Source organism: Phaseolus vulgaris, unplaced genomic scaffold (genome assembly GCF_000499845.2).
Source record: "Phaseolus vulgaris cultivar G19833 unplaced genomic scaffold, P. vulgaris v2.0 scaffold_18, whole genome shotgun sequence".
NCBI lineage: Eukaryota > Viridiplantae > Streptophyta > Magnoliopsida > Fabales > Fabaceae > Phaseolus > Phaseolus vulgaris.
Genome location: NW_027174087.1, coordinates 486560 through 558284, shown reverse-complemented (window position 1 = coordinate 558284; position 71725 = coordinate 486560). Strand labels below are relative to the sequence as shown.

The following is a 71725-nucleotide window of genomic DNA, read 5'->3' as shown; positions in this document are numbered from 1 at the left end:
GCCAAAAACAATCGATTGGTTATCGAAACAATCGGTTGTTTTTCCTTCATTCTTCTTCATCTGCAAACTAAAGATCAAAGATTTGATTCTGAACAGCTTCAATCTATTCATCTAGAGTCATAAAACTTGCATCCATGTTGTCAAACCTGGTTTCAATCCTTTGGAAATTACTAACACAGAGATCATGGAGGCTCCTTTGATTTTCAGCAAAGCTATCAAGCCTATTCATCATGAGTCTTTCAAAAGACGACATGGTTTGCATCCTTTCTCCTTGATGTCCATCATCAGCACTTGGTCCAGCATATTGAAAATCTTCAGGTGGATTTTCATGTTGAACATCCATATCAGCAGGTTCATCTTGTTCAAGATTTGTAGCACCACTAGATGAGGCACCATGATCACCATCCTTGCTTATCCATTTTCCACCTACTTTTGTAAAACCCATCTTGCTGAGTGATCCATTGTTCCACTCTTGAGTTGACTTGACCAGCTCAGAAGTTTCTTCTTCAAGACTAACTTCAAAATAGTGTAGAAATTTAGATATCAAAACAGCATATGGATAGTTATAATCACCTAACCTCATGGCTTTTTGCATGTGTTCTTTGATTATATGAATCCAATTGGTCTTGATTTTCTTGGTGATGCAGAAGATATAAACCAGATCTTCTTCAGTTAGCACAGAATGATTACTCCCCCTTGGAGTTAGAATCCAAGTTATAATGAGAGCAAGCAATCTCTCATCAAGTTTCAAACCTCCAAACGAGCATGTACTAACTTGAGCATGATTATTCTTCAAGCAACTTTTGTAGAATTGGATTTTGTTAAAATCCTCCACCACACCAAGGTTTCCCTTGTTGATTCTTAGACCAGAAAACTTAAGTCCAGCAACAACAGTCCATACTTCATGAGTTATCTCCATTTCTACACCTTTCACATGAGAAACTAGATTGTTTCGCTCAAACTTCAAGTTTGTGTAGAACACCCTCTCCAAATCTGGATAAATGTTTCCTTTCATCTCCAGAAACTTTCTGAGAGATTGATCCTTGAGCAGCCTTCTCACATTATCAAGCTTTTGACTTTTCAGCCAATCAAAACATACAACCTTGGGGTTGTTTATTTTCTTGATACTTGTTTCATACCTATACTTCTCAATGAGATCATTGTCTCCAGAAAACCAGCCTTCGAGCCTTCCTCCAGACCTTACAGCCCTGGTTTTGACTCTTTTTAAGGTGGGAGGAGTTGATTCCATGACAGGAGAGACGAAAACAGAGGAGAACACTCTTCACAGATTTTTGCAAGAGATGTTGCAATTGGTTGTTCTTGTGGAAGAATTCTGCACTGGATTTTATAGCAGTAAGAGAATCAATATGAATTTAATTTCATTAAAGGGTACCTGATTTTCAGAGAGAGAGGACTTGACTCTGCTCTTCACAGAAAAAGTCAGAAAAAGCTGGTCTTCACATGTGATCTTTGACTAGTCATTAAAGCTCTTGAATTTCCAAAATTTTGGAATATTCTCCTATATGACTGTTGTAACTTCTCTCTGAATGTAATCAGCTTTCAATTACAGGTTCTTTGACCAAGATTCTCCCTTTGAATTGATCATAAGAAAGAACTTTGAAACAGAAATTGAGAACAAATAAAGGAAAGTCTTATCCTTATGTTGATTTTTCACTGAGCCATGTGCTTTTTGATCAAGAAGCTTCTTTTCACTATTGATGTCTTTTGCGTAGTACTGATTTAGCTTCAATGACTGCCTTTTTCTTCAACAACTTGATCAGATGACTCAGTTCTTCATTTTCTCTTTATTTTTCCTGCATAAGCAATTTCAAGTAGCAAGATTTGGTCCGCTTACAAATTTGGGTCCGTTGGACTTTTCTTTGCAGTTAGAAACATCACATCCCTTAGGAATCCATTTCATAAAACCTCTTGGAACATAATATTTTCTAATTTTACAGAACCTAACAGAGTGGCCTTTCTTCATGCAGTAAAAGCATGTAACAACCGGTTGTTTCATCTTAACAAAAGTTGTTTTTCTGATTTTCTAAAAAAGCTTTTTGAAAACCTATCTTGCTTGTTCTGTGGATTAAAGCCTAAACCAGCCTTTCCAAAAACACAATTTTGAGATGCCAAGACATTCTCAAAGTTTGATTTCCCCTTTGAAAGCTTGTCCACAGTTTCAACAAGATAGTAAACCTTTTTCTCAAGATTTTCACAATTTGTTCAAATGAGAGTATCACACTTGCAAGAGGCATTTTTGAAATGATTTTCCAATTTTTCAAAATCACTTTTTGCTTTTTCCAGATCCTCTTCAAGTGATTTAAGTTTCTTTTCAAGCCAACTATTAAGATCTTTCAATCGATTGTTTGAAAGAACCAATCTATTAGCTTCATCATGTGTTTCTTGAAAAGCTTCAAGCAATTCACTATAATTTTGTTCATTTAAGGAATCACATGAACTTACCTCACTTGAGCTGCAAGATTCATCATCATTTTCAGCTACCAAACATATGTTTGCTTTTTCATCTTCACTTGATGAAGAACTTGATGATGACACCTCATTTTCATCCCAAGCTATGTAGGCTCTTTTGTCTTGCCTTTCTTCTCCTTGTAACTAGTCTTTTTTTTCTTTGCTCTTGGTGGGACAATCTGCCTTTATATGACCTTGCTCACCACAACCAAAACAAGTATAGTTATTTGAATTGAGTTCATTGGGTTTCTTGTTTCCATACCTATCCTTGTTGTTGTCTTTGTTGCGGTTTCTCTTTAGGAATTTGCTGAATTTTCTTGACAGCAAGCTAAGGTTTTCCTCATCACTATCATCACTTGAATCTTGCTTTCCCTTGTGTTTGGATGCTTTCAAGGCTATGCTCCTTGTGTGCTTATCTTCACTCTCTTGAACATTGAGTCTATTCATCTCTAGCTCATGTTCCCTAAGCTTTCCAAACAAAGAAGCAACACTTAATGATGTTAGATCTTTAGATTCGGAAATAGCAGTTACCTTTGGTTGTCATGCTCTATCAAGACATTTCAAGATCTTGATGTTCAACTCTTCTTTATCAAAGGTCTTGTCTAGGCTCATAAGGTGATTGATGATGAGCGTAAACCTTTTCTGCACCTCAGCAATTGTTTCTCCTTTAAGCATTATAAACATCTCATACTCTTGGATGAGAGCATGCTTTCTAGCTCTTTTCCCCTCATTTGTTCCTTCATGAGTGACTTCCAAAGTGTCCCACATTTCTTTTGATGATTTGCATTGTGAGACCCTGAAAAACTCATCAGAATTTAAAGCGGAGGTTATAATATTTTTGGCAATGCAATCGAATTTGGCCTTTTTGCTTTCTGCTTCAGTCCATTGAGACCATGGCTTCTCAATGACAGATCCATCCTTTTCAAACTTTGGGATAAAAGGACGATTTTCAATTGCATCCCAAATTCCTTTTTCAAGAGATTCCATAAATATTTTCATTCTTACTTTCCAAAACTGGTAGTTCAAACCACAGAACAAAGGTGGTCTGTTAATTGAAGCACCTTCCCCAAAAGGTAGTCTATCAGCCATTTTATAAAGATTTTTAGGATCAACTTGAATAAGTTTCAAGAATCAAGCTCTTGATGCCAATTGTTAGAAAAGATGGCTTTAAACTAGAGGGGGGATGAATTGTTTAAAGAGGGTTTTCGCAATTTTTTCAAAACTAGAATGAATTTATCTCAGGAACCAATTGATTCAGTAATTCAGTTAGCCAAAACACCAAGCAAAAGCTATAGTACCAGAAAACAATGGGTTGTTTCGTAGAAACAATCAGTTGTTTATACCAGCAAACAACAAATAAACTGAATTTAAAGAGTTAGAGATAGAGAGATTGTACACAGTTGTTTATACTGGTTCACTCCAAACCAGAGCTACATCCAGTCTTCTCAGAAACCCTGAGGATATCCACTAAGCAATCACCACCTGATCACTTACACAACAACCAAGAGAATAACCTTGAACACCTCAAGAAACACACTCTCCTTGACCAACATTAAGATTGCTGATCTTGAAAACCTCAAGAACACACAGCCAATCACAGCAAACACAGAAACGAAATTTTTCAATAGAGTACAAGGATTACGCTTGTTACAGAAGATAATCTGAAATCAATACAAGCAGAATCCTATTCCAGCAGTTTGATCAATCACAAACACTTAGCAATCTCAGCACTTTGAAAAACTGATATGAGTTGCATTGAACATAGACACTTTAGAACTCTTGAAAACAACATTGTAGGAGAAGAATAACAACAATTAAAGGATCAAAGAGTGCTTAGAACAAAGGAAACTGTACCGCCCTGGTAGTCGGAAGTGATGACGTGGCACCAAGCTACAGTGTAGGCGTGTTGACAAGGCGCCAGATTCGCAGAAGTGAAGGAAGTCGGGGGGCTCGTGTAGTCGCCAGTTATTAAGTTGGCGTGCTCCGATCTCCAGCATACCAGGCGATCGCCCAGTTGAAGATGAAGTCGCCAGATGATAAACTCAGGCGACCAAGTGATTGGAGATCGCCAGAGCAAGCACATTGCCGAAGATGAAGGTGATGCAGATTATGAAGGCGGCCGGAGAGACCACAGGGAAGGTGTACGAGAGCACCCTAACTCGCCAATTCCAGTAGAGATCGCGCTCCCAAGTTAGCTATGCACTGGGCAGTACCATGCATAAGTAACTTAGCCAAAAAGAGAGTCAGAAGCAGCGCCCAAGTCAAGGAGGCTCCAGATGATGGCACGTGTACGACTGGATGCGAACCACGTGTCCAGGTCTGTAACTGCCAGGAGAGAGAAAGTGACCAGGTATATAAGAGTTCTCAACGAACTTCTGAGGTACGCACGTTCAGATTATACTCTTTACGCTTGCGAGTTCTTGAGCATACTGTGAGAGAGAACATTGCACGGTTCCTTGAGAGTTCTTGAGCGTTCTTGCTCTTAGTATTTGGTGGTTCGGTCACTGACTTGGGCGTTGGAGTGAGATCGGCCGCAGCGGCGCCGCTCTGTTCTTTTGCAGGTTCTTGAGGTGGATCGCGACGAAGGACGGAGGTAGAAGCGGTGAACACGTCGATCCAAGTTTGACGAGGCAAGTCCCAACGTTCTGGTCAACAGGCAGGATCATCAGGCGCCCACCGTGGGGCCGTGTAAAACCTGTTCCCATCCACAGCGTGAGTTCTTGGAGGTTTTCGTAGTTTTCTGCGTGGTTGTGTGCTGGTGCAACCATCGTTCGCTGTTCGTTTGAGATTTGTTCGGTGATTTCGCGTTTTCCACCTTTCGTTTGGATTTTTGATCGGTGAAGTGAAGTTTTCTGCTGTTTACGCGTGATTTGTTCGGTGGAGTTTGAGTTCTTTCGCTCGTTTAGTTATCCGTGGGAGAAGCGGTGGTTTCTGGTGGAGTTGCAGGTTTCTTTGGAGGTTCGCGGTGTTCTTGAGTTTTCTTGCGGAGTTTCGCGCAGTTTTTTTCCGATTGATCGCTGAATCCATCGTAGCTGAAGTAAGTGTTGTTCGCTGCATTTTGTGATTCGCCAAGTTTCATGAGAAAAATGAGAAGCAATCGTTCAAGTCCAGTTGCGCCCGTCGCTGCTGAAGGCGCCGCCGCCATGACCATGGCGCAGATGGTAGAGATTATGCGCTCGTTGCAGGCAACTGTGGAAGCCTCGCGCATAGAACAGGCGAGAATGCATGAGGACCTGGCCGCCTCTCGGGCCAGGAATGATGAGCTTAGCAAGGTGACTGAGGAGCTGCGTCAAGCTCTTCAGGAGCAGCAAGGGCGTCCTATTGCTGAAGAGGTCGCGCCGTCGACGCCACCTCGTGTTTTCCCTATGCTTTTCGTTCAGGCGATTACTGACACGCCTATTCCTACGAGTGTGGTACCTGTTAAGGCTGTTTTTACCGGCGTGGAGGATCCAGAGGCTCATCTCACCACGTTCCATACGCAGATGATGCTGTCAGGGGGGTCAGACGCCGTGTACTGCAAGATGTTCGTGAGCACGCTCCAGGGAACGGCGCTGGAATGGTTTGTGAGCCTGCCTAACGATCACATAACCAGTTTTCAACAGTTCTCGAAGATTTTCGTCGAGCAGTACATCGTGAATAAGGCACCGCCTAGGGTGTCTTACGATTTGTTTGATATAAGGCAGTATCAGGGAGAGTCCCTCAGGGACTACCTAAATCGCTTTGGGGCGCAGATGGTCAGATCGCCGGCCAAAGATGAAGAAATGCTAGTCTATGCATTTAAGAAGGGCGTGCTGCCAGGACCATTCTGCGAGGCATTGATCAGGGCACACCCTGCCACGTTTGCTGAGGTTAGGCGACTTGCGGTGACCCACATCGCCGACGAGAGCGAAGTCGCTGAAAAGAGAGGAAGCGTGGCCCCCACTAGGCCACGCGCCCAGACCAGGATCCAGCCATAGAGGGTGCTGGAGACAGCGGCGGCCAGGAGGGATCAGAGGACTCGCCATCCTTATGATCCAAGGAAGAACAAGGGCAGGGGCCAAGGACGCCAGCAACCAGCACGCCGGGAATACAATCGCCCGCCTAAGCACAAGTTTGTCATGGGATTGGCGGATCTGATCGCCATTCCCAATATATCCGCTAGGTTGAAGGCACCAGAAAAGGTGGGCGACAAGGTGCTGGGACCAAAGCCAGACGCCTGGTGTGAGTTTCACCAAGGCTTTGGCCACACAGTGGACTCGTGCTTAGCATTAGGATACCAGCTCGACGATCTGGTTAAGAGTGGGTTCCTAAATGACTATTTGCTGGACAGAAGGACGGGGGGCTCGTCGAGCTCCCAACCAGCAGGTGCTGAGGCTCAGCAGCAGGAGATGCCTACGCACGGAGAAATCCACACCATCGCAGGGGGTTTCTGAGGAGGTGGATGCACCGCATCACAGAGGAAGAGGTACGCGAGGTCTGTGATGACGGTGGATATGTTTGAAGACCACTCGCCGGAAGTAGATATTACATTCACCAAGCAAGATCTCCGGGATGTTGTGCCTCATGACAACGATCCCATAGTAATTTCGCTGATAACAGCAGGAAGAAAGGTCCACAGGGTGCTGGTGGACCAAGGAAGCTCGGCAGACGTGATGTTTTGGTCGACTTTCACGCAGCTGGAGCTGCCCCTTGACCAGCTGAGGCCCTATGGAGGGTGTTTGTATGGTTTCGCTGGTGACCAGGTGGAGGTCAGGGGGTACATAGAATTGAGGACAACGTTTACAGATGTGGCGGGTTCAAGAACGGAAAAATCAAATATCTTGTTGTAAACGCTCCTTCAGCATACAACATCCTGTTGGGAAGACCCACGCTCAACAGGATAGGCGCCATACCGTCGACCCGGCACTTGAAGGTGAGGTTGCCGTCCATGGAGGGGGTGGTTATCACCATCAAATCCGATCAGAAGGAAGCGAAGAAGTGCTATGAGAATAGCCTGAAAAACAAGAGATCGGTGAGTTACGTAACAACCACCCCGCCTCCTGGTGTGAAGCCCAGATCGACGGTAACAGAACAGACCGCCGGAAGGGACGTGGAGATGGTGGATGCTGAGCTGGGGGAGGGGAACTCTGGTCTGGAGGAGGAAGAGGCAAGGAATCGCCCTGAGGAAGCGAGAGAGCTGGGAATCGCCAGGGCGGTGATCGCCAGAGAAACCAGACCAAAACATGTCGAGCAGTGGCTCGAGAGAGAAATCGGGGGAAAGATCTTCAAGCTGGGAAGATCCCTGGAGATTGAGCTTCAGGACCAGATCGCCAAGGTGATTGAGCGACATCTGGACGCGTTTGCATGGTCCGCTTCGGACATGCCCGGGATCGACCCCGACTTCTTGTGCCATCATCTGGCGATGGACAACTTGGTGAGACCAGTGCGACAAAGAAGAAGGAAGTTCAACGAGGAGAGGAGGCAGGCGATCAGGGACGAAACACAGAAACTCCTCGCTGCAGGCCACATCAGGGAGGTCCAGTACCCTGAATGGCTGGCAAATGTCGTGCTGGTGAAGAAGAGCAATGGGAAATGGCGCATGTGCGTCGATTTCACTGATTTGAACAAGGCTTGCCCAAAGGATTCATATCCTTTACCAAGCATAGACGCCCTGGTAGATAGTGCTGCAGGGTGTAAGTTGTTGAGCTTCCTGGATGCCTTCTCGGGGTATAATCAGATCAAGATGCATCCCATGGATGAAGAAAAGAAAGCCTTCATGACGGAGAGATCGTGCTACTGCTACAAGGTGATGCCGTTTGGGCTGAAGAACGCGGGGGCCACGTACCAGAGGCTAATGGATCGAGTACTTGCACCGATGCTAGGAAGGAACGTGCAAGCGTACGTCGATGACATGGTCGTGACCTCGCCGGAAAAAAGCAAGCACGTTGCAGACTTGGAGGAATTGTTCACGACGATCGTCAAGTTCAAATTAAAGCTTAATCCAGAGAAATGCATTTTCGGCGTGGAGGCTGGAAAGTTTTTGGGTTTCCTCTTGACTGAAAGAGGCATAGAGGCCAACCCCGATAAGTGTGCCGCCATCTTGGCGATGAGGAGCCCAGCTACGGTGAAGGAAGTTCAACAGCTAACAGGTCGGATGGCAGCCCTGTCTCGCTTCGTGTCAGCTAGCGGAGAAAAGGGCCATCCCTATTTTCAGTGCTTGAGGCGCAATAACAAGTTTGCTTGGACGAAGGAGTGCGAGGAAGCCTTCGTCAAGCTGAAGGAGTATCTGGCGAGCCCGCCGGTTTTGTGCAAACCGCTGGTGGGAACCCCTCTCAGGTTGTATTTTGCTGTAACTGAGAGGGCGGTGAGTGCGCTGCTCGCCCAGGATCAAGATCAGGTTCAGAAGCCTATTTATTTTGTTAGTAAGGTGTTGCAGGGCCCCGAAACGAGATATCAGGCCCTGGAAAAGGCTGCGCTGGCTGTGGTATTTTCGGCGAGGAGGTTGCGCCACTATTTCCATAGCTTCACCATACTGATGATGACTGACCTGCCCATCCAGAAGGTCTTGAAGAAGCCTGACGTTGCGGGAAGGATGGTGAAGTGGGCAGTAGAATTGTCAGAGTTTGATATTAAATATGAGCCCCGAGGCCCGATCAAGGGGCAAATCTTTGCGGATTTCGTGGTCGAGCTCTCATCTGAGGCGGCACGAGTTGAAGGGGACGACTTCCGTTGGGTGCTTTCAGTGGATGGATCGTCGAACCAGCAGGGTAGCGGTGCTGGAGTCATTTTGGAAGGACCCAACGGCATGCTGATCGAACAATCTTTGAGATTTTCCTTCAAAGCCAGTAACAATCAAGCAGAGTATGAGGCGCTGATCGTCGGGATTTTGCTGGCCAAAGAGATGGGAGCCAGGGTGTTAATGGCTAAGAGTGACTCGCTGCTAGTCACAGGGCAAGTAACAGGCGAGTTCCAGGCTAAAGATCCACAAATGGCGGCTTACCTGGAGTATGTGCAGGAATTGAAGAGTTCCTTTGCCTCCTTCGAAGTAGTGCATGTGCCCAGAGAGCAGAATGCCCGAGCTGACTTGCTAGCCAAGCTCGCCAGTTCAGGCAAGGGGGGTAGGCAGAGGACGGTGATTCAAGAAACTCTGAAGACGTCGAGAGCATTTGTGGCAGATCATCTGGTTCTTCAGATAAGCAAGTCGACGGAGAAAGCAGTGAGAAGTCATAAGTCCCTGACGCAAGAAACTTTGAGATCGCCGAGAATTAGAGCATGTCGAGGAGAGAAGGTGAACATGACGCAGGTTTGCGCTATCCATGAGCCAGGTAACACAGTACAAGCAGTGCCTGGCAGATGGCCTTCTCCCACTGGATTCGACAGAGGCTAGGAAGGTAAAGAAAAATTCTAGCAAGTACACATTGATTGATGGCGATCTGTACAGGTTTGGGTTCACTCACCCACTCCTGGAATGCGTACATGGCGAGAAGTGCACGAGAATCATGGCAGAGCTCCACGAAGGGATATGCGGAAGCCACGTCGGGGGTCGAGCTCTGGCCGCGAGGACTCTCCGTGCAGGTTACTACTGGCCATCGATGAGAGAAGATTGCAAGAAGTATGCCCAGTGTTGCAAACAATGCCAACAGCACGCCGATTGGCACAAGGCGCCTCCCGAGGAGTTGAAGTCGATCTACAGCCCTTGGTCGTTTCATACTTGGGGAATCGACATCCTGGCACCCTTCCCGCTGGCGATCAGGCAGATGAAGTACTTGGTGGTGGCGATTGAGTATTTCACCAAGTGGATCGAAGCAGAACCAGTGGCCCAGATCACCGCACACAAGATCGAAGGTTTCGTGTGGAAGAACATTGTGTGTCGGTTTGGAGTGCCCAAGCGCCTGGTGTCGGACAATGGGACTCAGTTTGCAAGCCACCTGTTGAAGAAGCTTTGCGAAGGAGTGGGAATTCAACAAGTGTTTGCATCCGTCGAGCACCCTCAGACAAATGGCCAGGTGGAGTCAGCTAATCGGGTGCTGCTGAGAGGTTTGAAGAGAAGGCTAGAGAAAGCCAAAGGAAGCTGGGCTGAGGAGGTACCCCGTATAGTCTGGGCGTACCACACCACCGAGCAGTCAAGAACCCATGAGACCCCGTTCAGCTTGGTCTATGGGTGTGATGCAATGATTCCAGTAGAGATCCAGGAAAGCTCGCCGAGATTCCAGAACTTTGTAGAGGAAGACTCGAATGAAGAGAGAAGGCTGAACCTGGATCTACTGGATGAGGTCAGGGAAGAGGCGAGATTGAAGGCTGAAGTGGTGAAGAGAAGGATTGAACGAAGATATAACTCGAAGGTGATGCCGAGACAGTTTAGAGAAGGCGACCTGGTGATGAGGAAAGCCCACCAGTACGAGATGGAGAATAAACTGTCGCCCAAGTGGACTGGACCGTTCAGAATACCCGAGGCGCTCGGGAACGGCGCCTACCGCTTAGAGACATTGGAAGGAGGGGCGATTCCTCGCACTTGGAACGCCACGCACCTGAAGTTGTATTACAGTTAAGAAGCTTTTTAAGTAAAGACAAACACAAAGTTATATTGCAATGTCTCTGTTAAAACAGTTTGAAGGGGGCGCTCTTTTTTCCCTAAGGAGGGTTTTTTAATGAGGCCACCCAATAAAGAGAAGTTTTCAAAGTACAAGTTGTTTTAGATTCCGTGCCTGTTGTTTTCAGAAAGTTTTGAAGAAAGACCTTGTCACTTATATGTGAGTTAAGGCAAGTTAAAGATATATTGCATGCTTTCTAAAAAAGTTTTAAGTCCTCATCGTTTTTCGGCGATCGGAGGCATCAGTTAAAGTTTTAAGTCCTCATCGTCTTTCGGCGATCGGAGGCACCAGTTAAAAGACCTCAACGCCCTCGCGCGTCCTGAGGCGAGTTAAAGACCTCCTCGCCGTCGAGCGAGTGCAGGCAAGGAAGAGCGAAAAGTCCTCAGTGTTTCTGGGGGCGAGAAGATGTAACCCTGGGGCAATGTAGAGGCACCAGTGAAAAAGTCCTCAGTGTTTCTGGGGGCGAGAAGATGTAACCCCTGGGGCAATGTAGAGGCACCAGTGAAAAGTCCTCAGTGTTTCTGGGGGCGAGAAGATGTAACCCCTGGGGCAATGTAGAGGCACCAGTTAAAAGTCCCCAGTGTTTCTGGGGGGGGGGAGGAGATGTAACCCCTGGAGCAATGTAGAGGCACGATTTAAAGACCTTCTCGCCTATGAGCGAGTTCAGGCGAGTTAAAGACCTTCTCGCCTATGAGCGAGTTCAAGCGAGTTAAAGACCTTCTCGCCTATGAGCGAGTTCAGGCAAGATAAAATCCTTCTCGTCTCGAACGAGTTCAGGTATGGTGTTAAGGGTGGACGAAGTTTGGAAGGTGGCTAAGGTAGGTTCGAAGAGAGCGCCTAGCCACCCGGTCTTTTGCTCTGAAGTTCAGGAAGGTAAAAAAGGATCCGAAAGGCGCCTCTACCCCCAGATAAAAGAACAATGGCCAAGGCATGAAGCCAGAAAGAGCCTGATATCGCCAAGAGTCTTTGGCGACCAGGAAAAGTTCAAACAGTGGCGAGAAAGTTAAAGACCCGTTTTGATGAAGCAGATCGGGTGAAGCGATGTTTTCAGCCAGTAGTTGAGTTAAAATTCGTTGCTTGAAGAGTAATTTTACGCTAAGGTTAATTGCCTTAAGATTACGAGTTGTTAAAAGTGATTATTGTTTGAAGTTGAAGTGGCTCGAAGCAGTTAAGTATAAGATCGTGCCTACGAATTCGCTAAGTCATTTTCTCTGAAGTAAATCGCGCAAGGAAAGTTAAAACATCTAAAGAAGTCATAAGAGGAAATACACAGACTTTGCCATTGAAATAAGTATCAGTTCAAAAACACATATATAGGGAAATATGAAGTTTATTACAATTACATACAAAGAAAAAGCATGAAGGTGGTGCATGAGGGGAAATTGATCAGTCTTCAGCGGGAACCACTTTCCCATCCACCACCTCATTGTTAAGGGACACCATGCTGATATCCAGATCGGGGAACAAGCAGGCGAACTGTTCCCGTGCAGCCTCGAATCCAGCAGCCAGAATATGGGCAGAACTCAGATTAAGCTCTTCAATCTGTTTCTTGAGTTCTTGAGTTTGTTCCTTCAGCCCCTTGTTCTGCTGCTCCAGCTCTTCAGCTTGCTTCTTGAGTTGTTCAATGGTTCCTTGAGCTTGAAGAAGGTCTTCAACAACCTTCTTGGATTCTGCTTGCACTTGGCCCAATTCAGCAGCGATCTTCCCCTTCTCTTTGTTGGCTTCGGCAAGCTCAGCCATGGCGTCGTCCCTTGCCTTTTCCACCTTTCCCAGGAAGATCTCCCGATCAGCGGACCTCTGCTCCAGTTTCTTCACCTTGGCGGCGTCAGTTTTTATTAAGGCCTCTAGGTCAGCCACCTTAACGCGATAAGGTACAATTTTGCTCTCCAGCTCAATCTTCTCTTGAGCCAGAAGCTGCACCTTGTGGCGTAGATCGGTGGCCTCCTTGCGCGCCAACCGGAGCTCGGTGCTCATCGCATCTTCTACTCGGGAGTGTTCAATCTCCGCGAGTGTCAGGTTGAAGGACAACTTCTCCACCTCAACCCTCATAGTGTTATTCTCAATTCGAAGGTTGAAGAGGTCATCCTGGAGCTTCCTGGTGGAGCTCTCCACAGCTCTAGTTATAATGGTGGGGAAGTCCTCTGCCATCATCTTCAGTTTGGCCGAGAAAGGCTCCCACATCCTTGTGACCTCGAGAGAGAGGCTTGCTGTTGGAGGCACCGGGTGGGTCTGTTGTTGGCTCTCGCCGCCACCTTCTTTAGTTGGTTGTTCAGCAGGTGCTTCTTGGCGCGGTGGCGACGTCGGGGATTCAGTAATCAGAATTGGAGAGGTATGGGCAACCTCATCCCCGATTGGAGCAACGTCTGCGGCTGAGGCATTTGAAGGAGGACCCCCTCCAGCTGTTGCACAAGGCGTGGAGGCGCTTGGGGGGTCCTCCATGAAGTTTGGCTCGGGGGCCTCAACCGCAGGTGGCGCAGTTGCCAGTGGGATTTCTTGGACTGATGAGGCAGGAGCTGGCGGAGGAGGCAATGTTGGAGGTGGAGCAGGCGTGGATGGCGGTGTTGATGTTGGAAGAGGGGGTGGAGCAGGTGGTGAAGAAGGTGCCACCCTCTTCCTCTTCGTAACAAGGCCATCTTCAGTGACCTCGTCATCTTCCTCCTCCTCCTCGTGGACTACTTGGGGAGCTTTCCTCTTGGGTTTTCTGAGGACAAGCTTCTTGCGTTGAGTGGCGGGTTGGACATCGGGAGGCGAGGGACCCTTGGGTGGCGATCAGCCCTATGCGGCGGCGATCTCCACCACCGAGTTTGGCACGGTTTGTGAACCCGATGCCAACCCGTGGGTTCGGGCGAGCGCCCTCAGTTCAGCGAGCTTGCCCTGGCCCAACATATTATCTGCATAAAGCAAAAATGCATGGGTCAGTTCAGAGAGAAAATAAATGCATAAGGCAGTATGCAGCAAAGCAGATAAATGGTGCAGAAAAATAAAACCAAAGTCTTGTGCACAACGCACAAGACGCCCAGAAACAGCTAACAGAAGTGGTATTAGAACAAGAACTTAAAACGTTCTAACCTATTCGAACTTCGAGTTGGTCCTCGAAGAACTCGAAGCAGATAAGCGTGGTGGTGAGGAAGGTGATGTTGGCGTCCGCCACACTCTTCCAGAAGAAACAGAGATCTCTGTCCAAAGCGCCCATGCTATCAGGACTCCTGGGTCTCCTGCAGCTGCTTTTGGACTCTTTGTTCCCCTTGTTTACCCAGTACAAGGGGAAACTGTCGAGCAAGGAAGTGTCCTTGTCGTTGGGGCGTATCTGGAGAAATTTGCCCTTCCAGTCTTTATAGGATTGCTGGAAGATGGAGAGGATTGACCTCCCAGCAATCCCATTCAAGCTTACCCACAGGCGCTCTCCTGGGTGCTTGGCTTCAAAGAGAAACAAGAAGACATCCACAGATGCTGGCAACCCCAGGCGGTCGCACATGACTTGGAATGCCCGCACAAACGCCCAACTGTTGGGATAAAGCTGGGCGGCGGCGATGTTAAGCTCGGTGAGAAGCTCCCTCTCAAAGCGAGTGAAGGGAAACCTGAGTTTCACCTTCTTGAACAAGGTTGTGTAGACGAAGCAGAAGGGTCCACCGTTGTTTGCCTTGTCGTCAGCGCAAACTGGCAGGTCGGAGGGGCAAGGTAGCACCGTCATTTTCTCGTCGTGCTCCTTGTGGAATGATTGGGTCGAGTTGGCCCAGGGATAGAGTTTTTTGAAGTCTGGTGGAGGGACGGAGGCTCCTCCGGTGACAGGCGGAGTCGCCTGGGCCAGGTTGGGGCGGGAAGGTGCAAGCCTCTCAGCCTGAGAAGATGAAGCACCGCGTGCTTGCAGTGGGTTGTGTGCTTGAGAATAAGGGTTTCGCAACGAAGGAGGAGGATTTGGGGTGATCTTTGAGCGAGTCATTGTTGAAGCTGCAAAGGAAGAAGAAAAGGAAAAATGATCACGGTTCGCAGAGGCTGGCTCGATCATGGGAGAAGGGTGAAAAACGAACGAACGAGGGTTCGTTGCAACGATTAACGAAGCCCTAAGTTACGAGAAAGGAGAAATGGAAAAGACAACCCACACGTATGCACCAGACAGTTACAGGATGATGCGAATCGGTTAAAATGCAGGAAAAATCAGCAGAAGAAGGAAAGGAAGTACCTTTTGATGATCGGGAAGACGATGAAGGATGCTGGTGATTCGGGAAGTTGAAAAACGTTGAGAGCTTTTTTGCAGAAGAAAGTTGGAGCGTTTGAGAATACGAAGAAAAGTGATGGAACAGTGGAGCGAAAATGGGTTTGGGAAGCGCAAACGTTAACTGAAGGTAACCGTTGATGAAGCCACGTGTCGAGCGATGGGTGAGGGGTTTGGTGGAGCGTCAGAGAAGCAGAAAGTACAACCGCTTGGAATTCTGCGTCAGTGCCACGTAGATCGGTGTTGACGTGACTCTTTTTAGTCTTTTCGCTGTACAGGTCTTCGCTTAAGACTGGGGGGCTTGTGTACCGCCCTGGTAGTCGGAAGTGATGACGTGGCACCAAACTACAGTGTAGGCGTGTTGACAAGGCGCCAGATTCGCAAAAGTGAAGGAAGTCGGGGGGCTCGTGTAGTCGCCAGTTATTAAGTTGGCGTGCTCCGATCTCCAGCATACCAGGCGATCGCCCAGTTGAAGATGAAGTCGCCAGATGATAAACTCAGGCGACCAAGTGATTGGAGATCGCCAGAGCAAGGACATCGCCGAAGATGAAGGTGATGCAAATTATGAAGGCGGCCGACGAGACCACAGGGAAGGTGTACGAGAGCACCCTAACTCGCCAATTCCAGTAGAGATCGCGCTCCCAAGTTAGCTATGCACTGGGCAGTACCATGCATAAGTAACTTAGCCAAAAAGAGAGTCAGAAGCAGCGCCCAAGTCAAGGAGGCTCCAGATGATGGCACGTGTACGACTGGATGCGAACCACGTGTCCAGGTCTATAACTGCCAGGAGAGAGAAAGTGACCAGGTATATAAGAGTTCTCAACGAACTTCTGAGGTACGCACGTTCAGATTATACTCTTTACGCTTGCGAGTTCTTGAGCATACTGTGAGAGAGAACATTGCACGGTTCCTTGAGAGTTATTGAGCGTTCTTGCTCTTAGTATTTGGTGGTTCGGTCACTGACTTGGGCGTTGGAGTGCGATCGGCCGCAGCGGCGCCGCTCTGTTCTTTTGCAGGTTCTTGAGGTGGATCGCGACGAAGGACGGAGGTAGAAGCGGTGCACACGTCGATCCAAGTTTGACGAGGCAAGTCCCAACGTTCTGGTCAACAGGCAGGATCAGAAACGAAATCAAAATCACAAAACAACAAGCTGAAAACAGAATGGGTGCAAAAAAGCTTAAGGAGTCATCAATGGAGACCAAGCCTTCCAAAATGATGATCCAAACTCATTAAGAGTGCTATTTCTTTTTACACAACCATGGAACATGATATAAACGCAATTGAAAAACAGAAACACCAAGAACCGAACAAAAATTGAAGAACAACCTAAGAAACACAAAATCAAACGGTGAAAAGGATGAAGAACACTAAAACATTTGGAACTACCGATTGAAATTACAAGAGATGAAAGAATGAACACTTATTGAATGAAGCTTGCTGGATTTGAGAATTTGGAACTGCATTCACGCCACTTGGAGTCTTGTTCCAAGATAAGTGAAAGGTTGCCGCCACTTGAAGCTCACCATTGGCACACAAGATAAGGCAAAGGAAGAAGAAGACAACAAAACTCACAATTTCTCTCTAAACTTGAGTATAGTTTCTCTACTTCTAATTTCCAATTCTGAATTATACAAAGGCAAGCACCTTATTTATAGCCTAAGAGGTGCTGAAAAATATGTGGGAAAATTCAAATGAAACTCATTTGAAATTCCCACCCAAACCAAGTCACATGGGAGGTGTAGCCTTGACACCTCCTAAAAACTACACCTACACCCCCTACTAAGTCACATGGACAATGTGACTCTCTCTAATACATTCACACCTATTTATTTAATATCCACACCTCCTACAAGAGTCATTCAAATGATGCTCTTTTATTTAATGCTTGGCCTTGCCCCTCATGGTTTGGACTTGGGCTTCTTGGGCTTGGGCCTCATCTTTTGCAAAGACTAATAAGAAGAACTTTAAATGCTTTGGCCCTTGTCCATTCTTCCTATTAACAACATCTTTTTGATTCTCATAAAAAACTCTCTTAGAAAAACTTTGTCAAAGATTATTAATTCTTAAATCTGTTTTTCTGAATATATTCAAAGATGTAGTTTGTTATCAAATCTTAACAAACTCTTAAATTGCATTAAAGGATTGGTCAAAGCATTTAATGACTGGAGCGTAAGCAGTTAAATCATTTAAAGCTCAGTCAAAGAAAACAGTTTTTCTGTTATGGTCCCAAAACAAACAATCGGTTGTTTCCTCGAATCAATCGGTTGTTTTGGTACTTAACAGTTCAACCATTCAAAATAGTTTTCAATCTTTTTCTCAAAACACCTAAGTATAAACAGTCGGTTGTTTCGACAAAACAATCGGTTGTTTTTACTTAGTTTGAAATCATTTTGTTTTCAGAAAGATTGAGAATGCTAATGCTTTAGATTTAATCACATGGTGGATTACAACATATAAACTACCCCAGAACAAAGCTTAAACCAGCATAGCAACATCAAGCACAACAGAGGCTTCAACATCCTTCAAAAGGATTTGGATTCTTCAAAGCTTGAACACCACTTGGTTCAACAGAGGACATTCGCCTTCACATTTGAGTACCTTATTTTCTTGCTTGTCTTTTATTCAATACTCTTTGAGTTTGTCATACATCTAGTATTCCTTTTGTTATAGCCTTTTCTTGCTTATACCTTTTCTTGCTTGTCTTTCATTATTCATTGGTTTTGTGGTGATTGGCTTTGAGGATTGTGTGCTCTTGCTTTGACATATTTCATTTAAGGTTACTCAAGGCCTCAAGATCAGCTTGGTAAAGGGAGCTTTCTTTCTTTGGAGTGATTTAAGTGACACTTCACTTCGGCAGTTTGCATCCAATTTATTTTGCTAACTTTGTTTGCTGTTTTGTTGTTTGTTGTTTTCTTTTACAAACAACTTCATATTCCAGTGATGAGTCTTACAAACAGCATTCTCATAGCAAAGCTTCTGTTCTTAGTGAATTAAAAGATGCCAAGCGAACCATTACACTCAAAGATGAAGCTATTAGACGGTTGGAGGAAAAATTGCAAAGCATTGAAATGAAGCAAGCTAGGTCCTCTCATTCTATCCATGGAGAGCGTCATCATCATAGACCTTCATCTAGAGGCTCTTCCAATGATCATGGCCGTGAAGAGGAATATAGAAGAAGGAGACCTCAACCCTACTTTCATGAATATAGACCTCATGCTCATGAAGATAGACACCATCATGAAGATGGCTACTACCAAGACGTAAAGGCTAAGCTCCCTTCGATCAAAATTCCTAGTTTCAATGGGGATAGTGATCCTAATGTGTACCTAGATTGGGAGGCTAAATGTGAACAAATTTTGAGATCCATGAGATCCAAGATGAGCACAAATTTAAGCTAGCTACCTTAGAGTTTAGTGATTATGCCATGAAATGGTGGCATAGGGTTTTAAAGGGCATTATCCATCACAAGGGTCCTCCCGTGGACTCTTGGAACTCTTTAAAGGATCAAATGTGCCTTAGGTTTGCGCCACCACACTTTAGGAAAGACCTCATGTTGAGACTTCAACGGTTTCAACAAGGCATGCTAAGTGTGGATGCTTATTTCAAGGAGTTAGATACGCTTTTACTTAAAGTTAATTTGAAAGAAAGTGAGGAAGCTATGATAGCTAGGTTTGTAAGTGGCCTAAGAAAGGATATTCAAGATGTTGTTGAACTTCAAAAGTATTCATCTTTGGGATCTTTGGTTCACCTTACAATGAAGGTTGAAGCCCAAATTGCTAAGAAAATTGCTTTTAAAAACTCTCCCAATGATGGTTACTACAACAACTCTTGGAAAAATAAAAAATCTTTTTCAAACCTTCCTTCTAAGGATTCTGCTTTCACACCTAGAGAGTCTACGCCTTCTACTTCTACTCATATCTCACCCATCAAATCGTCTAGCAAGAAATGTTTTAAATGTATGGGATATGGTCACATAGCTTCTACTTTCCCTTCAAAAAGAAATATGTTTGTGCATAATGGGGTAGTAGTTAGTGAGCATGATTCCAATTCCTCTAGGCATTCTTCACCTTCTAAGCCATCATGTGAAATTGAGAGTGAAAGTCCTTGTGAAGGTGACTTATTGATGATAAGGCGTATGTTGGGAACAATTCCAAAATCTTTGGATGATGCTCAAAGAGAATATTTTTCACACCCGATGTCTTATCAACAACAAGTTATGTTCCTTGATTATTGATGGGGGTAGTTGCACTAATGTGGCTAGTACAAGAGTGGTGGAGAAGTTATCCTTACCCACTATCTCTCATACCAAGCCTTATAAATTGCAATGGTAAGTACCAAAGTTGAAATCATGGTTAATAAACAAGTCCTCATTAACTTTGCAATAGGAGAGTATAAAGATGAGGTTTTATGTGATGTTGTGCCCATGGAAGCAACTCATCTTCTTTTAGGAAGGTGTACCGTCCCGTCCTCGGGCGTTGACCAAAGGTCAGAGTCAACGCGTGGTGGGATCCCTCAAGGGACCCAAGGAAGAGAAGTCAACAGGTTGGCCGCTCGAGTCATTGCCTCGTTGAGGCATCGTCTAAGAAAGGCGTCGCCCAAGAGGGGCCTCGCCTAAAGAGAAACATTGCCGAGCAAAGACATCGCCCGAGAGGCCTCGAGCCTCGACCGGAACAATAGTAAGGAGAAGAGAAAGGTGGCTTCAAGGCCATAAGTTTAGGACCAGAAGGGGATATCCTGACTCGTGAAGTACTCATGCCACCACTGGGAGACCCTGGAACAGATACGGCGCATAAGAGGGCCATAACCAGGGGAGAACCACGCGCATGTTACGAGGGAAAGGTAGACCCACCCCCAGGGCAAGCAGCTAATGATTGGGGCACATGAGTTGGCACCCAGAAAGTCAACCCACGTGCCAAAAGCACTTCGCAGGAAAGAGGGCTCACACGAGGGAATAACCCTAAGTTGGGTTGCGGCGTTGTGGGACCCTCTACTCAGAACAACGATGATGTTAGAAGGGCACGTGGCAAGGCACACATGCTCATTAAAGGTTTCAGTGAAAGTTTGCCAAGGTACGCGTTAATTCAGTTAAGATTCGAATGTTCCACATAATGTTTTTATACGCTTTCAATGCGCTTTGACGCGCTTTAAATAGGAGAAGGGTATAAAAAGGGACCTTGGGAGAATTCGAGGGGGATCAAAATTTTAACCTAGTACACACAGATACACAGAGCAAACCCTAGTTGTCTTCGCGGCGCACTTACAGTGAGTACAAGGCAATTAGGGCAACACATTTCTAGTTACACAATTTCAGTCATTCAGTACAGTTTCTTCGACCACCTCTCAAGGGTGTGTCCTCAGTTTTTGATGTTTCTCGCTAGCTGACTTGATCGTCAGAGTGCAAACGGCCGCGAGGGCGCCCCTTTGTTCACTTCTTTTAGGTATCCACGGACGGAGCAAGACGAAGGTGCCTTAGCTCGCAGGGACAAGCCACGTGCAAAGACGATCCCGGTCAAACGGTGGCAACATTTGGCGCCCACCGTGGGGCCAATCTAAAATGTCAGTCCCACCACGCAAGTTTCTCAGTTCCAGTTCTTAAAACCTAGATAAATTGAAAGAGTTTCTAGAAAGCCATGGCCACGAGACCAGCACGCGCTAGGAGTGAAGAGATGACCATGCAACAACTCATGGGCATGATGCAAGGGCTGCAGGACGCAATGGCCGCCTCGAAAGCGGAGCAAGAGCGCGTGCAAGCAGATCTTGCAGCTTCTCAAGCAAGAAACGATGAGCTTCACCGAGCCAATGAGGAGTTACGTCGCGGATGACGCGATGTGGACGAGCCTGAGACCGCCTCCCCACCTAGGGATTTCACAACACCGTTCTCACGGGCGATCTTAGAGACAGTAATCCCCAACACGTTCACAGGGACCAAGGTAACCTTCACAGGGATGGAGGATCCCGAGGCGCACCTCACGACATTCCACACACAAATGATGTTGGTTGGCGGCTCTGATGTTGTAAAATGCAACCTCTTTATGAGCACTTTGACTGGGATGGCCCTGGATTGGTTCATCAGCCTCCCAGAGGGTCACATCACGTCCTTCGCACAGCTCTCACAACTATTTAGAGAGCAGTATTTAGCCAACAGGGCCCCAGCACCAGTCTCGTACGACCTTTTCGACGTGAAACAATTTCAAGGGGAGACCCTGAAGGAATACATAAGTCGCTTCAGAGCGCAGGTCGTAAAAGTAGGCACCACAGAAGAGCCCATGATCGTGTACGCATTTAGGAAGGGGATGTGTCCTGGATCTTTTACCAAATCGCTCAACAGTATTCGCCCCAGAACTTTTGCTGAAGTGAGGCGTCGGGCGGTAGAGCACATTGCCTCGGAGGGCGAGGCGTACGAGAAGTTTACGATTGTTGCACCTGCGCGACCAAGGGTGCAGATACGCACACAGCCTGCCAGGGTCCATGAAGCTGCCACAAAGAGAAGGAACTCGGACTGGAAGCGCACTTACGAGACAAGGAGGGCCCCGCCAAGGGGTCGAGCCGAAGGAAGGAGATAGGGAAGTAGGCCACTGAGGCACAACTTTGTGGTGGAACTCAAAGACCTCATCGTTGTTCCCAACATAGCTGACAGGTTGAGGCCACCAGTGAAGTCTGATAAAATTCTGGGGCCTCACATGGAATCATGGTGCGAATTCCACGAGGCGATTGGGCACCATATTAACAACTGCTTGGCGCTGGGCTATCAGTTGGACGAGCTTGTGAAGAATGGTTTCTTAAAAGTTTATTTCGCTGGGTCCACCACGATCACAGTCCCGGCGACGCCAGAGGAAGATCAAGCGCATGAAGTCCCAATTCACGGAGAAGTGCACACCATCTCTGGCGGCTTTTCTGGAGGAGGGCCCACTGCCTCTCAACGGAAGAAATATATGAGGTCAGTGAGTACAGTTGCAGAGGAATTTCCAGACGACCCATGGGAGTTAGATCTCGTTTTCACAAGGGCTGACCTGCGGGACATGGTCCCACACGATAATGACCCTGTGGTCATTTCAGTAGTCACGGCAGGAAGGAGGGTGCATAGGGTTCTCGTCGACCAGGGGAGTTCCGCAGATGTCATGTTTTGGTCCACTTTCAACAAGCTACAGTTATCCCCCAACCTTTTAAGACTCTATACTGGATGCTTGTATGGGTTTGCAGATAATCCAGTAGAGGTACGAGGCTACTTGGAGTTGAGGACAACGTTCACTGATGGAGTAGCATCACACACCGAGAACATCCGATACTTGGTGGTCAACGCCAATTCAGCCTACAACATTTTGCTAGGCAGACCATCTTTGAACAGATTGAGGGAAGTGTCCTCTACGCGCCACATGAAGATGAAGCTACCAGATCTTAGTGGTAAGGTTATTGTGGTCAAGTCGGATCAAGAAGAAGCCCGTAAGTGCTATAAAAATAGTCTGAAGACAAAGAGAGGCGTGGTCATGGTGATTGAGCGACCATTCGTTTCAAATTCGCAAATGGATTTAGAACCGTTGGAAGAGGCGACGCCCATGAAGCCCACGCCGGTCGAAGCTACCTCAGGGGCGACGCCTATAGAAGGAAGAAACGGTGATGCCTCGACAAGGGAAGGAGTACACGGAGAGGCCTCGCCCACGGAAGGAGAGCCAGAGGAGGCGATGCCCGATGCACCCGTTGGGGAGACGCCTATGGAAGAAGACTCCACGAACGAGTCTCTTACAGAGAATGTACAGAATGAGCGACCCCGACCAGAAGATAACACAATAGAAAGACAAATAGGGGGTAAGGTGTTGAAATTAGGACGCTTGTTGAGCCAAGAAGAACAAGAAGAGGTAGCTGCAGTAATCTCACGACACCTAGATGCTTTCGCGTGGACTGCGGCGGGTATGCTAGAGATAGACCCAGATTTTTTGTGCCACCATCTCACCATGGATGCAAAGGTTCGCCCTGTGAGATAGAGAAGGAGGAAGTTCAATGAAGAGCGATGCCTCGTCGTGAAGGAGGAAACACGGAAGCTGCTTAGCGATGGGCACATCAGGGAGATACAATACTCTGAGTGGCTAGCCAACGTGGTTCTAGTAAAAAAGGCAAACGGGAAATGGAGGATGTGCGTCGACTTCACAGATCTGAACAAGGCGTGCCCAAAGGATTCGTTTCTGCTGCCTAACATCGACGCATTAGTAGACAGCGCCTCGGGCTGCAAGATGCTGAGTTTCTTGGATGCGTTCTCAGGCTACAATCAGATCAAGATGTCCCAGGGACGAGAGCAAAACGACATTCATGACGGAGACATGCAGCTACTGTTATAAGGTAATGCCGTTTGGTTTGAAAAATGTAGGCGCCACCTACCAGAGGCTGATGCACAAGGTCCTTGCACCCATGCTGGGAAGAAACGTACAGGCCTACGTGGACGACATGGTGGTAACTTCGCACGAGAGAGGGCGGCACGTAGCTGATCTATAAGAGTTGTTCACTACCATATCAAAGTACCACCTCAAGTTAAACCCAGAAAAGTGCGTTTTCGGCGTGGAGGCAGGAAAGTTCTTAGGGTTCATACTCACAGAGAGGGGGCTTGAGGCGAACCCTGACAAGTGTGCAGCCATCATCGCCATGAGGAGCCCAACCTCAGTAAAAGAAGTTCAACAACTGACAGGGCGAATGCGTTATCGAGATTCGTATCAGATGGAGGAGAGAAGGGCCACCCTTACTTCTAATGCCAAAACGAATATTCGTTTTGCGTGGACAAACGAGTGTGAAGCAGCGTTTCTCAAGTTGAAAGAGTACTTGGCGACGCCACCTGTGCTTTGCAAGCCACAAGTAGGCGTCCCCCTCCGCTTGTACTTTGCGGTGACTGAGTGGGCTATTAGCTCTGTGCTGGTCCAGGAACAAAACCAGGTACAAAAGCCCATTTACTTCGTAAGCAAGGCCTTGCAAGGCCCAGAATTGAGATACCAATCACTAGAGAAGGCAGCGCTAGCAGTAGTATTCTCAGCACGAAGGCTCCGCCACTATTTCCACAGTTTCACAGTGGTGGTAATGAAAAATCTCCCCATCCAGAAGGTGTTCCAAAAGCCAGATGTAGCGGGGAGGATGGTTCGCTGGGCGGTCCAGTTGTCAGAGTTCGATATCCATTATGAGGCCAGGGGGTCCATCAAAGGGCAAGTCTATGCCGACTTCGTGGCAGAACTTTCACCAGGAGGAGACTCTCAAGAAGTAGAAGTAGGGGCACAGTGGACGCTCTCAGTGGATGGCTCTTCCAACCAGCAAGGGAGTGGGGCTGGAATTATTTTGGAAGGGCCCAATGGAGTATTGATCGAGCAGGCTTTACGCTTCGCTTTTAAGGCAAGCAACAACCAGGCGGAGTACGAAGCACTGATTGCTGGGATGCTCTTGGCTAAAGAAATGGGCGCTCAGAGCCTCCTTGCAAAGAGTGACTAACAATTGGTCACAGGGCATGTAACGGGAGAATATCAAGCGAAGGATCCATAGGTGGTCGCGTACTTAAGGTATGTCGAGATGTTGAAGAGAGCCTTCACTACGTTTGAGCTGGTGCACGTCCCTAGGGAGCAAAATGCCAGAGCTGACCTGCTTGCCAAGCTGGCTAGCTCAGGCAAGGAGGGAAGGCAGAGGACTGTCATCCAAGAGACCCTCAAAACACCGCGAAAGTTTGTTGCAGACAACAGGCTAGATGTTCTTCATGTGAGCTCAGCAAGAGGAAACCCACGTAACCATCGCTCCCTGAGTCAAGACACAGTGAGGGCACCCTGCATCAGTACTTACGCAACCTCGCCAGATGGAGAAAGGGGCGTACAGGTATGCACTTTGGAGGAAGGCGACACTTGGATGACCCCCTACAGGTGATACCTAGCGGATGGAATCCTCCCAGCGGAGCCAGAGGAGGGCAAAAAGATCAAGAGGAACGCCGCCAGGTACACCTTAGTAGATGGGATATCGTTCAGGCATGGGTTTACACACCCTATCTTGACGTGCGTAAGTGGCAACGAGTGCACCAGGATAATGGCCGAGCTTCACGAAGGTATTTGTGGGAGCCACGTGGAAGGAAGGTCCTTGGCGTCCAAGGTGATACGTGCAGGGTTTTTCTGGCCAACAGTGAGAGAGGATTGCGTGCGATACGCCCAACATTGCAAGCAGTGTCAGATGCACGCTGATTGGCACAAGGCGCCGCCAGAGGAACTGAGATCCATATATAGCCCATGGCCTTTGCATACTTGGGGGATTGACATCCTAGGTCCATTCCCATTGGCGATAAGACAGATGAAGTACTTGATCGTTGCCATCGAATACTTCACAAAGTGGATAGAGGCCGAACCAGTAGCACAGATTACCGTGCACAAGGTACAACACTTTGTTTGGAAGAACATCGTGTGTCGTTTTGGAGTACCAAGGCGTCTTATTTCAGACAACCACACCTAGTTCGCAAGCCAACAATTGGGAAAGCTATGCACGAAAGTAGGAATCAAGCAGGTGTTTGCGTCAGTCGAACACCCTCAGACGAATGGGCAGGTCGAGTCAGCAAACAGAGTTTTGTTGAGAGGTTTGAAGCGCAGGTTAGAGAAGGATAACAGGGAGTGGGCTGAGGAGGTGCCAAGGATCGTATGGGCTTACCACACCACGCCTCAATCCTCCACCATGGAGACACCTTTCAGCTTAGTGTATGAATCGGACGCCATGATCCCGGTGGAAATCCACGAGAGCTCGCCCCGCTTCCTAGGCTTCGTAGCAGAAGAGTCCAACGAGGAAAGGAGGGTGAACTTGGACCTAATAGATGAAGCTAGAGAAGAGGCGAAAATCAAGGCAGAGGCCGTGAAGAGAAGAGTGGAGCGGCAGTATAGCTCCAAGGTGAAGCTGCGACAATTCCAGGTTGGTGATTTGGTCATGAGGAAGGCTCACCCTTACGAGCTCGAAAATAATTTGTCTCCCAAGTGGACCGGACCGTTCAGAGTAACCAAAGCCAAAGGGAATGGTTCGTATAAACTAGAAACTTTAGAAGGGGGCCCATCCCACGTAGTTGGAATGCGGCAAATTTAAAATTTTATTTCAGTTGATGTTGTTTCAGTTGAAGTTTGTAAAAGGGACACTCTTTTTCCCTCCCGGGGGTTTTTTAACGAGGTCACCCAAATAAAGAAAAGAAAAGTTAAAATATTTTTGCTCTACTTTTTCTCTCATTCGAATGTAAGATCAAAGGTTAAAGAATCAAAGACAAAGACAAGGAGTCGCCAAGACGAGGCGCCGCTAGAACCAGTCGTCGCCAAGATAAGGTGTTTACTAGAACAGGGCGTCGCCAGCACAAGGCGTCGCCACCAGATAATCATGTAGAAGCCAAGCTCAGAGCAAGATAACAGGTATGTCTAGTATAAGTTAAAATCCGGGAGCCTAGTCCTTGATTAGGGGTTAAGGGATTCCTTTGGGACACCCCCTCCTCAAGTATGAACAACTAGCCCCGGTGCCAGATGTCAGTATAAGTTAAAATCCGGGAGCCTAGTCCTTGATCAGGGGTTAAGGGATTCCTTCGGGACACCCCCTCCTCAAGTATGAACAACTTGTTGAAGCTAGAGGAAGCTTCTTCCCTACCAAGGCTTGATGCGTGTTTCATGAAGAAAATGGCTTGAGTGCTTTGAAGATTGTAATAGGTTTTTAGATTCATTTGTAATTAGGCCTGTAAATGTGTATGATTGCCTTTTGCTGTGTAACCTATCCTAGATGCCTAATCAAGTCTAGATCAAGCACATGATGTGGTTAAATGGTTTTTTGAAAAGCTTTTTAAAATGATTTTAAAAGTTTTAAATCAGTACACAAATAAATCTGTTTTATGGAGAAAGAATCTGTTTATTTCTTCTCTGTTAAAAGGCTTTTCTAAATTTCTGTTAAGGTACCAAGGGAAAGCTTAGTTCGTTATTTCAGTTAAGCTGAGCTGGCCTGTTTGTTATACTTTAATCTATTTTACTGTGAAAGAACAGGTTTATTCTTTGGTCTGCTGAAAGGTTTTTCACAAGTTAGTTAGGGCACCAAAGGTACAACTCAGACAGTTATTTCTGTTAGCTGAGTTGGCAGTTTTCACAAAATAAATCTGTTAAGTTCAAAAATGAATCTGTTGTTTTCATAACTGCTTTTCAACAGTTTTTTGAAAAGATGTTAGAAACTGTTTTCAATATAAAGAAAAGTCTCTCTCACATGAATTAGGGCTGAGGAATTACACTTTTGACAGAGATCAAACAATTTCCATGTGAGAAGAAGGATTGAAAGAGTTTTTGAAAGGTTTTCCAAAGAGATTTTCAAGTGTGCTTGTTCTAGGAAACCTTTGATCTTGGTGAAGGTGCTGGTGCAGTTCTACAGCAAATTGAACTACTGGTTTTGAGTTCTTGCATCTTCTTTTCAGGTGTAATCTTTCCTTTATTCTGTTTTGTAAAGGTGTAAGTGTTAGTCACTCCTTGATAGGGTTTCTTGGAGTGCAAGGTGTGCTGAAATAGGGTTTTTCAGCATTGTGTGTGTTGTTCTTGTAGTGTTCAAGAACTGCTGGTTTGTAAGTGATTGGTACTGTTTTTAGTGAATTCCACCTTGGGGTAAGGTGAGATTGGATGTAGCTCTGTATGAGTGAACCAGTATAAAAACGTGTGTATCTCGTATTCTCATCCCTGCACTCTTTTCTGGTTTTTGCTTAATTCTGTCAAGAACTAAATCTGTTCTTTTGAAATTGAATTTGTTAATTCTGGGTTAAGTGAAAACTGTTCTTCCTGATTTGTGAAAGTTTTCTGATCATAAACAAGGTTGCTGCATATAATGGTTTAAGTGAATTGTGAACAAACTGACCATTCATTAAAACCTGAGAAAGGACTATACTTCTTGAAATCTTGTGTTGTGTAATTTTTGGTTGATTTCTAAGCATAGCTGTATCCTTCATCCTCACAATATTAAGCTGATCTGGTTCTATTATAATTCTCTGTTGATCACAATTTTACATTGAACAAAATTCAAATTGTGCCAAGACTGCTCTGAAGAATCAATCTGTTTCATGTAAAAACAATCTGTTCTTTTTGCCTCTGGAATACTGAAAAAATGTGTGTTCTTGCGAAAATTTTATAAGCTCAATTCACCCCTCCCCTCTTGAACTTAGACACTAATAGACCTAACAATTGGTATCAAGAGCTAGGGCTTGTATTTTGCTCAAGTGTGTGTATGATGTTTGAGTTTAAAATGCCTTTTGCTGAAGGTGCATCTATTAATAGACCTCCTATGTTTGGTGGTGTTAACTATGCTTTGTGGAAAATCAGGATGAAGATCTTTATGGAATCTATTGACATGGGAATCTGGGATGCAGTGGTCAGTGGACCTTTCATACCTATGCAGGTTGTCAAAGATGAAACAATAAAGAAGCCTTGGTCTGAATGGAGTGACACCGAGAAGAAGAAGGCCCAATATGACTCCTTAGCCAAGAATATCATCACCTCTGCACTGGATATGGATGAGTTCTTTAGAGTCTCTCATTGTAACTCAGCAAAGGAGATGTGGGATGTACTAGAGGTGACTCATGAAGGAACTGATGATGTGAAACGGGCAAGGAAGCACTCACTAATTCAGGAGTACGAGCTGTTCAGAATGCAATCTGAAGAAAGTATTGCAGATGTGCAGAAACGATTTACACACATTGTAAATCACCTCACTGGCCTTGGTAAAGTCTTTGACAAGGAAAAGCTTAACATAAAGGTACTAAAATGTCTTGATAGGAGCTGGCAGCCTAAGGTAACAGCAATCTCAGAATCCAGAGATTTATCCAAGATGTCCACTGCTGCACTTTTTGGAAAGCTGATAGAACATGAAATTGAGCTGAAAAGATTGAAAGAACAAGAAACAGTGGAGAAGAAGGCCAAAGGAATTGCTCTGAAAACTACCATAGAACATGATACAAGTGAGGAAGAAGGTGATCCAGAACATGATGAGACTGTGAGTCTGCTCACCAGAAAATTCAGCAGATTTCTTAGAAAGAAAAACCGTGACAGAACTCAGCAAAGAAAGAGGTATTCCAAACAATCTATTGATTCAAATTCTTCCAATTACACGTGCTTTGGATGTGGTAAACCAGGTCATATAAAAGCTGATTGTCCAAACAATCAAAGTAAAGAAAAATCAGCAAGCAAGAGGAGTGACAAAGGGAAAGGTAGAAGAGCATATATCTCATGGGAAGAAAATGATGTATCCTCATCTAGTAATTCTTCAACTGAAAGTGAAGAAGCAAATCTTTGCTTCATGGTGAATGATGAGGGATCCAACTCTGACTCATTAAGTAATTTCTCCACTGATTCTGAAAACTATGATCAACTGCTATTAGCCTTTAAGGAAACACATGATGAAGCAAACAGGTTGGCTATAATGTGCAACAGATTGAATAGAGTAAATAGGGTACTTGAACCAAAGGTTAAAGCTCTTGAAGAAGAACTGCACAAAGCTAAAACTGAATTAATTAGTCTTGAATTGACATGTTTGCATGCATCAATTAAAACTTGTGATAATTGCAAAAAGCTGGAAAAACAGGTTGAGTATTTGTTGAAAACACTTTCAAATTTCACTAAGGGAAGAGAAAATCTTGAAACATTATTAGGTTCACAGAATGTTGTTTTCAATAAAAATGGTTTAGGATATAATCATGGAATGAAAGGTAATGTGAAAAAGCTGTCAAGTTTCTTTGTTCCTTCCAAAACAGGTTTTTCCTCTTTTAGGAATTCAAAAACAATGCATACTACAACATGTTTTTATTGTATGAAATCTGGTCATGTATCTAGAACATGTAAGGCTAGGAAATATCTTGTTCCTAAAGGATTGGCCAAATGGCTTCCTAAGGAAAGGTGTTAATCATGTTGGACCCTAGACTAAAGGGGTACCATATGTGCTAAATCTGTTTTGTTGCAGAAAAACAGCAGGAGAAACCAGTGGTACCTAGACAGTGGCTGCTCAAAGCACATGACTGGTGATGTGACTCAGTTCATAAATCTGAAACTCAAAGCTGAAGGGCATGTCACATATGGAGATAACAATAGAGGAAAAATTCTTGGAAGAGGAGATGTTGGTACTAAAGACTCAACTACTATTGAGAATGTCCTATATGTTGAAGGGCTAAAACATAGTCTTCTAAGCATTAGCCAGCTGTGTGTCAAGGGATACAAGGTCAATTTCGAAGCAAATACTTGTACAATTTCAAATGAAAATTCTGGTAAGGTGCTGTTCACTGGAAGAAGGGTAAACAACATTTATCTCCTAGACATTATAAAGAGCTGTTCTGAAAATGAGTGTTTGCTATCTAAAAATGATGAGTCTTGGCTATGGCATAGGAGACTAGCTCACATTCACACAAATCACTTGAATAAGCTAAAATCTAAGGAACTTGTTTCTGGTTTACCAAACATAAAGTTTCAAAATAACAGATTGTGTGATGCCTGTGTAAAGGGAAAACAGATTAGAACTTCTTTTAAATCAAAAGATATGGTTTCTTCAAATAAAGCTTTGGATGTTTTGCATATGGACTTGTTTGGACCATCTAGAACTGCTAGCTTAGCTGGAAATTACTATGCTTTGGTGATTGTTGATGACTTTTCAAGATATACATGGACTTTGTTTCTTGTTTCTAAAAATGATGCATATAAAGCCTTTAAGAAACTTGCTAAGGTTCTGCATAATGAGAATGAAAATAGGATAAAACAGATTCGTAGTGATCATGGGGGAGAATTTCAAAATGCAAAGTTTGATAAATATTGTGAAAAACATGGGATCATACATAGTTATTCTGCTCCTAGGACACCCCAACAAAATGGTGTTGTTGAAAGAAAGAATAGATCACTAGAAGAGTTAGCTAGGACTATGCTAAATGAATCTGGTCTACCTAAATATTTTTGGGTTGATGTTGTATATACTGCTTCTTATGTGCTTAACAAAACATTGATTAGACCAATTCTTAAGAAAACTCCCTATGAATTGTATACAGGTAGGAAGCCTAGCATTAGTCATCTTAGGGTGTTTGGCTGCAAATGCTTTGTTTTAAATAATGGTAAAGATAATCTGGGGAAGTTTGATCCTAAATCAGATGAAGGAATACATATTGGTTATGCTATAATGGTCATGCTTATAGAGTATATAACAAAAGATTGCTTGCTGTTGAAGAATCTATACATGTTGTGTTTGATGAAACAGATTTTTCTGTGCCCAAATCTGTTATGGATGAACCTGGTATGGATGATTTAAGAACAATCATGCAACAGAATCAATCTAGTGAGCTTGGTGCTACTAATCCAAATTCTTTCAAAGAATCTACTGTGAATGCAGGACTGCCTAAAGAATGGAAGACTCCAAGGGATCTCACTCTTGACAATGTAATTGGTAAATGAGAAAGGAGTCTCAACAAGGAATTCACTCAATAACTTCTGCAGAACAGTAGCTTTTGTGTCACAGATTGAGCCTAAAAGCCTGGAAGAAGCACTGCAAGGCAGCAATTGGATAACAGCAATGCAGGAAGAGCTGAACCAGTTTGAATACAATGAAGTGTGGACTTTGGTTCCAAGGAAGCATGAGATGAACATCATAGGAACCAAGTGGGTGTACAGGAACAAGATGGATGAACATGGAGCTATCACTAGAAATAAAGCAAGACTGGTTGCTAAAGGGTATAACCAAGAAGAAGGTATTGATTTTGGTGAAACCTATGCACCAGTAGCACGTCTTGAAGCTGTCAGACTTCTTCTAGCATTTTCCAGCATACAAGGTTTCAAGCTGTTTCAAATGGATGTCAAGAGTGCATTTCTAAATGGCTACATCAATGAAGAGGTGTTTGTATCTCAGCTTCCAGGGTTTGAAGATCACAAAAATCCAGAACATGTGTTCATGCTTAAGAAAGCCTTATATGGATTAAAGCAAGCACCTAGGCAATGGTATGAAAGGCTAAGTGAATTTCTGCTGTTTGAAGGTTATAGCCGTGGCAATTTAGATAAAACTCTCTTTCTAAAGAAGAAAAGTGAAGATATCATACTTGTGCAAGTCTATGTAGATGATATTATCTTTGGATCCACAAATGAAGAGATGTGTGAAGACTTTGTGAAAACCATGAAAAGTGAGTTTGAGATGTCAATGTTAGGAGAAATGAATTTCTTCCTTGGATTACAAGTTAAGCAACTCAATGATGGAATTTTCATAAGTCAAGAAAAATACTGCAAGGAATGCATGAGGACCTGGCCGCCTCTCGGGCCAGGAATGATGAGCTTAGCAAGGTGACTGAGGAGCTGCGTCAAGCTCTTCAGGAGCAGCAAGGGCGCTCTATTGCTGAAGAGGTCGCGCCGTCGTCGCCACCTCGTGTTTTTCCTATGCCTTTCGATCAGGCGATTACTGACACGCCTATTCCTGCGAGTGTGGTTCCCGTTAAGGCTCTTTTCACTGGTGTGGAGGATCCTGAAGCTCATCTCACCACGTTCCATACGCAGATGATGCTGTCAGGGGGATCAGACGCCGTGTATTGCAAGATGTTCGTGAGCACGCTCTAGGGAACGGCGCTGGAATGGTTTGTGAGCCTGCCTAACGGTCACATAACTAGTTTTCAACAGTTCTCGAAGATTTTCGTCGAGTAGTACATCGTGAATAAGGCACCGCCCAGGGTGTCTTACGATTTGTTTGATATAAGGCAGTATCAGGGAGAGTCCCTCAGGGACTACCTAAATCGCTTTGGGGCGCAGATGGTCAGATCGCCGGCCAAAGATGAAGAAATGCTAGTCTATGCATTTAAGAAGGGCGTGCTGCCGGGACCATTCTGCGAGGCATTGATCAAGGCACACCCCGCCACGTTTGCTGAGGTTAGGCGACTTGCGGTGGCCCACATCGCCGACGAAAGCGAAGTCGCCGAGAAGAGAGAAAGCGTGGCCCCCACTAGGCCACGCGCCCAGACCAGGATCCAGCCACAGAGGGTGCTGGAGACAACGGCGGCCAGAAGGGATCAGAGGACTCGCCATCCTTATGATCCAAGGAAGAACAAGGGCAGGGGCCAAGGACGCCAGCAACCAGCACGCCGGGAATACAATCGCCCGCCTAAGCACAAGTTTGTCATGGGATTGGCGGATCTGATCGCCATTCCCAATATATCCGCTAGGTTGAAGGCGCCAGAAAAGGTGGGCGACAAGGTGCTGGGACCAAAGCCAGACGCCTGGTGTGAGTTTCACCAAGGCTTTGGCCATACAGTGGACTCGTGCTTGGCATTAGGATACCAGCTCGACGATCTGGTTAAGAGCGGGTTCCTAAATGATTATTTGCTGGACAGAAGGACGGGGGGCGCGTCGAGCTCCAAACCAGCAGGTGCTGAGGCTCAGCAGCACGAGATGCCTACGCACGGAGAAATCCACACCATTGCAGGGGGTTTCTCAGGAGGTGGATGCACCGCATCACAGAGGAAGAGGTACGCGAGGTCTGTGATGACGGTGGATATGACGCCGGAAGTGGATATTACATTCACCAAGCAAGATCTCCGGGATGTTGTGCCTCATGACAACGATCCCATAGTAATTTCGCTGATAACAGCAGGAAGAAAGGTCCACAGGGTGCTGGTGGACCAAGGAAGCTCGGCAGACGTGATGTTTTGGCCGACTTTCACGCAGTTGGAGCTGCCCCTTGACCAGCTGAGGCCCTATGGAGGGTGTTTGTATGGTTTCGCTGGTGACCAGGTGGAGGGCAGGGGGTACATAGAATTGAGGACAACGTTTACAGATGTGGCGGGTTCAAGAACAGAGAAAATCAAGTACCTTGTTGTAAACGCTCCTTCAGCATACAACATCCTGTTGGGAAGACCCAAGCTCAAGTGGATAGGTGCCATACCGTCGACCCGGCACATGAAGGTGAAGTTGCCGTCCATGGAGGGGGTGGTTATCACCATCAAATCCGATCAGAAGGAAGCAAAGAAGTGATATGAGAATAGCCTGAAAAACAAGAGATCGGTGAGTTACGTAACAACCACCCCGCCTCCTGGTGTGAAGCCCAGATCGACGGTAACAGAAGAGACCGCCGGAAGGGACGTGGAGATGATGGACTCCGAGCTGGGGGAGGGGAACGCTGGTCTGGAGGAGGAAGAGGCAAGGAATCGCCCTGAGGAAGGGAGAGAACTAGGAATCGCCAGGGCGGTGATCGCCAGAGAAACCAGACCAAAACATGTCGAGCAGTGGCTCGAGAGAGAAATCGGGGGAAAGATCTTCAAGCTGGGAAGATCCCTGGAGGTCGAGCTCCAGGACCAGATCGCCAAGGTGATAGAGCGGCATCTGGATGCGTTTGCATTGTCCGCTTCGGACATGCCCGGGATCGATCCCGACTTCTTGTGCCATCATCTGGCGATGGACAACTTGGTGAGACCAGTGCGACAAAGAAGAAGGAAGTTCAACGAGGAGAGGAGGCAGGCGATCAGGGACGAAACACAGAAACTCCTCACTGCAGGCCACATCAGGGCGGTCCAGTACCCTGAATGGTAGGCAAATGTCGTGTTGGTGAAGAAGAGTAATGGGAAATGGCGCATGTGCGTCAATTTCACTGACCTGAACAAGGCTTGCCCAAAGGATTCATATCCTTTACCAAGCATAGACGCCCTGGTAGATAGTGCTGCAGGGTGTAAGTTGTTGAGCTTCCTGGATGCCTTCTCGGGGTATAATCAGATCAAGATGCATCCCATGGATGAAGAGAAGACAGCCGTCATGACGGAGAGATCGTGCTACTGCTACAAAGTGATGCCATTTGGGCTGAAGAACACGGGGCCACGTACCAGAGGTTGATGGATCGAGTACTTGCACCGATGCTGGGAAGGAACGTGCAAGCGTACGTCAATGACATGGTCGTGACCTCGCCAGAAAAAAACAAGCACGTTGCAGACTTGGAGGAATTGTTCACGACGATCGCCAAGTTCAAATTAAAGCTTAATCCAGAGAAATGCATTTTCGGCGTGGAGGCTGGAAAGTTTTTGGGTTTCCTCTTGACTGAAAGAGGCATAGAGGCCAACCCTGATAAGTGTGCCGCCATCTTGGCGATGAGGAGCCCAGCTACGGTGAAGGAAGTTCAACAGCTAACAGGTCGGATGGCAGCCCTGTCTCGCTTCGTGTCAGCTAGCGGAGAAAAGGGCCATCCCTATTTTAAGTGCTTGTGGCGCAATAACAAGTTTGCTTGGACGAAGGAGTGTGAGGAAGCCTTCGTCAAGCTGAAGGAGTATCTGGCGAGCCCGCCGGTTTTGTGCAAACCGCTGGTGGGAACCCCTCTCAGGTTGTATTTTGCTATAACTGAGAGGGCGGTGAGTGCGGTGCTCACCCAGGATCAAGATCAGGCTCAGAAGCCTATTTATTTTGTTAGTAAGGTGTTGCAGGGCCCCGAAACGAGATATCAGGCCCTGGAAAAGGCTGCGCTGGCTGTGGTATTTTCGGCGAGGAGGTTGCGCCACTATTTCCATAGCTTCACCATACTGGTGATGACTGACCTGCCCATCCAGAAGGTCTTGAAGAAGCCTGACGTTGCGGGAAGGATGGTGAAGTGGGCAGTAGAATTGTCAGAGTTTGATATTAAATATGAGCCCCGAGGCCCGATCAAGGGCCAAATCTTTGCGGATTTCGTGGTCGAGCTCTCATCTGAGGCGACACGGGTTGAAGGGGACGATTTCCGTTGGGTACTCTCGGTGGATGGATCGTCGAACCAGCAGGGTAGCGGTGCTGGAGTCATTTTGGAAGGACCCAACGGCGTGCTGATCGAACAATCTTTGAGATTTGCCTTCAAAGCCAGTAACAATCAAGCAGAGTATGAGGCGCTGCTCGCCGGGATTTTGCTGGCCAAAGAGATGGGAGCCAGGGTGCTAATGGCTAAGAGTGACTCGCTGCTAGTCACAGGGCAAGTAACAGGCGAGTTCCAGGCTAAAGATCCACAAATGGCGGCTTACCTGGAGTATGTGCAGTAATTGAAGAGTTCCTTTGCCTCCTTTGAAGTGGTGCATGTGCCCAGAGAGCAGAATGCCCGAGCTGACTTGCTAGCCAAGCTCGCCAGTTCAGGCAAGGGGGGTAGGCAGAGGACGGTGATTCAAGAAACTCTGAAGACGCCGAGAGCATTTGTGGCAGATCACCTGGTTCTTCAGATAAGCAAGTCGACGGAGAAAGCAGCGAGAAGTCATAAGTCCCTGATGCAAGAAACTTTGAGATCGCCGAGAATTAGAGCATGTCGAGGAGAGAAGGTGAACATGACGCAGGTCTGCGCTATCCATGAGCCAGACACCTGGATAACACAGTACAAGCGGTGCCTGACAGATGGCCTTCTCCCACTGGATCCGACAGAGGCTAGGAAGGTAAAGAAAAATTCTAGCAAGTACACATTGATTGATGGCGATCTGTACAGGTTTGGGTTCACTCACCCACTCCTGGAATGCGTACATGGCGAGAAGTGCACGAGAATCATGGCAGAGCTCCACGAAGGGATATGCGGAAGCCACGTCGGGGGTCGAGCTCTGGCCGCGAGGACTCTCCGTGCAGGTTACTACTGGCCATCGATGAGAGAAGATTGCAAGAAGTATGCCCAGTGTTGCAAACAATGCCAACAGCACGCCGATTGGCACAAGGCGCCTCCCGAGGAGTTGAAGTCGATCTACAGCCCTTGGCCGTTTCATACTTGGGGAATCGACATCCTGGGACCCTTCCCGCTGGCGATCAGGCAGATGAAGTACTTGGTGGTGGCGATTGAGTATTTCACCAAGTGGATCGAAGCAGAACCAGTGGCCCAGATCACCGCACAGAAGATCGAAGGTTTCGTGTGGAAGAACATTGTGTCCGGTTTGGAGTGCCCAAGCGCCTGGTGTCGGACAATGGGACTCAGTTTGCAAGCCACCTGTTGAAGAAGCTTTGCGAAGGGGTGGGAATTCAACAAGTGTTTGTATCCGTCGAGCACCCTCAGACAAATGGCCAGGTGGAGTCAGCTAATCGGGTGTTGCTGAGAGGTTTGAAGAGAAGGCTAGAGAAAGCCAAAGGAAGCTGGGCTGAGGAGGTACCCCGTATAGTCTGGGCGTACCACACCACCGAGCAGTCAGGAACCCATGAGACCCCGTTCAGCTTGGTCTATGGGTGTGATGCAATGATTCCAGTAGAGATCCAGGAGAGCTCGCCGAGATTCTAGAACTTCGTAGAGGAAGACTCAAATGAAGAGAGAAGGCTGAACCTGGATCTACTGGATGAGGTCAGGGAAGAAGCGAGATTGAAGGCTGAAGCGGTGAAGAGAAGGATTGAACGAAGATATAACTCGAAGGTGATGCCGAGACAGTTTAGAGAAGGCGACCTGGTGATGAGGAAAGCCCACCAGTACGAGATGGAGAATAAACTGTCGCCCAAGTGGACTGGACCGTTCAGAATAACTAAGGCGCTCGGGAACGGCGCCTACCGCTTAGAGACATTGGAAGGAGGGGCGATTCCTCGCACTTGGAACGCTACGCACCTCAAGTTATATTACAGTTGAGAACTTTGTAAGTAAAGATAAACACGAAGTTACATTACAATGTCTCTGTTAAAACAGTTTGAAGGGAGCACTCTTTTTTCCCTAAGGAGGGTTTTTAATGAGGCCACCCAATAAAGAGAAGTTTTCAAAGTACAAGTTGTTTTAGATTGCGTGCCTGTTGTTTTCAGAAAGTTTTGAAGAAAGACCTTGTCACTTATATGTGACTTAAGACAAGTTAAAGATATATTGCATGCTTTCTAAAAAGTTTTAAGTCCTCATCGTTTTTCGGCGATCGGAGGCATCAGTTAAAGTTTTAAGTCCTCATCGTCTTTCGGTGATCGGAGGCACAAGTTAAAGTTAAAGTCCTCATCTTCTTTCGGCGATCGGAGGCACCAGTTAAAAAACCTCAACGCCCTCGCGCGTCCTGAGGCGAGTTAAAGACCTCCTCGCCGTCGAGCTTGTGCAGGCGAGGAAGAGTGAAAAGTCCTCAGTGTTTCTGGGGGCGAGAAGATGTAACCCCTGGGGCAATGTAGAGGCACCAGTGAAAAGTCCTCAGTGTTTTTGGCGGGGGAGGAGATGTAACCCCTGGAGCAATGTAGAGGCACGATTTAAAGACCTTCTCGCCTATGAGCGAGTTCAGGCAAGATAAAATCCTTCTCGTCTCGAACGAGTTCAGGTATGGTGTTAAGGGTGGACGAAGTTTGGAAGGTGGCTAAGGTAGGTTCGAAGAGAGCGCCTAGCCACCCGGTCTTTTGTTCTGAAGTTCAGGAAGGTAGAGAAGGATCCGAAAGGCGCCTCTACCCCCAGATAAAAGAACAATGGCCAAGGCATGAAGCCAGAAAGAAGCTGATATCGCCAAGAGTCTTTGGCGACCAAGAAAAGTTCAAACAGTGGCGAGAAAGTTAAAGACCCGTTTTGATGAAGCAGATCGGTTGAAGCAATGTTTTAAGCCAGTAGTTGAGCTAAAGTTCGTTGCTTGAAGAATAATTTTACGCTAAGGTTAATTGCCTTAAGATTACGAGTTGTTAAAGTGATTATTGTTTGAAGTTGAAGTGGCTCGAAGCAGTTAAGTGTATGATTGCGCTTATGAAATTACTAAGTCATTTCTCTGAAGTAAATCGAGCAAGGAAAGTTAAAATAGTTAAAGAAGTCATAAGAGGAAATACACAGACTTTGCCATTGAAATAAGTATCAGTTCGAAAACACATATACAGGGAAATATGAAGTTTATTACAATTACATACAAAGAAAAAGCATAAAGGTGGTGGATGAGGAGAAATTGATCAGTCTTCAGCGGGAACCACTTTCCCATCCACCACCTCATTGTTAAGGGACACCATGCTGAGATCCAGATCGGGGAACAAGCAGGCCAGAATTTGGGCAGAACTCAAATTAAGCTCTTCAATCTGTTTCTTGAGTTCTTCAGTTTGTTCCTTTAGCCCCTTGTTCTGCTGCTCCAGCTCTTCAGCTTGCTTCTTGAGTTGTTCAATGGTTCCTTGAGCTTGAAGAAGGTCTTCAGCAACCTTCTTGGATTCTACTTGCACTTGGCCCAATTCAGCAGCGATCTTCCCCTTCTCTTTGCTGGCTTCGGCAAGCTCAGCCATGGCGTCGTCCCTCGCCTTTTCCACCTTTCCCAGGAAGATCTCCCGATCAGCTGACCTCTGCTCCAGTTTCTTCACCTTGGCGGCGTCAGTTTTTATTAAGGCCTCTAGGTCAGCCACCTTAACGCGATAAGGTACAATCTTGCTTTCCAGCTCAATCTTCTCTTGAGCCAGAAGCTGCACCTTGTGGCGTAGATCGGTGGCCTCCTTACGCGCCAACCGGAGCTCGGTGCTCATCGCATCTTCTACTCGGGAGTGTTCAATCTCCGCGAGTGTCAGATTGAAGGACAACTTCTCCACCTCAACCCTCATAGTGCTATTCTCAGTTCGGAGGTTGAAGAGGTCATCCTGGAGCTTCCTGGTGGAGCTCTCCACACCTCTAGTTATAATGGTGGGGAAGTCCTCTGCCAACATCTTCAGTTTGGCGGAGAAAGGCTCCCACATCCTTGTGACCTCGAGAGAGAGGCTTGCTGGTGGAGGCACCGGGTGGGCCTGTTGTTGGCTCTCGCCGCCACCTTCTTTAGTTGGTTATTCAGCAGGTGCTTCTTGGCGCGGTGGCAACGTCGGGGATTCAGTGATCAGAATTGGAGAGGTATGGGCAACCTCATCCCCGATTGGAGCAACGTCTGCGGCTGAGGCATTTGAAGGAGGACCCCCTCCAGCTGATACATACGGCGTGGAGGCGCTCGGGGGTCCTCCATGAAGTTTGGCTCGGGGGCTTCAACCGCAGGTGGCGCAGTTGCCAATGGAATGGCTTGGACTGGTGAAGCAGGAGCTCCGGGGGGTGGCGATGATGGAGGAGGAGCAGGTGTAGATGGCGGCGTTGATGTTGGAAGAGGGGGTGGTGCAGATGGTGAAGAAGGTGCCACCCTCTTCCTCTTCGTAACAAGGCCATCTTCAGTGGCCTCGTCGTCTTCCTCCTCCTCCTCGTGGACTACATGGGGGGCTTTCCTCTTGGGTTTCCTGAGGACAAGCTTCTTGCGTTGGGCAGCGGGTTGGACGTCGGAAGGAGCTGGGCCCCTGGGTGGCGATCTGCCTTGAGCAGCGACGATCTCCACCACAGAGTTTGGCACTGTTTGGGAACCCGTTGCCAACCCGTGGGTTCGGGCGAGCGCCCTCAATTCAGCGAGCTTGCCCCGGCCCAACATGTTATCTGCATAGACCGGAAATGCATGGGTTAGTTCAGAGAGAAAATAAATGGATAAGGCAATATGCAGCAAAGCAGATAAAGGGTGCAGAAAAATAAAACCAAAGTCTTGTGCACAACGCACAAGACGCCCAGAAACAGTTAACGAACGCAATGTTAGAACAAAGAGTTAGGCGTTCTAACCTATACGAATTTCGAATTGGTCCTCGAAGAACTCGAAGCTGATGAGTGTGGTGGTGAGGAAGGTGATGTTGGCGTCTGCCACACTCTTCCAGAAGAAGCAGAGGTCCCTGTCCAAGGCACCCATGCTATCAGGACTTTTGGGCCTCCTGAAGCTGCTTTTGGACTCTTTGTTCCCCTTGTTTACCCAGTATAAGGGGAAACCGTCGAGCAACGACGCGTCTTTCTCGTTGGGGCGCACCTGGACGAATTTGCCTTTCCAGTCTTTGTAGGATTGCTGGAAGATAGAGAGGGTCGACCTCCCAGCAATCCCATTCAAGCTTACCCACAGGCGGTCTCCTGGGTGCTTGGCTTCAAAGAGAAATAAGAAAACATCCACAGATGCTGGCAACCCCAGGTGGTCGCACATGACTTAGAATGCCCGCACAAACGCCCAACTGTTGGGATGAAGCTGGGCGGCGGTGATGTTGAGCTCGGTGAGAAGCTCCCTCTCAAAGCGAGTGAAGGGAAACCTGAGTTTCACCTTCTTGAACAAGGTTGTGTAGACGAAACAGAAGGGTCCACCGTTGTTTGCCTTGTCATCAGCACAAACTGGCAGGCCAGGGGGGCAAGGTAGCACTGTCATCTTCTCGTCGTGCTCCTTGTGGAATGATTAGTGAGGCTCATCCCCCTTCGTCAATCGCAGAACTGCCCCAGCAGTGTTCACAGAAGATGTTTCCCCCAACAGGGTCGAGTTGGCCCAGGGATATAGTTTTTTGAAGTCTTGTGGGGGGACGGAGGCTCCTCCGGTGACAGGTGGAGTAGCCTGGGCCAGGTTGGGGCGGGAAGGTGCAGGCCTCTCAGCCTGAGAAGACGAAGCGCCGCGTGCTCGCGGTGGGTCGTGTGCTTGTGAGGAGGGGTTTCGTGATGAAGGAGGAGGATTTGGGGTGATCTTTGAGCGAGTCATTGTTGAAGCTGCAAAGGAAGAAGAAAAGGAAAAATGATCACGGTTCGCAGAGGTTGACTCGATCATGGGAGAAGGGTGAAAAACGAACGAACGTAGGTTCGTTGCAACGATTGGCGAAGCCCTAAGTTACGAGAAAGGAGAAATGGAAAAGACAACCCACAACGTATGCACCAGACAGTTACAGGATGATGCGAATCGGTTAAAATGCAGGAAAAACCAGCAGAAGAAAGAAAGGAAGTACCTTTTTGTGACCAGGAAGGCGATGAAGAATGTTGGTGATTCAGAGCGTTGAAGAACGCTGAGAGCTTTTTGCAGAAGAAAGTTGGAGCGTTTGAGAATACGAAGAAAAGTGATGGAACAGTGGAGCGAAAATGGGTTTAAGGGTTTTTCGAAATGGGTTTGGGAAGCGCAAACGTTAACTGAAAGTAACCGTTGATGAAGCCACGTGTCGAGCGATGGGTGAGGGGTTTGGTGGAGCGTCAGAGAAACAGAGAGACCGCTTGGAATTCTGCGTCAGTGCCACGTAGATCGGTGTTGATGTGACTCTTTCAGTCTTTTCGCTGGACAAGTCTTCGCTTAAGACTGGGGGGCTTGTGTACCGCCCTGGTAGTCGGAAGTGATGACGTGGCATCAAGCTACAGTGTAGGCGTGTCGACAAGGCGCCAGATTTGCAGAAGGGAAGGAAGTCGGGGGGTTCGTGTAGTCGCCAGTTATTAAGTTGGCGTGCTCCGATCTCCAGCATACTAGAACCGGCGATCGCCCAGTTGAAGATGAAGTCGCCAGATGTAAATTCAGGCGACCAAGTGATTGGAGATCGCCAGAGCAAGCACATCGCCGAAGATGAAGGTGGTGCAGATTATGAAGGCGGCCGGCGAGACCACATGGAAGGTGTACGGAGGCACCCTAACTCGCCAATTCTAGTAGAGATCGCGCTCCCAAGTTGGCTATGCACTGGGCAGTACCATGCATAAGTAACTTAGCCAAAAAGAGAGTCAAAAGCAGCGCCCAAGTCAAGGAGGCTCCAGATGATGGCACGTGTACGACTGGATGCGAACCACGTGTCCAGGTCTGTAACTGCCAGGAGAGAGAAAGTGACCAGGTATATAAGAGTTCTCAACGAACTTCTGAGGTACGCACGTTCAGATTATACTCTTTACGCTTGCGAGTTCTTGAGCATACTGTGAGAGAGAACATTGCACGGTTCCTTGAGAGTTCTTGAGTGTTCTTGCTCTTAGTATTTGGTGGTTCGGTCACTGACTTGGGCGTTCGAGTGCGATCGGCCGCAGTGGTGCCGCTCTGTTCTTTTGCAGGTTCTTGAGGTGGATCGCAACGAAGGACGGAGGTAGAAGCGGTGCACACGTCGATCCAAGTTTGACAAGGCAAGTTCCAACGTTCTGGTCAACAGGCAGGATCACCACTGAACCAGTAGCTAGGTATCACGCAGGTAGCCTAACTCTAATTGCTAGACTCTTAGCTCATATAATTGCTTGGCAGCTTACCCCTAGAGGAAGTAATCATGCTGTACTTCATCAGGAAGACTTGATACTGCTGTATTGCATCATGAACCAGCTTAAGGTAAATTGGGTAAGTACTATGGTTGAACATATGCTGAAATCTGCAAGACTACCTGATTATCGTCTTCCCTATGCAATATTTGTGTCAAAACTAATTGATCACTTTAAAGTGGACACTACCAATGAAAGGAATGACTCTATTAAGGCTGCAAGTGAAATAGATAACTCCACACTCATGAAAATGGGATTCTATAAGGATGAAGATGGCTGGGTTTTTAGAAGGAATGCTGGACAAAGGGCTGAGCAAGAAGCTGCTCCTCAAGGAAATGAAGAAGAAGAAAATGCTGATGGTGTGCAACACATGGACGAATCACCAGTACATTCTGCTGAACATGAAGATGTTGCTGCCACTAGTCAGAATGCAATAGTTGCATATGAGGCACCTGAGTATAGAGGTGAACCTCTGTCTATGTTTGAAAGACAGGTGCTAAGCAGGCTGGACACACTCACAGATGAGCAGAAGGCACACTATGAGATGACTTACGCCAGGTTTCAACACTTGGATGATCAACTTGAAGGAATTCAAGTGCAGCTAGCTGAGCTCTATTACAACAACAAGTGATCCTATTTCTAAGTCTTTATCTTTTATATGTTGTTGAACAATTTGGGATTAATCTGTACTGTTTTTTTTCCTGCACTGGTTTTAGTTGTTTTGTGGTTTGTAATGAACCTCTAGGTTGGTTTTATTTGAACTGTTATGTATGGCTATTATTTTTTCTGTGGTATTTTGTGCTCCCATTCTGTTTGATGAATCCAAAGGGGGAGAAGAATAGCCTAGTACAGAATAGCCTAAGAATAGCCTGGTACAGGTTCTGCAGATGATATTCACAGGGGTTGTTGATATGATTCAGATGTTAAATCTGCAGGTATATCATTTCTAAAACTGTTTGTTCTGCTTTAACACCTGTTTTCTTTGTATATAGTTCTGTACAGATTTGGTCATGATCTTTCTTCAAAGCTGTGCAAAGCAAAGGGAATTTGTCTCCATCAAACAGGGGGAGATTGTTGAAGCTGGAGGAACCTTCTTCCCTACCAAGGCTTGATGTGTGTTTGATGAAGAAAATGGCTTGAGTGCTTTGAAGATTGTAATAGGTTTTTAGATTCATTTGTAATTAGGCCTGTAAATGTGTATGATTGCCTTTTGCTGTGTAACCTATCTTAGATGCCTAATCAAGTCTAGATCAAGCACATGATGTGGTTAAATGGTTTTTTGAAAAGCTTTTTAAAATGATTTTAAAAGTTTTAAATCAGTACACAAATAAATCTGTTTTATGGAGAAAGAATCTGTTTATTTCTTCTCTGTTAAAAGGCTTTTCTAAATTTCTGTTAGGGTACCAAGGGAAAGCTTAGTTCGTTATTTCAGTTAAGCTGAGCTGGCCTGTTTGTTATACTTTAATCTGTTTTACTGTGAAAGAACAGGTTTATTCTTTGGTCTGCTGAAAGGTTTTTCACAAGTTAGTTAGGGCACCAAAGGTACAACTCAGACAGTTATTTCTGTTAGCTGAGTTGGCAATTTTCACAAAATAAATCTGTTAAGTTCAAAAATGAATCTGTTGTTTTCATAACTGCTTTTCAACTGTTTTTTGAAAAGAAGTTAGAAACTGTTTTCAATATAAAGAAAAGTCTCTCTCACATGAATTAGGGCTGAGGAATTACGCTTTTGACAGAGATCAAACAATTTCCATGTGAGAAGAAGGATTGAAAGAGTTTTTGAAAGGTTTTCCAAAGAGATTTTCAAGTGTGCTTGTTCTAGGAAACCTTTGATCTTGGTGAAGGTGCTGGTGCAGTTCTACAGCAAATTGAACTACTGGTTTTGAGTTCTTGCATCTTCTTTTCAGGTGTAATCTTTCCTTTATTCTGTTTTGTAAAGGTGTAAGTGTTAGTCACTCCTTGATAGGGTTTCTTGGAGTGCAAGGTGTGCTGAAATAGGGTTTTTCAGCATTGTGTGTGTTGTTCTTGTAGTGTTCAAGAACTGCTGGTTTTGTAAGTGATTGGTACTGTTTTTAGTGAATTCCACCTTGGGGTAAGGTGAGACTGGATGTAGCTCTGTATGAGTGAACCAGTATAAAAACGTGTGTATTTTATAAGCTCAATTCACCCCTCCCCTCTTGAACTTAGACACTAATAAACCCAACACAACTAGCCCCGGTGCCACATGTCAGTATAAGTTAAAATTCGGGAGCCTAGTCCTTGATCAGGGGTTAAGGGATTCCTTCGGGACACCCCCTGCTCAAGTATGAACAACTAGCCCCGGTGCCAGATGTCAGTATAAGTTAAAATTCGGGAGCCTAGTCCTTCATCAGGGGTTAAGGGATTCCTTCGGGACACCCCACCCTCAAGTATGAACAACTAGCCCCGGTGCCAGATGTCAGTATAAGTTAAAATCCGGGAGCCTAGTCCTTGATCAGGGGTTAAGGGATTCCTTCAGGACACCCCTCCTCAAGTATGAACAACTAGCCCCGGTGCCAGATGTCAGTATAAGTTACAATCCGGGAGCCTAGTCCTTGATCAGGGGTTAAGGGATTCCTTCAGGACACCCCCTCCTCAAGTATGAACAACTAGCCCTGGTGCCAGATGTCAGTATAAGTTACAATCCGGGAGCCTAGTCCTTGATTAGGGGTTAAGGGATTCCTTCGGGACACCCCATCCTCAAGTATGAACAACTAGCCCCGGTGCCAGATGTCAGTATAAGTTAAACTCCGGGAGCCTAGTCCTTGATCAGGGGTTAGGGGATTCCTTCGGGACACCCCCTCCTCAAGTATGAACAAGTAGCCCCGGTGCCAGATGTCAGTATAAGTTAAAATCTGTGAGCCTAGTCCTTGATTAGGGGTTAAGGGATTCCTTCGGGACACCCCCTCCTCAAGTATGAACAACTAGCCCCGGTGCCAGATGTCAGTATAAGTTAAAATCCGGGAGCCTAGTCCTTGATCAGGGGTTAAGGGATTCCTTCGGGACACCCCCTCCTCAAGTATGAACAACTAGCCCCATTACCAGATATCAGTATAAGTTAAAACCTGGAAGCCTAGTCCTTGATCAGGGGTTAGGGGATTCCTTCGGGACACCCCCTCCTCAAGTATGAACAGCTAGCCCCAGCGTCTAATGCCTAGAACGTTGCACCTCGGTGTTCTTAGACCTCCCCATGGGCGTGGGCACCAAAGCGCGACTTTTGTCCCAGATGTTTAAATATGCTGAGGACACCCAGAGCAGGACTCTCCTCGAGCGTATATACCCTGCACAGGTTGGATAAGTCCTCCGCGCCTTTGAGCGATATCGACGAGAAAGTCAGTACTGCCTTCGGCTACGAGTGCCTCGGGCCTAAGAAAGGTGAATGGGAAACGGGTTGAAGATTTCACAAGTTCAGAAGAAAAAAATATATTTGAAGAATAAGAAGAAAGGATAAGAAGGAGAGACACGCGCCATGAAGAGTAAAGGCAAAGCAACCACAAAATACATTAAAGGCAAGTCCCAGTTGGGCCTTTGATATGGAAAAGAAAGCAGAAATAGATAAAGGTGCAAAAGAAGTTAGAAGCGGACAAGAATGTTAAGATAAGGTTTAAGTAGACGTCAAAGTAAATCCAAGGTCGTAATTACAAGACAAGGTTCATAACGATTACAAGTTAAACAAAAGGTAACTATGTACACATCAGATGTTTTGTTGAAACAAGGAGAAGGTTATTCCTCAGGGGCCTTCATAGGCACAAGCTTGCCGTCGACCACTTCATTAAAGGGGCTGCACCCTGAGACATCGATGTCGGGGTTTGCACAGGCAGCTTGAACAAGGGCCTCTGCGAACCCATCGGCGAAACCGGTGGCAGCCTCCCCTATCAGCTTCTCCTCCGTAACTTTGAAGTTGGCAGCCTGAGCGGTCATCTCTTGGTCCTTGGAGGCCAGGGTAGAGGTCAACTCTTGGACTTTGGCTTGGAGGGAGGCATTCTCAGGGGTTAACTGGGAGCACTCACCAGTTTTGTTCGCAAGATCGACCTCCATCTTCCCCAGCTTCTGCTCCCGGTCCATGCACTGGTCCTCGAGTTTCTTCTGATAAGCCTTAGAGGTTTCTGCAGCCGTCTCAAGATCAGCAATCTTTGTGCGAAGGGGGACCACTTCATTGAGGAGCCCTGCCTGGGCTTGAGCCACCTCGTGCAGCCGTTTGTTGGCCTCCTCCCTTGCCTTCTGCGCCACCCCAGTGACTCTTTATATGCACCCTCTTGACGCCCCCAATGGGCAGCCAGCCTCTCCTTCTCCTCTTTTAACTTCTCCTTATCCTCTTTTAGGGAAGCAACTTCCTTCTTTAGTGCTTGAAAGGTGATCCTGCCTGTTGACCAGGACGCTGGAACCTGCCTCGTCAAAGGATCGACGTGTGCACCGCTTCAAACCTCCGTCCTTCTTCGAGATCTATCTCAAGAACCTGCAAAAGAACAGAGCAGCGCCGCTGCGGCCGATCGCACTCCAACGCCCAAGTCAGTGACCGAATCACCAAATACTAAGAGAAAACTAAGAACAGGAACCGTGCAAATTCTCTCTCACAGTAAGCTCTATAACTCGCAAGCGTAAAGAGTGTAATCTGAACGCGCGTACCTCAGAAAGTTCGTTGAGAACTCTTATATACCTGGTCACTTTCTCTCTCCTGGCAGTTACAGACCTGGACACGTGGCTCGCATCCAGTCGTACACGTGCCACCATCTGGAGCCTCCTTGACTTGGGCGCTGCTTCTGACTCTCTTTTTGGCTAAGTTACTTATGCATGGTACTGCCCAGTGCATAGCTAACTTGGGAGCGCGATCTCTACTGGAATTGGCGAGTTAGGGTGCTCTCGTACACCTTCCCTGTGGTCTCGCCGGCCGCCATCATAATCTGCCCCACCTTCATCTTCGGCGATGTGCTTGTTCTGGCAATCTCCAATCATTTGGTCGCCTGAGTTTACCATCTGGCGATTTCATCTTCAACTGGGCGATCGCCTGGTATGCTGGAGATCGGAGCACGCCAACTTAATAACTGGCGATTACACGAACCCCCCGACTTCCTTCCCTTCTGCAACTCTGGCGCCTTGTCCACACGCTTACTTTGTGGCTTGGTGCCACGTCATCACTTCCGACTACCAGGGCGGTACACAAGCCCCCCAGTCTTAAGCGAAGACTTGTCCAGCGAAAAGACTGAAAGAGTCACATCAACACCGGTCTACGTGGCACTGACGCAGAATTCCAAGCGGTTGTACTTTCTGCTTCTCTGACGCTCCACCAAACCCCTCACCCATCGCTCGACACGTGGCTTCATCAACGGTTACCTTCAGTTACCGTTTGCGCTTCCCAAACCCATTTCGAAAAAACCCATAAACCCATTTTCACTCCACTGTTCCATCACTTTTTTTCGTATTCTCAAACGCTCTAACTTTCTCCTGCAAAAAACTCTCAGCGTTCTTCAACATTCTGAATCACCAACATCCTTCATCGTCTTCCTGATCGTCAAAAGGTACCTCCTTTCCTTCTTCTGCTGGTTTTTCCTGCATTTTAACCGATTCGCATCATCCTGTAACTGTCTGGTGCATACGTTGTGGGTTGTTTTTCCATTTCTCCTTTCTCGTAACTTAGGGCTTCGTAAATCGTTGCAACGAACCTTCGTTCGTTCGTTTTTCACCCTTCTCCCATGATCGAGTCAGCCTCTGCAAACCCTGATCATTTTTCCTTTTCTTCTTCCTTTGCAGATCACCCCGAATCCTCCTCCTTCATCGCGAAACCCCTCTTCTCAAGCACTCAACCCACCGCGAGCACGCGGTGCTTCGTCTTCCCAGGCTGAGAGGCCTGCACCTTCCCGCCCCAACCTGGCCCAGGCGACTCCACCTATCACCGGAGGAGCCCCGTCCCCCCACCTGACTTCAAAAAACTCTATCCCTGGGCCAACTCGACCCTTTTGAGGGAAACGTCTTCCGTGAACACTGCTGGGGCAGTTTTGCGATTGACTAAGGGGGATGAGCCTCACCAAACATTCCACAAGGAGCACGATGAGAAGATGACAGTGCTACCTTGCCCCCCGACCTGCCCGTTTGTGCCGACGATAAGGCGAGCAATGACGGGCCCTTCTGCTTCGTCTACACAACGCTATTCAAGAAGGTGAAACTAAAGTTTCCCTTTACTCGTTTCGAGAGGGAGCTCCTCACCGAGCTCAACATCGCCGCCGCCCAGCTCCATCCCAATAGCTGGGCGTTTGTGCGAGCGTTCCAAGTGATGTGCGACCATCTGGGGTTGCCAGCATCTGTAGATGTATTTCTGTTTCTCTTTGAAGCCAAGCACCCAGGAGACCGCCTGTGAGTTAGCTTGAATGGGATTGCTGGGAGGTCGATCCTCTCCATCTTCCAGCAATCCTCTAAAGACTGGAAGGGAAAGTTCGTCCAAGTGCGCGCCAACGACAAGGACGCTTCCCTACTCGACGGTTTCCCCTTGTACTGGGTGAACAAGGGGAACAAGGAGTCCAAGAGCTGCTTCAGGAGACCCAGAAGTCCTGATAGCATGGGTGCGTTGGACAGAGATCTCTGCCTCTTTTGGAAGAGTGTGGCGGATGCCAACATCACCTTCCTCACCACCACCCTGATCTGCTTCGAATTCTTCGAGGACCAACTCGAAATTCGAATAGGTTAGAACATTTAAGCCTTTGTTCTGATACTGTTTCTGTTAACTGTTTCTGGGCGTCTTGTGCGTTACGCGCAAGACTTTGGGTTTATGTTTCTGCACTCTTTATCTGCTTTGCTGTTGCATACTGCCTTATGCATTGATTTTCTCTCCGAACTAACCCATGCATTTTTGCTCTATGCAGATAATATGTTGGGCCAAGGCAAACTCACTGAATTGAGGGCGCTCGCCCGAACCCACGGGTTGGCAACGAGCTCTCAAACAGTACCAAATTCGGTGGTGGAGATCGCCGCCGCACAGGGCCGATCGCCACCTAAGGGCCCAGCTCCCTCCGATGTCCAACCCGCCGCCCCACACAAAAAAGTTGTCCTCAAAAGGCCCAAGAGGAAAGCTCCCCAAGTAGTCCACGAGGAGGAGGAAGAAGACGACGAGGTCACCGAAGATGGCCTTGTTACGAAGAGGAAGAGGGTGGCACCTTCTTCACCACCTGCCCCACCCCCTCTTCCAACCTCAACTCCTCCATCCACGCCTGCTCCACCTCCAACTATGCCATCTCCACCAGCTCCTGCCTCACCCGTCCAAGCCATTCCACTGGCAACTGCGCCACCTGCGGTTGAGGCCCCCGAGCCAAATTTCATGGAGGACCCCCCGAGCGCCTCCACGCCATATGTATCAGCTGGAGGGGGTCCTCCTTCCAATGCCTCAGCCGCAAATGTTGCTCCAATCGGGGATGAGGTTGCCCATACCTCTCCGATTCTGATCACCGAATCCCCGACGTCGCCACCACGAGCAGAAGCGCCTACTGAAGAACCAACTAAAGAAGGTGGCGACGAAAACCAACAACAGGCCCACCCAGCGCCTCTACAAGCAGCAAACCTCCCTCTTGAGGTCACGAGGATGTGGGAGCCTTTATCTGCCAAGCTGAAGACGATAGCAGAAGACATCCCCGCCATCATAACTAGAGCTGTGGAGAGCTCCACCAGGAAGCTCCAGGATGACCTCTTCAACCTTAGAACTGAGAATAGCACCATGAGGGTTGAGGTGGAGAAGTTGTCCTTCAATCTGACACTCGCGGAGATTGAACACTCCCGAGTAGAGGACGCAATGAGCACCGAGCTCAGGATGGCGCGCAAGGAGGCCACTTAACTCCGCCATAAGGTGCAGCAACTGGCTCAAGAAAAGATCGAACTAGAGAGCAAGATTGTGCCTTATCGCGTCAGGGTGGCTGACTTGGAGGCTCTCATAAAAACTGACGCCGCCAAGGTGAAGAAACTGGAGCAAAGGTCAGCCGACCGGGAGATCTTCCTTGGCAAGGTGGAGAAGGCGAGGGATGACGCCATCGCTGAGCTCGACGAAGCCAACAAGGAAAAAGGGGAGCTTGCTGCTGAACTGGGCAAGGTGCAAGCAGAATCCAAGAAGGTTGCTGAAGACCTTCTCCAGGCTCAAGAAACCAACGAACAACTCAAGAAGCAAGTTGAAGAGCTAGAGCAGCAGAATAAGGGGCTGAAAGAACAAACTGAAGAACTCGAGAAACAGATTGAAGAGCTTAAGAAGCAAATTGAAGAACTTAATCTGAGTTCTGCCCAAATTCTGGCTGCTGGATTCGAGGCTGCACGGGAACAGTTCGCCTGCTTGTTCCCCGATGTGGATCTCAGCATGGTGTCTCTTAATAATGAGGTGGTGGATGGAAAAGTGGTTCGCGCCGAAGACTGATCAATTTACTCCATCCACTGCCTTTATACTTTCCTTTTGTGCATAACTTGTAATAAACTTTATGTCTTCCCGTACATATGTTCTGAACTGATATTTACCTTTAATGACAAAAGTCTGTGTTTTTCCTCTTATGACTTCTGATCCTGCCTGTTGACCAGAACGCTGGAAACTGCCTCGTCAAAGGATCGACGTGTGCACCGCTTCAAACCTCCGTTCTTCTTCGAGATCCCCCTCAAGAACCTACAAAGGAACAGAGCGGCGCCGCTGCGGCCGATCGCACTCCAACGCCCAAGTCAGTAACCGAATCACCAAATACTAAGAGAAAACTAAGAACAGGAACCGTGCAAATTCTCTCTCACAGTAAGCTCTATAACTCGCAAGCGTAAAGAGTGTAATCTGAACGCGCGTACCTCAGAAAGTTCGTTGAGAACTCTTATATACCTCGTCACTTTCTCTCTCCTGGCAGTTACAGACCTGGACACGTGGCTCGCATCCAGTCGTACACGTGCCACCATCTGGAACCTCCTTGACTTGGGCGCTGCTTCTGACTCTCTTTTTGGCTAAGTTACTTATGCATGGTACTGCCCAGTGCATAGCTAACTTGGGAGTGCGATCTCTACTGGAACGGGCGAGTTAGGGTGCTCTCGTACACCTTCCCTGTGGTCTCGCCGGCCGCCTTCATAATCTGCACCGCCTTCATCTTCGGCGATGTGCTTGTTCTGGCGATCTCCAATCACTTGGTCGCCTGAGTTCATCATCTGGCGACTTCATCTTCAACTGGGTGATCGCCTGGCATGCTGGAGATCGGAGCACGCCAACTTAATAACTGGCGATTACACGAACCCCCCGACTTCGTTCCCTTCTGCAACTCTGGCGCCTTGTCCACACGCCTACTCTGTGGCTTGGTGCCACGTCATCACTTCCGACTACCAGGGCGGTACACAAGCCCTCCAGTCTTAAGCGAAGACTTGTCCAACGAAAAGACTGAAAGAGTCACGTCAACACCGGTCTACGTGGCACTGACGCAGAATTCCAAGCGGTTGTACTTTCTGCTTCTCTGACGCTCCACCAAACCCCTCACCCATCGTTCGACACGTGGCTTCATCAACGGTTACCTTCAGTTACCGTTTGCGCTTCCCAAACCCATTTCGATAAAACTCTTAAACCCATTTTCACTCCACTGTTCCATCACTTTTCTTCGTATTCTCAAACGCTCTCACCTTCTCCTGCAAAAAACTCTCAGCGTCCTTCAACATTCTGAATCACCAGCATCCTTCATCGTCTTCCTGATCATCAAAAGGTACCTCCTCTCCTTCTTCTGCTGGTTTTTCTTGCATTTTAACCGATTCGCATCATCCTATAACTGTCTGGTGCATACGTTGTGGGTTGTTTTTCCATTTCTCCCTTTTCGTAACTTAGGGCTTCGTAAATCGTTGCAACGAACCTTCGTTCGTTCGTTTTTCACCCTTCTCCCCTGATCGAGTCAGCCTCTGCGAACCCTGATCATTTTTCCTTTTCTTCTTCCTTTGTAGCTTCGAGAATGACTCGCTCAAAGATCACCCCGAATCCTCCTCCTTCATCGCGAAACCCCTCTTCTCAAGCACTCAACCCACCGCGAGCACGCGGTGCTTCATCTTCCCAGGCTGAGAGGCCTGCACCTTCCCACCCCAACCTGGCCCAGGCGACTCCACCTATCACTAGAGGAGCCCCCGTCCCCCCACCAGACTTCAAAAAACTCTACCCCTAGGCCAACTCGACCCTGTTGAGGGAAACGTCTTCCGTGAACACTGCTGGGGCAGTTTTGCGATTGACTAAGGGGGATGAGCCTCACCAAACATTTCATAAGGAGCACGATGAGAAGATGATAGTGCTACCTTGCCCCCCCGATCTGCCCGTTTGTGCCGACGATAAGGCGAGCAATGACGGGCCCTTCTGCTTCGTCTACACAACGCTATTCAAGAAGGTGAAACTGAAGTTTCCCTTTACCCGTTTCGAGAGGGAAACTCCTCACCGAGCTCAACATCGCCGCCGCCCAGCTTCATCCCAACGGCTGGGCGTTTGTGAGAGCATTCCAAGTGATGTGCGACCATCTGGGGTTGCCCGCATTCGTAGATGTATTTTTGTTTCTCTTTGAAGCCAAGCACCCAGGAGACCGCCTGTGGGTTAGCTTAAATGGGATTGCTGAGAGGTCGATCTTCTCCATCTTCCAGCAATCCTATAAGGACTGGAAGGGAAAGTTCGTCCAAGTGCGCCCCAACGACAAGGACGCTTCCCTACCCGACGGTTTCCCCTTGTACTGGGTGAACAAGGGGAACAAGGAGTCCAAGAGCTGCTTCAGGAGACCCAGAAGTCCTGATAGCATGGGTGCGTTGGACAGAGATCTCTGCCTCTTTTGGAAGAGTGTGGCGAGTGCCAACATCACCTTCCTCACCACCACCCTGATCTGCTTCGAATTCTTCGAGGACCAACTCGAAATTCGAATAGGTTAGAACATTTACGCCTTTGTTTTGATACTGCTTCCGTTAACTGTTTCTGGGCGTCTTGTGCGTTACGCGCAAGACTTTGGTTTTATTTTTCTGCACTCTTTATCTGCTTTGCTGTCGCACACTGCCTTGTGCATTGACTTTTCTCTCTGAACTAGCTCCTGCATTTTCGCTCTATGCAGATAATATGTTGGGCCAAGGCAAACTCGCGGAACTGAGGGCGCTCGCCCGAACCCACGGGTTGGCGACGGGCTCTCAAACAGTACCAAATTCGGTGGTGGAGATCGCCGCAGCACAGGGTCGATCGCCACCTAAGGGCCCAGCTCCCTTCGATGTCCAGCCCGCCGCCCAACGTAAAAAACTTGTCCTCAAAAGGCCCAAGAGGAAAGCTCCCCAGGTAGTCCACGAGGAGGAGGAAGAAGATGACGAGGTCACCGAAGATGGCCTTGTTACAAAGAGGAAGAGGGTGGCACCTTCTTCACCACCTGCCCCACCCCCTCTTCCAACCTCAACACCTCCATCCACGCCACCTCCAACTTTGCCATCTCCACCAGCTCCTGCCTCACCTGTCCAAGCCATTCCACTGGCAACTGCGCCACCTGCGGTTGAGGCCCAAGAGCCAAATTTCATGGAGGACCCCCTGAGCGCCTCCACGCCATATGTATCAGCTGGAGGGGGTCCTCCTTCCAATACCTCAGCCGCAGATGTTGCTCCAATCGGGGATGAGGTTGCCCACACCTCTCCGATTCTGATCACCGAGTCCCCGACGTCGCCACCACGAGCAGAAGCGCCTACTGAAGAACCAACCAAAGAAGGTGGCGACGAAAATCAACAACAGGCCCACCCAGCACCTCTACAAGCAGCAAACCTCCCTCTTGAGGTTACGAGGATGTGGGAGCCTTTATCTGCTAAGCTGAAGACGATAGCAGAAGACATCCCCGCCATCATAACCAGGGCCGTGGAGAGCTCCACCAGGAAACTCCAGGACGACCTCTTCAACCTTAAAACTGAAAACAGCACCATGAGGGTCGAGGTGGAGAAGTTGTCCTTTAACCTGACACTCGCGGAGATTGAACACTCCCGAGTAGAGGACGCAATGAGCACCGAGCTCAGAATGGCGCGCAAGGAGGCTACTGAACTCCGCCATAAGGTGCAGCAACTGGCTCAAGAAAAAATCGAACTAGAGAGCAAGATTGTGCCTTATCGCGTCAGGGTGGCTGACCTGGAGGCTCTCATAAAAACCGACGCCGTCAAGGTGAAGAAGCTGGAGCAAAGGTCAGCCGACCGGGAAATCATCCTTGGCAAGGTGGAGAAGGCGAGGGATGACGCCATGGCTGAGCTTGACGAAGCCAATAAGAAAAAAGGGGAGCTTGCAGCTGAACTGGGAAGGTGCAAGCAGAATCCAAGAAGGTTGCTGAAGACCTTCTCCAGGCTCAAGAAATCAACGAACAACTCAAGAAGCAAGTTGAGGAGCTGGAGCAGCAGAATAAGGGACTGAAAGAACAAGCTGAACAACTCGAGAAACAGATTGAAGAGCTTAAGAAGCAAATTGAAGATCTCAATCTGAGTTCCGCCCAAATTCTGGCTGCTGGATTCGAGGCTGCACGGGAACAGTTCGCCTGCTTGTTCCCTGATCTGGATCTCAGCATGGTGTCTCTAAATAATGAGGTGGTGGATGGAAAAGTGGTGCCTGCCGAAGACTAATCAATTTACTCCACCCACTGCTTTTATACTTTCTCTTGTGTATAACTTGTAATAAACTTTATGTCTTCTCGTACATATGTTCTGAATTGATATTTACTTTTAATGACAAAAGTCTATGTATTTTCTCTTACGACTTCTTCAACTGCTTTAACCTTCCTTGCGTGTTTTACTTCAAAGAAATGACTTAGAGAAACTGTAGGCACGATCTTTGACTTAACTGCTTCGAACCACTTCAACTTTAAGCAACAATCACTTTAACAACTCGTAATCTTAAGGCAATTAACCTTATCGTAAAAATATTCCTCAAGCAACAAACTTTAACTCAGCTACTGGCTTAAACACTACTTCACCCGATCTGCTTCATCAAAACGGGTCTTTTAACTTTCTCGCCACTGTTTGAACTTTTCCTGGTCGCCAAAAACTCTTGGCGATCAGCTTCTTTCTGGCTTCACGCCTTGGCCATTGTTCTTTGATCTGGGGGTAGAGGCGCCTTTCGGATCCTCCTCTACCTTCTTGAACTTCAGGACCGAAGGCCGGGGTGGCTAGGCGCTCTCTTCGAACCTACCTTAACCACCTTCCAAACTTCGTCCACCCTTAACACCATACCTGAACTTGTTCGAGACGAGAAGGATTTTATCTTGCCTGAACTCGCTCGTAGGCGAGAAGGTCTTTCACTTGCCTGAACTCGCTCATAGGCGAGAAGGTCTTTTACTTGCCTCTACATTGCCCCAGGGGTTACATCTTCTCGCCCCCAGAAACACTGAGGACTTTTCGCTGGTCCCTCTACATTGCTCCAGGGGTTACATCTTCTCGCCCTCAGAAACACTGAGGACTTTTCACTGGTGCCTCTACATTGCCCCAAGGGTTACATCTTCTCGCCCCCAGAAACACTGAGGACTTTTCACTCTTCCTCGCCTGCACTCGCTCAACGACGAAGAGGTCTTTAACTTGCCTCAGAACGCGTGAGGGCGTTGAGGTCTTTTAACTGGTGCCTCCGATCGCCGAAAGACGATGAGGACTTAAAATTTTAACTGATGCCTCCGATCGCCGAAAAATGATGAGGACTTAAAACTTTTTAGAAAGCATGCAATATATCTTTAACTTGCCTTGAGTCACATATAAGTGACAAGGTCTTTCTTCAAAACTTTTCTGAAAACAACAAGCACGCAATCTAAAACAACTTGTACAAAGTTTATTGGGTGGCCTCATTAAAAACCCTCCTTATGGAAAAAAGAGTGCCCCCTTCAAACTGTTTTAACAGAGACATTGTAATGTAACTTTGTGTTTATCTTTACTTACAAAGTTTTAACTGTAATACAAATTCAGGTGCGTGGCGTTCCAGGTGCGAGGAATAGCCCCTCCTTCCAATGTCTCTAAGCGGTAGGCGCCGTTCCCGAGCGCCTCGGTTATTCTAAACGGTCCAGTCCACTTGGGTGACAGTTTATTCTCCATCTCGTACTGGTGGGCTTTTCTCATCACCAGGTCGCCTTCTCTAAATTGTCTTGGCATCACCTTCGAGTTATATCTTCGTTCAATCCTTCTCTTCACCGCTTCAGTCTTTAATCTTGCCTCTTCCCTGACCTCATCCAGTAGATCCAGGTTCAGCCTTCTCTCTTCATTCGAGTCTTCCTCTACAAAGTTCTGGAATCTCGGCGAGATCTCCTGGATCTCTACTGGAATCATCGCATCACACCCATAGACCAAGCTGAACGGGGTCTCATGGGTTCCTGACTGCTCGGTGGTGTGGTTCCTGACTGCTTTTCTCATCACCAGGTCGCCTTTTCTAAATTGTCTTGGCATCACCTTCGAGTTATATCTTCGTTCAATCCTTCTCTTCACCGCTTCAGCCTTCAATCTCGCCTCTTCCCTGACCTCATCCAGTAGATCCAGGTTCAGCCTTCTCTCTTCATTCGAGTCTTCCTCTACAAAGTTCTGGAATCTCGGCGAGCTCTCCTGGATCTCTACTGGAATCATCGCATCACACCCATAGACCAAGCTGAACGGGGTCTCATGGGTTCCTGACTGCTCGGTGGTGTGGTATGCCCAGACTATACGGGGCACCTCCTCAGCCCAGCTTCCCTTGGCTTTTTCTAGCCTTCTCTTCAAACCTCTCAACAACACCCGATTAGCTGACTCCACCTGGCCATTTGTCTGAGGGTCCTCGACAGATGCAAACACTTGTTGAATTCCCACCCCTTCGCAAAGCTTCTTCAACAGGTGGCTTGCAAACTGAGTCCCATTGTCCGACACCAGGCGCTTAGGCACTCCAAACCGGCACACGATGTTCTTCCACACGAAACCTTCGATCTTGTGTGCGGTGATCTGGGCCACTGGTTCTGCTTCGATCCACTTGGTGAAATATTCAATCGCCACCACCAAGTACTTCATCTGCCTGATCGCCAGCGGGAAAGGTCTCAGGATGTCGATTCCCCATGTATGAAACGGCCAAGGGCTGTAGATCGACTTCAACTCCTCGGGAGGCGCCTTGTGCCAATCGGCGTGCTGTTGGCATTGTTTGCAACATCGGGCATACTTCTTGCAGTCTTCTCTCATCGATGGCCAGTAGTAACCTGCACGGAGAGTCCTCGCGGCCAGAGCTCGACCCCCGACGTGGCTTCCGCATATACCTTCGTGGAGGTCTGCCATGATTCTCGTGCACTTCTCGCCATGTACACATTCCAGGAGTGGGTGAGTGAACCCAAACCTGTACAGATCGCCATCAATCAACGTGTACTTGCTAGAATTTTTCTTTACCTTCCTAGCCTCTGTCGGATCCAGTGGGAGAAGGCCATCTGCCAGGCATCGCTTGTACTGTGTTATCCAGGTGTCTGGCTCATGGATAGCACACGCCTGCGTCATGTTCACCTTCTCTCCTCGACATGCTCTAATTCTCGGCGATCTCAGAGTTTCTTCCGTCAGGGACTTATGACTTCTCGCTGCTTTCTCCGTCGACTTGCTTATCTGAAGAACGAGGTGATCTGCCACAAATGCTCTTGGCGTCTTCAGAGTTTCTTGAATCACCGTCCTCTGTCTACCCCCCTTGCCTGAGCTGGCGAGCTTAGCTAGCAAGTCAGCTCGGGCATTCTGCTCTCTGGGTACATGCACTACTTCAAAGGAGGCAAAGGAACTCTTCAACTCCTGCACATACTCCAAGTAAGCCGCCATTTGTGGATCTTTAGCCTAGAACTCGCCTGTTACTTGCCCCGTGACTAGCAGCGAGTCACTCTTAGCCATTAGCACCCTGGCTCCCATCTCTTTGGCCAGCAAAATCCCGGCGATCAGCGCTTCATATTCTGCTTGATTGTTACTGGCTTTGAAGGCAAATCTCAAAGATTGTTCGATCAGCACGCCGTTGGGTCCTTCCAAAATGACTCCAGCACCGCTACCCTGCTGGTTCGACGATCCATCCACCGAGAGTACCCAACGGAAATCGTCCCCTTCAACTCGCGTTGCCTCAGATGAGAGCTCGACCACGAAATCTGCAAAGATTTGCCCCTTGATCGGGCCTCGGAGCTCATATTTAATATCAAACTCTGACAATTCTACTGCCCACTTCACCATCCTTCCCGCAACGTCAGGCTTCTTCAAGACCTTCTGGATGGGTAGGTCAGTCATCACTAGTATGGTGAAGCTATGGAAATAGTGGCGCAACCTCCTCCCGAAAATACCACAGCCAGCGCAACCTTTTCTAGGGCCTGATATCTCGTCTCAGGGCCCTGCAACACCTTACTCACAAAATAAATAGGCTTCTGAGCCTGATCTTGATCCTGGGCGAGCACCGCACTCACTGCCCTCTCAGTTACAGCAAAATACAACCTGAGAGGGGTTCCCACCAGCGGTTTGCACAGAACCGGCGAGCTCGCCAGATACTCCTTCAGCTTGACGAAGGCTTCCTCGCACTTCGTCATCCAAACAAACTTATTATTGCGCCTCAGGCACTGAAAATAGGGATGGCCCTTTTCTCCGCTAGCTGACACGAAGCGAGACAGGGCTGCCATCCGTCCTGTTAGCTGCTGGACTTCTTTCACCGTAGCTAGGCTCCTCATCGCCAAGATGGCGGCACACTTATCAGGGTTGGCCTCTATGCCTCTTTCAGTCAAGAGGAAACCCAAAAACTTCCCAGCCTCCACGCCGAAAATGCATTTCTCTGGATTAAGCTTTAATCTGAACTTGGCGATCGTCGTGAACAATTCTTCCAAGTCTGCAACGTGCTTGCTCTTTTCCGGCGAGGTCACGACCATGTCATCGACGTACGCTTGCACGTTCCTTCCCAGCATCGGTGCAAGTACTCGATCCATCAGCCTCTGGTACGTGGCCCCCGCGTTCTTCAGCCCAAACGGCATCACCTTATAGCAATAGCACGATCTCTCCATCATGAAGGCTGTTTTCTCTTCATCCATGGGATGCATCTTGATCTGATTATATCCCGAGAAGGCATCCAGGAAGCTCAGCAACTTACACCCTGCAGCACTATCTACACCGAAACCTCATCCTTGGACTTCAGCACCTGGTCCAGTCGCAACCGTCGTTGCCTATCCATCTTAGAATCTACACCGAGAAGACAAATATAGCAGAGGTTAGGCACAGGCTAAAGTTAAAGTACAAAGTAGCAGACCAATGATGCATCAAGAAAGAATCCAACAAAAACAAAGGCCAAAAAGTTATAAGGAAGGACATTCCTACTTATATATTTTGCTAGAGCGTCGGCATTGAACTCTAGATTTATCAGAGTGGCGGTTTCAAAGCCCCCCACGCTGGTCAAGATCTGACAAGCCTCTCGATCGTTCGAGAGCAGTTCGTCCAGCGATTTAGACTTCATGGTCTTAACCTCTTTCACCCAGTATAGGGGAAAGCCGTAGAGAGCAGAGGGGTCGTAATCAGAACAGCAAATCTTAAAGAATCTACCCTTCCACCCCTTAAGGGATTGTTGGAAAAGGGATAGGAGGACCCTTCCAGGGATATTGCTAAGGCTCACCCAGAGGCTCTTCCCCTGCTTCTTCACCTCAAAGAAGTGCAGGAAAATATCTACAGAGGGCGTGCATCCAAAGAACCCGCACAAGACACCGAAGGCCTTGACGAAGGCCCAACCGTTGGGGTGCAATTGGGCCGGAGCGATATTAATCTCCGTCAACAACTCCCTCTCAAATCGGGAGAACGGCAGGCGCATCCCAATACACTTGAAGACCACCTGATAAAAGTAGAAGAAGGGGACCTCGTTGTTGGCCCGCTCGTCCCCGCATACGGGCTCCCCAGAGCGCAAGGGAGCACTGCAACGTCGTCATCATGCCTTTTCCCGAAGGCACGATGGTTAAAAGTAATTGGCTCCCCTATGTGGTCCCTCAAAGCTTTGGTGGACACTAGGCTCGAGCACTCGTCAAGGAGTTCGCCCGAAGCCCACGCATAGAGATCCCTATGGTTAACTCTGGAAGAAGGAGGGTTAGCAGACATGTTGGCACGAACTGACAATGAAATAACCAAGAGATCAAAGAAGACGAACTGTCAATGAAAGACCAAAAGATCAAAGAAGATGAACTGTCAATGAAAGAACCGAAAGATCAAAGAAGATGAACTGTCAATGAAGGAACTAAAAGATCAAAGAAGAAAGGTTCAGCAGTAGTACAGAAGGGAAGAGTCGACGAGGAAGAACGCAGGGAGAACTCTTGGAAGAAAGATGAACAGTACGGAGAAGATACGAAAAGGTAGAAACAATGAGTTCAAGTGCGAGATTTCAAAGACTCAAGCGTTACAGTTGAGGCGCCAGTTTTGGTGAGTTCTTGAAACATAGAACATTGATCCAATTCTATTGAAAATGCCTATGCTATCTCCAACTCAAGTTGATTCCATAGAATGTCAAAGAATGATCTCTACTTTGCTAGTGGAATCATATCACAAAGGCTCTAGAACTGCCATGTATAAGTCACACATAGCGGCGATCATCGTCATAACCGTTGTTTATACCCTTCCCTAAACAGAGCACATAGTCGAGGTATATACGGCGATTATGGTCATAATTGTCATTTTTACCCTTCCCTAAACAAAGCACATGGTCGAGGTATAGACGGCAGTTATGGTCATAACCGTCATTTTTACCCTTCCCTAAACGAAGCACATGGTCGAGGTATAGACGCCAGTTATGGTCATAACCGTCATTTTTACCCTTTACTGAGAGGTATAGACGACGATTATGATCATAACTAACCGTCGTCTACTATGGACATTTTTTTAGTTCATTCTGTTTTATGGATTTTCCAATCTTAATTAACTTATTCATTTAAAAACGGCCAACCAAATAAATAAATTCAAACACATTCATTCAAAGAAGAAAATTATATATATTGATAAAAATATTTTACAAACACTAATGTATATTCCTATCTATGTAGTGAACACTAATGTATATTTCTATCTTATGTAGTGAACAAAACCACACATTAGTGTTATCAACTATGAATAACACATGCGAGTTACCTCTACATCATCCATGAAAATATATAGTAAATATTTAAAACATGAAATAGTAATAATTGACGACTTATAATTAAACTTACTCATTAATATAAGGGCAAAGATAAATTATTTTTTCCTCTAAACAGTGTTAGTGATGTATGACTGGGTTTCAGCTTTCTTTAATAGGGATTTAAGAATATCATGATTCCCATCATTAATAGAAACTCCAGAAAAATACCTACAAGTTATTAGTTAAAGCATAATTAATAATAATTTAAAATAAAGTAAATTGAAATATAGGTAAAGATACTTACATCATAAAAAATTGAACTATAGTTATATTGAGCTCCTGGTTTCTGTACCGTCCCGTATCCGGGCGTTGACAAAGTCAAGGTCAAAGTCAACGTCGAGGTCAAAGTCAACATAAGGCGCCGCCTAGGTGAGGAGACGCCAAGTGCAAGCATCGCCGAGACAGGGCGTTGCCGAAAGGAAGCGTCGCCAAGGTAAGGCGTCGCCTAGGTGAAGGCATCGCCAAGTCAAGGCGTCGCCCAGCTAGGGCGTCGCCAAGGCCAAATGTCACCAAAGCAAGGTAATCACAGTGTCGCTCCCCGATACCCATGGGTAGGAAAGACCATGGAGGGAGCGACGCCGTGGGAAGGCCTCAAATCCCGATAATCCGGGGCAGTAATAAAGAGAAGAGAAAGGTGGCTTCAAGGCCACAGTAATAGCGCCAGTGTATAGCAATCTGACTCGTGAAGTGCCCCTGCCGCCCTAGAGACGCCCTTGGGATAGATACGACTCATGAGGAGGGTCACGCCCAGGGTAGCCAGGTGCAGGGTACGAGAGGAAGGTAGATACGCTCTCAAAGTGAGTGACTAGATGTTTGGGGGCATGAGTTGGCACCCAAAGGGTTAGCCCTTGCGTAGATGCACTCCCAGGTAGGAGGACTCACACGAGGAAATACCCTCAGATGGGGTCACGGCGCTGTGAGGCCCTCCACGTGTACAGCAACCAAGTCAGAATAGAAACGCCATTTTGTCAGGTACAAGGTAATTAAAGTTATTTAATAAAGTTTTCGTTTCGAGCGTTTAAGGTACTATAAATGCTCCCAAGCGGTTTAAACGTCTTAAATGCGTTGAAATTAAATGCGCTTTAAGGCGCTTTGAATGCTGTAGTAGCTTAAATAGCGCTTTGAATGTTGGAAACGGGGTTCGAACTTTTGGCAGACTTTCCCAGAGTACACTCTAGTTGCTTGCTCGAGTCTTGAGATTACGGACAAGGGACTAGAGAGAGGGTGGTTGCTTGCCAGAGGGAGAAAGATACACGATACACAGTTTCATTAGACCACCTTCAGCGTGCCAGTCACGGTGCTCCGATACGGAGGTGTGGAGTTTTGGTGTTTCTTGCTAGCTGACTTGAGCGTCGGAATGCAAACGGCCGCTAGGACGCCCCTTTGTCCTTCTTTGCAGGAATCCACAGGTAACCAGTGGGAAGGAGTCCCTAGCTGACGGGTGAGGTTGCGCACAAAGATGTCTCTGATGACGGAGTCGAAGATGGAACAAGAACGCATGCAGGCGGATCTCGAAGCCTCGCATGTGAGGAACGAAGAGCTCCGTCGTGTAAATGAGGAGTTGCACCGGGGTCTGAGGAACAACCAGGGGCAATGCGAACAAGATGAGATGGAGCATCTCACCCCACCAAGGGAGTTTTCCCCTCCATTCTCGCAGGAGATCCTAGATGCAGTGATCCCCAACACCTTCGCAGGGCCCAAGGCGATTTTCACTGGGATGGAGGATCCTGAGGCGCATCTCATGGTGTTCCACACGCAGATAGTGTTAGTAGACGGCTCCGACGCCGCAAGATGCAATCTCTTCATGAGCACCTTGACAGGGATGGCGATGGATTGGTTTATCAGCCTTCCTAATGGCCATATCACCTCCTTTCAGCAGTTGTCACAGCTGTTCAGAGAGCAATACCTGGCGAACAGGGCCCCGCCGCCAGTTTCCTACGACTTGTTTGATGTAAAACAGTATCAAAGGGAGACCTTGAAGGAGTACATCAACCGTTTCGGGGCCCAAGTGGTAAAAGTTGGTACGTCGGAGGAGCCTATGATTGTGTATGCCTTCAGGAAAGGCGTGTGTCCCGGCCCTTTTTGCGAATCTATTATTCGCAATCGCCCAAGGTCTTTTGCTGAAATACGGCGTCGGGCAGTGGAACATATCGCCTCCGAAGGAGAGGTGTGCTTGAAGCGAACCAGCGTTGTGCCCTCCCGCCCGAGGGCTCAGAAGCGGATTCAGCTCGTCAGGGTCAACGAGACCACGACGGGGAGGAAGGAGCCGGAGGGGAGACGCCCCTATGACGTAGCCGAGAGGTTGAAGGACCTGATCGCCGTGCCTAACATAGCCGAGAGGTTGAGGCGACCGACGAAGACTGATAAGGTGTTAGGGCCTCAGAAAGACTCTTGGTGTGAGTTCCACGAGGCTCTCGGTCATCACATCGACAACTGCCATTCGTTGGGTTACCAGCTAGATGAGCTGGTGAGAAGCGGGTTTCTGAAGGATTATGTCGTAGAACCCGCCACGACCACCGCTCTGTCGGCGCCAACGAAAGAACAAGCGCACGAGATGCCTGTTCTCGGCGAGGTCCACACCATTGTTGGAGGTTTTTCCGGCGGAGGACCCACCGCCTCCAGCGAAAGAAATACGCGAGGGGGGTCAACTCGATTTAGGAGAGAATCTCAGGTGATCCGTGGGAGTCGGACCTCGGGTTCACGAGGGTGAATCTGCGAGATGTCGTGCCGCACGACAATGACCCCGTGGTCATTTCGGTTGTCACAGCTGGAAGAAAAGTGCACAGGGTTCTAGTCGACCAGGGAAGTTCTGCAGACGTCATGTTCTGGTCGACATTCAACAAGTTGCAGTTGTCTCTCGACCTTCTGAGGCCCTACACAGGGTGCCTATATGGGTTTGCGGATAACCAGGTGGAAGTCCGAAGCTACTTGGAGCTGAGGACAACGTTCACAGATGGAGAGGCCTCGCATACCAAAAGCATCCGGTACTTGGTCGTAAACGCCAACTCCGCCTACAACATCTTGTTGGGCAGACCGACGTTGAATAGGCTGAATGCAGTAGCCTCCACGCGCCATATGAAGATGAAGTTGCCAGACCTCAGCGGCAAGGTAATAGTCATCAAGTCGGATCAGGAGGAAGCGCGAAAATGTTATGAGAACAGCCTGAAAACAAAGAGGGGCGTGTTTATGGTGTTTGAGGGTCTGCCAAGTGCAGACACGACGATGATTGAGGCGACGAGGCCACACCCATGAGGGGGACGCCCGAGGCAGATACACTCATGGAGGAGGGCCCTGACGACGCGGCGCCCGTGGAAGAGGCGGCGCCCGTGGAAGAGGCGGCGCCCGTTCAGGATAATAACAGGGATCAGTAGGCGGCTAACGTGGTGGAAAGGGAGATTGGCGGCAAAACGTTCAAGCTAGGGCGTTTGCTGAGCCAAGAGGAGCAGGAGGAGGTGGCAGAGGTGATTTCACGCCACTTAGATGCTTTCGCATGGTCTGCCTCGGATATGCCCGGCATCGACCCTGATTTCCTATGTCATCACCTTAGCATGGACGCCACGGTCCGCCCCGTGCGCCAAAGAAGGAGAAAATTTAATGAAGAAAGGCAACTGGTGGTAAGGGAAGAAACGCAGAAGCTGCTGAGTGCTGGTCACATCAGGGAGATTCAATACCCTGAGTGGCTAGCCAACGTCGTCCTAGTGAAGAAAGCGAATGGGAAGTGGAGGATGTGCGTGGACTTCACAGACTTAAATAAAGTGTGCCCGAAGGACTCGTACCCACTACCCAGCATCGACGCGTTGGTGGACAGCGCCTCCGGTTGCAATGTACTTAGCTTTTTGGATGCATTCTCGGGATACAACCAGATCAAAATGCACCTGCGAGATGAGAGTAAAACTGCTTTCATGACGGAGACCAACAGTTACTGTTACAAGGTGATGCCTTTTGGGCTAAAAAACGCAGGCGCCACCTACCAACGGCTGATGGAAAAGGTCCTAGCGCCCATGTTAGGGAGGAATGTGTACGCCTACGTGGATGATATGGTAGTAGCGTCGAAGGATAGGGCACAGCACGTGGCGGACCTAGAGGAGTTGTTCGTCACTATATCCAAGTACCGCCTCAAGCTAAACCCCGAGAAGTGTGTATTCGGGATAGAGGCCGGTAAGTTCCTAGGTTTCATGCTCACGGAGAGGGGAATAGAGGCGAACCCCAACAAATGTGTAGCAATCATCGCCATGCGAAGCCCGACGTCAGTAAAGGAAGTGCAGCAGCTGACGGGGCGTATGGCGGCACTATCAAGGTTTGTCTCTACTGGAGGAGAGAAGGGGCACCCGTATTTCCAGTGCCTTAAAAGGAATAATCGACTGATGAATGCAAAGCGGCCTTCATAAAGTTGAAAGAGTACTTGGCGACGCCACCGGTCCTTTGCAAACCGGTAGCGGGTGTGCCCCTCCGGCTGTAGTTCGCGGTGACAGAGCGAGCTATCAGCTCTGTGCTGGTCCAGGAGCTGGACCAGATTCAAAAGCCCATCTATTTTGTGAGCAACGCCTTACAAGGCACGGAGACGAGATACCAGGCGCTGGAGAAGGCAGCTTTGGCCGTGGTATTTTCGGCCAGGAGGCTCCGCCATTACTTCCACAGCTTTACAGTGGTGGTGATGACGAACCTCCCTATACAGAAGGTGTTGCAGAAGCCTGATGTAGCTGGAAGAATGGTGCGCTGGGCGGTAGAGTTGTCGGAGTTTGACATCCAGTGTGAGCCCAGAGGATCCATCAAAGGGCAGGTGTACGCAGATTTTGTGGCAGAACTCTCGCCCGGAGGTGAACAAGAGGTGGAGGCAGGCTCACAATGGTTGTTCTCAATTGACGGCTCCTCCAACCAGCAAGGAAGTGGTGCGGGGATAGTCTTGGAGGGACCTAATGGTGTGCTGATTGAGCAGGCTCTGCGATTCGCCTTTAAGGCGAGTAATAATCAGGCTGAATACGAAGCCCTGATTGCAGGAATGCTCCTAGCTAAAGAGATGGGCGCGCAGAACCTCTTGGTGAAAAGTGATTCCCAGTTGATTACTGGGCAAGTATCGGGTGAGTTCCAAGCGAAAGACCCACAGATGGCGGCATATTTGATACGTCCAACTGCTGAAGGGAGCCTTTAGCGCTCTTGAGTTAATACATGTCCCACGAGAACAAAATGTCAGAGGTGACCTGGTGGCCAAGCTGGCCAGCTCAGGCAAGGGGGGCAGGCAGAGGACAGTAATCCAAGAGACGCTTAAAGCTCCGAGGAAATTCATAGAAGACAACAGGGTGGATGTCTTCCATGTTAGCACTGCGAGAGGAAGGCCAAGGAGTCATCGTTCTCTGACTCAAGATACGTTGAAGACACCCCATATCAGCACATACGCGGACACGCCCCAAGAAGGAAGGCATGCGCAAATATGTGCCTTAGCCGAGGGAGACACCTGGATGACGCCATACAGACGGTATCTGGCAGATGGAGCTCTCCCAGCGGAGCCTGAAGAGGGTAGGAAGGTTAAGAGGAATCTCGCAAGATACGCTCTAGTGGACTGGGTATTGTTCAGGCACTGTTTCACCCACCCTATCTTAACGTGCGTCAGCGGCGACAAGTGTACCAGAATAATGGCGGAGCTCCACGAAGGCATTTGTGGGAGTCACGTAGGGGGAAGATCCTTAGCCTCTAAGGTGGTACGTGCAGGTTTCTATTGGCCAACAGTAATGGAGGATTGCGCGCGGCACGCCATGAGTTGCAAGCAATGTCAAAAACACGCTGACTGGCACAAGGCGCCGCCAGAAGAGCTGCGATCCATATACAGCCCGTGGCCTTTCCCTACGTGGCGAATCGACATCCTAGGTCCATTTCCATTGGCGATAAGACAGATGAAGTATTTGATTGTTGCCATTGAATACTTCTCCAAGTGGATAGAGGCGGAGCCCGTGGCCCAGATTACTGCGCACAAGGTGCAACACTTTGTTTGGAAGAACATTGTGTGCCGTTTTGGTGTGCCTAGGCGGCTAATATCCGACAATGGAACCCAGTTCGCCAGCCAACAGTTGAGAAACCTGTGTGCAGAGTTAGGCATCAAGCAAGTGTTCGCATCAGTCGAACACTCCCAGACTAACGGGCAGGTAGAGTCAGCGAATAGAGTTTTGCTGAGAGGGCTAAAGAGAAGGTTAGAAAAGGCCAAAGGAGCGTGGGCGGAGGAAGTGCCAAGGATCGTATGGGCATACCACACCACGCCCCAATCTTCCACCATGGAGACGCCTTTCAGCTTAGTGTATGGGTCGGATGTGATGATCCCGATCGAGATACACGAAAGCTCGCCACGCTTCCAAAATTTCGTGGCTGAGGAATCCAACGAAGAAAGGCGGGTGAACTTGGACCTACTAAACGAAGCCAGGGAGGAAGCCAGAATAAAGGCCGAAGCAGTAAAGAGAAGAGTAGAGCGACAATATAGCTCTAAAGTGAAGCCACGGAAGTTTCAGATTGGCGACCTAGTTATGAGGAAGGCTCACCCATACGAGCTGGAAAATAAGTTGTCTCCCAAGTGGACCGGACCCTTCAAAGTTACCGAGGCTAAGGGCAATGGTTCGTACAACCTAGAGACCTTGGAAGGGGGTCCCATTCCGTGCAGCTGGAATGCAGCTAGCTTGAAGTTTGATTTTAGTTTACTTATGTAAGCAGCCATGTAACAATCTTGTTGAAGGGGACACTCTTTTTCCCTTTCGGGGGTTTTTTAACGAGGTCACCCAAATAAAAAGAAAAAAAAAGTCCGAGAAAAGAAACTATACTCAAATTTTGAGTGATCATTGGAGAGCTTTTGAGCCTTCTTCTCTAGTCTCATCTTGAAGGATCCATGGTGTCCTCAAGTGGCGGCAGCACACTCATCTAGGAGCAACCATCCTTCTAGTGGCGTGATCATCCAACCGTACATCCATCTTCATGAGCACTCTCTTCTCCTTCCTTTCTTCTTTTGTTATTTCCTTGTCTTAGCTTGTTTCCTAGTTGAATTTGGTTCGACAGTTTCAGTTTTAATTGTGTTGCTTCGGTTCTTTTGTTGTGCCTTGCTGTTCTTCATCTTTCTTCTTCTTTTTTCCAGCTTTTTGTTTGGTACAATTTAATTTCCAGCTTTCTATTTCAGTTTGCTTAGCTTTTGTGCCTTTTTGTTCAGTTCAATTTGACTATAATTGGAACTTCTATATGAGTTTCTGTTTTGGCACTAGTTTTGGTGAGTTCTTGTTCATAGAACCTTGATCCATTTCTATGATAAAGTGCCTATCTCTTAACCAACTCAAGATGATTCCTAAGAATGTCAAGAATCATTCTAATTGTGCTAGTGGAATCACATCAGACGAGATCGCTAAATGCTGAGTAGACCACTGGCAGGGTTGTTCCCCAATACCCATGGGAAGGAAAGACCATGGAGGGAATGACCCCCTGGGGGGCTTCGAGCCTTCCCAGTGTTTGGCGTTTCTAGACACCCTGAGGACGATACGGCGCTGCTGTAGCAGGCCTCTCCTTAGGCGTGAGCGGCAAGCACCAAGAATCAAGGGACAAATCGCCTCGGTGCTTAAGACACACAAGGGACGATACGGCGCTGATAGATAGGCCTCTCCGCGGGCATGGGCACCGAAGCGCGACCTTGTCCCAAGCGTTTAAGACCCAGAGTAGGCCTCAGCTTTCGCGTTGCAGCAGTGGCGGAGCTGCCATCACCTTCACGGGGCGGAGGCCTCATAGATACGAAGGCGAAACAGGTTCTGAGGTACACATTGGAGTAAGGCACCGGGTGTACAGGGTCACCCAACGCAGTGAAAGAAACGGGTAAAGTACAGGCAAAGCAATCGAAGTACGTGAAGGTGAAGAATGAAGGTAAAATCATACAGACGGAACTCGATACCTCAAAGGTACAAAAATTGTCATGCAAAACCCATAGTTCTGACAAAAGTGCAAATAGTTCAAAGGAGTTACAAGTTTATCAAAGAGTGGCAAAAAAGAGTATAAAGCGCGAAAGGTAAAGGTGGTGAGTGAGAGTCGGCGATTCAGTCATCCAAGTCGAGAGGCACGACCTTCCCGTCGATGACATGGTGTGTGGGATCGCAGTTTGAAATGTTGATGTCAGGGTTCTCGCAGGACGCCTGAGTCAGAGCCTCTTGGAAGCCCTCTTCAAACGCGCCCGCCATCTCCCCAGTCAGTTCTTGGACCTCCCCCTCTAGTTCCGCAATCCTAGAGTCCTTCGATGTCAACTGTTTCTCCAAGAAATCCTTCTCCACATGGAGCTTATTGGCTTCGGCTTGGAGAAGGCCCAAGGCTTCGACCTTCACAGCCAAGGCGTCCTCTCTCTCACCTAACTTCTGCCTCCAAGCAGCGTCCACTTCTTTGAGTTTTTTCCGTTGTACTTCTGAGGCAAGAGCCGCCTCTTGGAGGCCAATGCTTTGGATTTGGTAGAAAGTGAGCTGGGCCAGCTGATCGACATGCGCCTGTTCAAGTTCGCGCGCGTACGCCTCGGCCCCCTCCCTGCCCTCGTGGGCCAGTTTTAGCGAAGATTGGGAAGCTTCCTCCTTGAGCCCCCAGTTTTGTTTCTCCTCCTTCAGCGCTCCCACTTCTTGTCTCAGTTTACGTAGAACCTCCCTCCCCTTGATAGCGCTCCGGGCCAGGGTGCACCACTTAAGTGCCACCGCCAGGAACGCCCCCGTATAATAAGGAATGCCTCCCCCCTTTCGCAGATCTGTTGGCGACATTCCTTCAGTAAAACCCTGCGTCAACTCCCGGTGGATGGGACGGGGAATCCGTGGCCTGCAGGAAGTCGAAGCTGGAATTGACGCAGGAGGGGCAGAGCCCGAGGCCTCAGCCGCGTCACGAAGCGGTAGCGGCGAGGGCGGGGGAACCGAATCAGTCCCCTCCTTTCATTCCTCTTGGGCTGTTTGAGGTGGAGGCGATGTGGCACTTGGAAGATCGTCCCTGAGAGAACTCCCGGCACTGGGAGACGCGACAGTCAAGGCAGGAACGCCCACAACCCTCCTCTTATTGGAAACCAAGGCGGCGCCCGAGTCTTCACTGTCAGAATCTATCACTAGCACCCTCTTTCCTTTGTTGGGGCGTGCTGGGGCAGGAGTCGACGCCATGGCCAATGGAACCGCGGCAATGGGAGAAGGAGTGGCAGACGGAGGAGGAGTCGGCAAGGAAGCGACGATTGGCACGTCAGGGGCGACGGCGTCTCCACCCTCTTTGGCGGATTTTGCCTTCTTCAAGAATTTGGCAAGTGCGAGTCGCCTCGAAGAAGTCATCACTGAACCTGCAGCAACGAGAATAACAGAGCAAAGACCAATTCAGATAAAGTAGAATGGGAGTATTTATAGCCAAACACATGCAGATAACCATAGGGGTTCAAGCGAAGCAAGCGAGTTCGTATAACCACGACAGCTCATGCAGTATAAACAATCAAGGGCAGGTACCGAAGTAAGTAGAGAGTCCATGGGCATTGAATTCATTGGCGATGAGCTTGGC

General features: G+C 47.8%; 1 protein-coding gene across 1 annotated transcript; it reads left to right on the top strand.

The window, feature by feature from the left end:
* The first annotated feature begins 63671 nt into the window (after positions 1 to 63671).
* Positions 63672 to 64922, top strand: LOC137817175 (uncharacterized). The gene has a single exon (XM_068620425.1). It carries the CDS (start codon positions 63672 to 63674, stop codon positions 64920 to 64922), a length of 1251 nt encoding a protein of 416 aa, XP_068476526.1.
* The last annotated feature ends 6803 nt before the right edge of the window (positions 64923 to 71725 follow it).

Coding starts and splice junctions, on each gene's coding strand:
- LOC137817175 (XM_068620425.1), top strand. CDS start 63,672: ATGTCTCTGATGACGGAGTCGAAGATGGAACAAGAACGCATGCAGGCG.